The 72,089-nt window shown below is 33.3% G+C and overlaps 7 protein-coding genes and 1 pseudogene across 9 annotated transcripts in view; 7 read left to right on the forward strand and 1 right to left on the reverse strand.

The window, feature by feature from the left end:
* Positions 1-3,443: 3,443 nt before the first annotated feature.
* LOC133303746 (uncharacterized) lies at positions 3,444-9,016 on the forward strand. The gene is made up of 12 exons (XM_061503711.1): positions 3,444-3,823; positions 4,372-4,958; positions 5,041-5,130; positions 5,250-5,489; positions 6,335-6,556; positions 6,635-6,917; positions 7,021-7,355; positions 7,497-7,597; positions 7,714-7,817; positions 7,905-7,978; positions 8,070-8,166; positions 8,637-9,016. Exons 1-11 carry the CDS (start codon positions 3,616-3,618, stop codon positions 8,163-8,165), a joined length of 2,340 nt encoding a protein of 779 aa, XP_061359695.1. The 5' UTR covers positions 3,444-3,615; the 3' UTR covers position 8,166; positions 8,637-9,016.
* A 7,494-nt stretch (positions 9,017-16,510) lies between these two features.
* Positions 16,511-28,143, forward strand: LOC133303768 (uncharacterized). Of its 2 annotated transcripts, XM_061503740.1 has the most exons (6): positions 16,511-17,013; positions 17,791-17,889; positions 20,893-20,937; positions 22,382-22,519; positions 27,452-27,805; positions 27,898-28,143. In XM_061503740.1, exons 1-5 carry the CDS (start codon positions 16,612-16,614, stop codon positions 27,782-27,784), a joined length of 1,017 nt encoding a protein of 338 aa, XP_061359724.1. In that variant the 5' UTR covers positions 16,511-16,611; the 3' UTR covers positions 27,785-27,805; positions 27,898-28,143. The 2 variants fall into 2 exon arrangements, with proteins under 2 accessions (XP_061359724.1, XP_061359723.1); XM_061503739.1 differs by having other exon boundaries at positions 27,452-28,143.
* A 2,923-nt stretch (positions 28,144-31,066) lies between these two features.
* On the forward strand, positions 31,067-33,147 carry LOC133303753 (trihelix transcription factor ASIL2-like). The gene has a single exon (XM_061503725.1). It carries the CDS (start codon positions 31,612-31,614, stop codon positions 32,620-32,622), a length of 1,011 nt encoding a protein of 336 aa, XP_061359709.1. The 5' UTR covers positions 31,067-31,611; the 3' UTR covers positions 32,623-33,147.
* A 4,508-nt stretch (positions 33,148-37,655) lies between these two features.
* LOC133303765 (cyclin-U4-1) lies at positions 37,656-39,049 on the forward strand. Its single transcript, XM_061503737.1, has 2 exons — positions 37,656-37,998; positions 38,688-39,049. The coding sequence occupies exons 1-2, from the start codon at positions 37,664-37,666 to the stop codon at positions 38,962-38,964; spliced, it is 612 nt and encodes a 203-aa protein (XP_061359721.1). The 5' UTR covers positions 37,656-37,663; the 3' UTR covers positions 38,965-39,049.
* A 3,119-nt stretch (positions 39,050-42,168) lies between these two features.
* LOC133303743 (uncharacterized) lies at positions 42,169-44,256 on the reverse strand (annotated as a pseudogene).
* Positions 44,257-45,679: 1,423 nt separating this feature from the next.
* LOC133303763 (uncharacterized protein C106.07c) lies at positions 45,680-46,585 on the forward strand. The gene has a single exon (XM_061503735.1). The coding sequence runs from the start codon at positions 45,836-45,838 to the stop codon at positions 46,235-46,237; it is 402 nt and encodes a 133-aa protein (XP_061359719.1). The 5' UTR covers positions 45,680-45,835; the 3' UTR covers positions 46,238-46,585.
* Positions 46,586-53,582: 6,997 nt separating this feature from the next.
* On the forward strand, positions 53,583-57,197 carry LOC133303766 (uncharacterized). The gene is made up of 5 exons (XM_061503738.1): positions 53,583-53,763; positions 53,902-53,998; positions 54,184-54,262; positions 54,371-54,452; positions 56,889-57,197. Exons 1-5 carry the CDS (start codon positions 53,731-53,733, stop codon positions 57,027-57,029), a joined length of 432 nt encoding a protein of 143 aa, XP_061359722.1. The 5' UTR covers positions 53,583-53,730; the 3' UTR covers positions 57,030-57,197.
* A 14,613-nt stretch (positions 57,198-71,810) lies between these two features.
* Positions 71,811-72,089, forward strand: part of LOC133303745 (probable protein phosphatase 2C 60) — a 4,444-nt gene continuing 4,165 nt past the window's right edge. For both annotated transcript variants that reach the window (XM_061503709.1, XM_061503710.1), the window contains exon 1: positions 71,811-72,089. This exon is cut by the window's right edge and continues 591 nt beyond it. The gene's annotated coding sequence lies outside the window, so the exon portion shown is untranslated.

Below are 72,089 nucleotides of genomic sequence, written 5' to 3' on the forward strand. Positions count from 1 at the left end.
GTCAAAGTATGTTGTGCTGATTTTCTCTTGGGATATCGTTTAGGATTCAGGAGAAATTTCAGAAAATGGTGTTTTGTAAGGATGTATGATTTAACGCATGATCTATTTGGTAAATTTGCCTAGGTGCTTCGTTATTTAAATAATATAATGGACGATATCCAATAAAAATAATGATCATCGACCTTAGGGTCTGTTATATATGTATAACATTACATTTACTTTCCTCTGGTCTGTTAATTAATATGATTATATTATGTGGGAGAATTATAACTATATAAAAATAGATCAATAATGATAAAAAAAGAGAAAAATATATTGGGATATGTAGTTATAAAATTATCACAATTGATTTACCTTTGTATGATTAGGATTCTCACATATAATATTGTCATGTTTATTTCCCATTTGATATGCATTTATAGATAGAAAAGAAAAAAATTGGAGGAATAACAATTTGCTAATTCTTATTTTTTTTTCTCATCCTCCCCTTGAATGGAATGAAACAAAAAATTGTGGATTTTATCAAATATTTTCATTCATTTTACGCCTATTTTCGTTCTTTTATTTTTCATAAGGAAAAAGTGTTTGTCATTTTAAATGACATAAATTTATGTCATTTTAAGAGAGATAGACACAAAATATTATTTTTTATTTAAAATTTAAATTAAAAAAAAATCACTCACTTTCTTTCCCATGATTTTCATTTTTTGTGTCTATCTCTCTCCTAAAATGACATAACTTATGTCATTTAAAATGACAAACATCAAACCCTTTTCATAAAACCAAACAAAGAAAATGAAGTCTTTTTTTATTGAACTATATCAACCAAAGAAAAAGACAACTTCTTTATTTTCTCTCCCTTTTCTTTATAATTATTATATGCTTAACTAATCTGCACAAGCATTACTCTCTCTAAATGTGTGTTGCAGCTTCACCCTCTATGTCTTTGTTTAACATTGCTCGAATGTGACAAACCGAAGAGGTCTCACGAGCATCATCATGTTAGTTAAAATCTCGATTTAAATCTGCGCTTTTACGATTTTACGACTTTTTTTAATCAGAACGATATCATCAAAATTTCAAACGCTTTTACGTTTTTACGATTTTTTTTACGTTAGGATTTTACGTTTTATGATTTTTTATTTTTCTTTAGATTTTAGGTAAAATCTCAATTTTAACTACCATAAGCATCATTACTACATTCTTAAAGTAAAAAGTATAATAATTGTTGACTTTATAAAAATTTACATATATAGAGAGAGAGGAAGAATGAAGAAAGTAACAAATAGAACAATATTATATATTGATATGACATGATGTAATTGAGAAGACAAAATATTAAGCTCTATTTATATTAAGGATTCGTTTTTTCTGCAGTTACTGCAGATAATTTATCTGCAGTAAACCTAATACGATATCATTTTGGGACGAAAATCATGGTATTTTTGTAATTTTAATTTATTTCAGGGTTATTATAGTCTTTATATTTATAATAATTTAGTTTTTCAATCCAAAACAACGTTTTTTTGAGAGTAAATGCAGATAATTTATCTGCAGTAACAACAGAAATATTATTCTGTTATACTAAAATAAGAAAATAAATTACGAAATATGTAAAATTAATAAAAATAATTTTAGAAAATTTATAAAATATTTTAAACTATTTAACTGTTTTCAGATACAGTGTTAATATAATACGATCTTTTTTAAATATACTAGTATTTTTTTCTTTTTAACTAAATTCAATCCTCTCTGTAGTTACATTCTAATTGACCGATAAATAAAAAATATGGCGTAAAAATTATTTCTCTTATCTAAGCTATACAATTTGAAATCAAGTATCATCTGTGTGCTTTCTGGCCTCTTGCCCCCTCCTATGTATTAAAAAAAAAAACACCATTGTAAATCAAGAATAATTCAGCTAATTAAAAAGTAAAAAGATATAGAAAATAAAAATGAATCATTTACTAAGCATTAAAAATTTAATTAAGGACATTACAGAGTTAAAAAAAAAAGTGTGCGAGAAATTAGAATTATTGTAAAATAAATAAATAAATATAATAATAATAAGGATTAAATTGGATGCTTTCTAAAATTAATAGTGAAAACTCGGGGTGTTTGCGGTCTGGATTGGATCGGTTTTGGAAGCAAAAATCATCCGATCATATTCCTTCGGTTTTATCATGTAATCATCCATTCGATTTGGATTTTTTTTCAAATCCGATCCAATCCAATCCAATTTTTTCCGGTTTGGATTAGATCGATTTTCGATTTTTTGAAAATCTTAAAAATTGTTTCATGATTATTGTGCAAATAACATCTTTTGTATATGTGTTTGCTTTTTCTGCAGTTACTGCAGATAAGTTATCTGCAGTAAGCCCAATACGACGTCATTTTAAGGAGAAAATCATGGTGTTTTTGTAATTTTAATTTATTTCAGGGTTATAACAGTCTTTATATTTATAATTTTTTAAGATTTCAATACCAAAACGACGTCGTTTTGGGAAAAATGCAGATAACTTGTCTGCAGTAACTGCAGAAACATTTTCCCCTTTGTATATATTGACTTTGTAATTTTATTTTTTTTAAATACAAAAGTATTAGTAAACGATAATATAGTTTTTTTTTGGAAAATGAGATATGAACCTCTACATAGATGAAATTTTGTTGATAAGATGTGACTAATTTTTTTCTTGGGTTTAGTTGATGGGTTAATGAGTGTTGGGTTTAGAAATTTTTGGGCTATGATTGGAGAAAGACCCAAGTAGGTAGAGGGAAATTAATATATTGGATCAGGTTTTATCTACCAATCCGAAAACTGATCTAATCCAATTAAAATTTGCTGTTTTTTTTCGGTTTTCGATTTTTTCGATTTTTGATTTATTCGATTATCGGTTTTTCGATTCGATTACCGCGGTTTGGATCGGTTGATAAACACCCATAATAAAAACTGATATAATTAAATTGGTTTTAAAAAACTTAAAACTGATACAATCGATTTGGTTTTGAAAAAATCAAACCGAAAAGGACATTTTTTTTAGTAACAAGGACCAAATTTATTATTATTATTTCTTTATTTTTTTTCTACTAAAAAAAGTTTTCAATTTCAATTTCCCATTTTAGTAATCGGGATAGGATATTGTGACAACCAAATAGTGTTATTACTAATGTTATTACCACATCTTAACCGTTGATTTCCGCCAATTAACGGTTATCATTTATTGTGAATTAATAATTAATTAATGAGTTTGATTTGAAAATGATAACCGTTGATTGATAGAAATCAACAATTAAGATGTAGTAATAACATTGATAGTAATATTATTTGGTTATTAGAATATCCTATCCCACGCTAATCTCGCTTTGTGTTCCTTTTAAAAGGGTTTTGCGTTCCGCTTTGCTCCTCTTCGATTCTCACGCTGTCTTCTAAAAGGGTTTTATTTTTCACTCTCAAACAAAAACACAATTTTCTTTCGTTTTTTTTTTAATATCAGCCCCTTCCATCTTCCCCAAATTAGGGTTTTATTTAGGGTTTTCTTATTCGCACAAAAAATTGGGTCTTTTTTTGGTTTGGGAATCTCGTTTCTTCGATTCAGGTGAAGGAAGCTGTGAACAATGCCTCCAAGAAAGGTGAAGAGAGGTGCTGCGTCAAAGAGAACAACGAGGGGATCCTCAAAGCCTGCACTTGAGATTCAACAGCAGCAAGAGCCTGAAGCTGTGGATGTGAAGCATGAGGAAAAAAATCCAGTTCTTGATGCTGTGGTCGAGGAGAAACCCATTGATGCGAACCATTTGGCTCCAGAGGCAGTGCCTGATGTGAAAAGTAAGTCACTTTTTTTTTTAATTTAAATTATACGATTTTTATTGAATTTTTTCATTCCAATCTTGGGAGGCTGAGATATGTGCTATGTTATTTCTTATTAGTGTTTATTGTATGTTGTGGGTGCTATATAGGGTTTTGTCTAAAGTTCAAATGTTGGAAACTATTGGTAAAAGTATAGTTTGATTATGTAGCGAGTGAAATCTGATAAATGTTGGAACCTTTCATAGAAAGCATTGCTTTGATAGATCATGATTAGATGTTACCACTCATTATCACTTCTTTTGTACTTTTGTTAACTTGAGATGGACAGCTATTGTATGGGATGGATTTGCTGTGGAGGTGGGTTTTTGTTTTTTGTTTTTTTTTTGCTCTAGTTCTTTTTCTGTTGTGTTAGTGTTATACGTCTTGCGATGTTGGAAATAATTTGAACCAAGAATGATGAGGATTGGTTATGGATTATGGACCACCCCAATTTAATAAATACTGGGATGTTGGAAAAGTTAAGTGTGCTTTGATTGGGATGATTTGAAATATTTATTTTATGGCAGACAATGAAGAGGAAGTTAAGGAGTCCATAGATGAATGTGAAAAAGGTGAACACTTAGATTTGGAGGATAATTATCCTGAGTTTGAACCCGAGGAGTATGGTGGAGTTGACTATGATGAGAAGGAAATTGAACAAGAAGAAGATCAGGAGGTGGGAGGTGAAGAAGAGGAAGAACCCGAAGAGAATGTAATTGAAGAAGAGAGTGATACAGGTGATGAAGAAGTTGAATATGTTTATGAAGAAGTTGAGTGCGATGATGATGTTGATGATGATGATGAGCATGCTGGTGAGGAGCAGGGGCATGAGCATGAACATGATCATGCACAGATGGATGATTTGGAAGAAGAGGAACATCGTGAAGTTGTAAAGGAGAGGCGAAAGCTGAAGGAATTTGAAGTATTTGTTGGGGGCCTAGATAAGGATGCTACTGAGCATGATCTGAAGAAGGTTTTCAAGGAAGTTGGGGCGATTACTGAAGTCAGGCTGATGATGAATTCCCAGACTAAAAGAAACAAGGGATTTGCATTCTTGCGTTTTGAAACTGTTGAACAAGCAAAACGAGCTGTGGCAGAGCTAAGAAACCCAGTGGTAATCTTTGATCTTCTCATGGTTAGAGCAGATTTAAAATTGTTTGCGTATTAGATTTTATGTTTTATCACTACAATTTCAGATTAATGGCAAACAATGTGGTGTTGCTCCAAGTCAGGACCACGATACTCTCTATTTAGGTAACATATGCAAGACTTGGAAAAAGGAAGCTGTAAGTTTTTTCCTTGTTCTATTTCTTGCCACCTTCAAGGCCTGAGTTATGCTTACTAGCATGATGTCCTGTCAGAAGTTTGCTTAGTTTCTAACTGTTAATGGAACTTCTGGTGCCAGTTAAAGGAGAAGTTGAAACACTATGGCGTTGAAAATGTTGAGGATTTGACTTTAGTAGAAGATGGTAACAACGAGGGAATGAACCGCGGATTTGCATTTTTGGAATTCTACTCTCGTTCAGATGCTAAGGAAGCGTATAGGCGACTGCAGAAGAGAGATGTTGTGTTTGGAGTTGATAAGCCTGCAAAGGTTTCCTTTGCAGACTCCTTTACTGATCCGGATGACGAAATTATGGCGCAGGTATTTTTCTGAATCTGATTTCCTACCTTTCGCCATGGGTCGTTACATTGAACCTGTGAAGTATGGTTCATGGATCTTATTGAAGCTTTGGGCTTTTTGCAAACATCTGTGTTGGTTTTCAACATCAGTAATGATTCATTTTTTTAGTAGACTGTATTTTGGGTGCTATGACTTTATTTTTCTGCTGATTATTCATAAAAGAACACTGTGGGTTTATGTTACAATCTGAAACCAGTAACAAGGGAATTGAAAGGAAAATAAGACAAAATGTGTTACTGCAATGGAATCAAGTAAATCCAAGCAGCCATACAAGACATATTCCAGCAATTCCAATTACAATGAAACAGTCAACACAGGTGAAATGAAATTGGAATGAAAATGGAAAGGAAAATGGAATAAAAGAAACCACCCTGAAGAATTAGAGAGCTCCTGGTCTCTCCCAAGCCCAAATCCACAGATCCCGAAAGATGATTTTCCTTGCCCATGGTTCACCCCTTTTAAGTAGTGTTTTCTCCTCCAGCAGAATTCAATTACCAGCTTCAGGATCCTTCTTTGTTAACAAACTTGCTGACTCAGCACTTGGCTATATTCTTCTAATTCTCCTTCTTTCGTACATCTTGTTTGATCAAAGTGTACAGCTTACTTTTAGGGTTGATTAATAAATTTCTCCGAATTTAACCCAGTTTACTTTGGAGGGGGAATACGACAAAACTTTAATGGTTTTAATGTATGGACAAGCATGGATTCTATCCTTGCTGTGGTTGTTAGTGTTTAGCTGTTAATATACCTTATATTTGCTGATCAAGTGCTTTCAGTGCAGCTGATCAAGTATGTCTAAGTTGCAGGTTAAAACTGTGTTTATTGATTCACTGCCTCCTTCATGGGATGAAGAGTATGTTCGTGATCTTCTTAAGAAATACGGGGAGATTGAAAAGATTGAGCTTGCTAAGAACATGCCAGCTGCCCGTAGGAATAATTTTGGTTTTATTACGTTTGGTACTCATGCTGCTGCTGTGGAATGTGCTGATAGCATTACCAGTGCGGGGTTAGGTGAAGGTGACAAGAAGGTTTGTTTGGCTTTTAAATACAAAGTACATGTGCAACTGCTAAATGTTGCAGTTTATAATGCTTCCAGCTTCTTTCAGGCAAAAGTTAGGGCTAGATTGTCAAGACCTCTTCAGAGAGACCGTGGCAAACGTGTTCGTCATGGGGACTACCGTTCTGGCCGCAATTCTGGAAGATTGGCAAAGCCTTCACGGAGTCGACCTGCACCACGTAGTCGTCCTGCCCACGTGGTGAGAGGAATTGGAAGCCGTGTTCCGCCAGTTAGGCCTGTTAGTGTGAGAGATAGACGTCATGTTGCATCCATGCCAGTGAGAGCTAGGCCACTGGCTCGTCCAGCTAGATCCTATGACAGGAAATTGGCTGGTATGAATTATATATATATTTTTTCCCTCTTTTTTATTTCTAAACAGACTACCTATTGTTAGTCTTTCTTTACGAATAATATACTATGATATTGTTTTGTTAGCACCTGTATATACAAAAAGTAGCTCGAAAAGAGATTATGATCGACGTGAGGATATGCAACCTCCAAGTAGAATTTCTGCAGATTATGGCTCTAGGTTGGCCTCTCAAAGACGCCCATCTTCTAGGGATTATCCAGCCCGTGGCTCTGGCTACGCTGAGCTGCATAGAAGTACATCTCATGCTGCACCAAGGAGAGGTTATGTGGATGATGGCTATGGCCAAAGATTCGAGAGGCCTGCTCCTCCTCCTCCTCCTCCTCCTCGTCTTAGCTATCGTGAAGCGCGCCCCCATGATTATGACTCTCTATCTGGCTCTAAACGTCCTTATACTGCTATAGTAAGTATTATTTCTAAACGTATGTTGTGATGGTATTGTTTTAAATCTCATCTTAGTTCTGGTTTTAGTGAATGAAATTCTTTTTACTTTTTTTTTTTTTTTTTTATAACAAAAATTCTTTTTACTTTCATTTGTCATCAGGATGATGTTCCTCCACGGTATGTGGATACTGGTGCTCGGCAATCAAGACCACGTTTGGACTATGACTATGGAGGTAGCGCTTCACAGTATTATGGTGATAGGTTAGTTTCCTCTAAACAGGATTCTTGGATTCTCCCTGCCCCGGCAAAAAGAAAAAAGAGGGGCATAAAACCTACCGCATTTTTCTTTGGTTCTGATTCCTTTCATTTTGTTGTAGACTTGGAAGATCTAGTCTGGGATATAGTGGCAGCAGAAGTTCTATTTCTACTCAAGACTCACATGGGACATATAGCAGTCGACAGGGCATTAGTTATGGCGGAGGTGGATATTAATGCAGATAATCTGATATTTTGAACATCAAATGTTATTTGCTCAGTCCTTACATCTCTATTATGTGTTGCATGTCAGGTTCTTTTGGTGGTAGTGATGGTGGTTTGTACTCATCAAGTTATGATGGTGATTACGTATCTCGTGGAAATGATGTAATGTTACTAGCCTTTCTCAATTGGAATCAGTGTTATATATGGTTACCTATTTGTGACATTCGTATATTTTATTGTGCTGGTGCTGTAGGTTGGTGGAAGTTCGTATTCATCCATGTATCCTGGCAGGGGTGTGAGTGGTAGCAGCAGTTATATGGGTGGTGGGGGATCTAGGTCTTATTATTGAGGTAAGTCGATCTGATAAGTCCTTGTTATTATTGCATTTTGTGAAGTACTAGGGGAATTGCCCATTAGTGTCTATTTGGATCCTCTTTTTTTTAGCTTATTTTCTCCTTACAAGTAGAAGCTAAGGCACGAAAGCTCTTATAATAAAGAGTTTTTTTTTTTATAATGAAGAAAAAAGCCATAAGCTCTTATCAACTTTTCTTGAAATGTGTGTTTTTTTTTTTTTTTAACTTAACAGCTTTTAAGCTAAAAAATTTATATAATCATAATAATCACCAAATAGCATTTAGCTTTTTTCCAAGCTTTTTTTTTTTTTTTTAGTTTTAGCTTAAAAAACAGAAGATCCATACAGGCTCTAAATATCTTTTACTGAGAGATTTCTCTGTCATTGAATGGCATCTCTATATTTTTCCGTAAGGGATGACTGATGAAGATTGCACACCTGGTCACTCGTGACTTTGTCTATGAACAGATCTAAATATAATGTAGAGGCTGCTGTTGGATGTGGACTTTTGAAGCTTATGCTAATGCACGTTATGTTGCTGAACATTGCTAAGTAATAGCCTGGTTTGGGAATTTGTCACAAATCAGGGGTTATGTCTATTCAAGATAATCTCAAATCCTCTCTGGATGGATGTATACTGAGTTCTTGAATTTGTGCTGTAAGTACTGAAGTTAATTAGAGATGGAAAGAAAAGTGCTGAGCATGTGATGTGTAATTAAACCTCGTTTTACAAGACTCTCATATGAATGGATAATGTGAAACATCGCTTCATGTCGGCGGATGTTACTTTTGGTTAAGGATTATTGGGATTTTCCTGCTGTCAACAAAGTTCATTATTTTTTTTTAATCACAACAGAGTTGTTTTGTTACTTTGGATTGATTTCTTTTTGCCTGTGCAATTTCTTTTTGTTATGCAATTATTTTTGGGCGCTTTGTTACTCTCCAATTGCATAACGTGAAAAGACAAATTGTCGTGTGCTATATGATTGGAAAATGCAACATTGACGTGATTGTAGTTGGTGTACCCTGTGCATGGCGTCAACAAGACAAATTCTTTTCACATGCTTTTTAGGCTTTTTCAGATCTTGATGCTGCTTGGAAGTAGTTGGTGTCAGTCTTTGTTTCCATGGTTCTTAGCTTTTTTATAAATAGTTTTCATTTAATTACCCTTCACATGAATAGGGTTTTTTTTTTTTTTTTGTTACTGAGTTTCTAATTTACTGATCTTATATTGTGGTTGTATCGTGATATGCTCTCGAGATTAGTTTGTTTCCCGAGGGGTTACGGAAGTGGGGAATGAGGTTTTTCCAAACTGACCCCTAGTAATATTCGCTTTTACTAGATTCTTAATTTGGAAGATGCTTGATTTCCTAAAACTCATAATGGGCAAGTTTATGTTTGCTTTTGATTAGAAAGCATATACTGTCATAAAATAAATAAAGCATATAAGATATACATATTTTACATAAAACGAATTATATAATCAATCATTAAGTGTGTGGTGACAAGTGCTTACAAATTTTTTACATAAATGATTATATGAACATCATTACTTAACAATAGGGATCTCATCTTGATTCCATACCAAATTTATTGTATATATATAAAGCATTAATTATGGGAAATTATAATCATACAAAGATAGAAATAAATATAATATTTTTATTTTTTAAAATTAATTTTGAACGCGGACTTCCTTTATCCCATTCAAAACGACCTAGTTTTTAGGTGACTGCACCAATGCTTATATATATATGGTCATTTTGTGACTTATACATAAATTTTAATTCTTTGACTATAAATTATCTAAATACAAGGAGGTAGGATATTTATACTACCAAATTTTTCTACTACTACTTCACTACCACTCTAATCACCATTGGATTAGAGGAAAAGTTGAATGAAGAGAGAGAGAAAAAAAAAACAACTTTTGAATCCAATGGTGATTAGAGTGGTAGTGGAGTGGTAGTAAAAAAATTTGGTAGTATGAATATCATATCTCAAATACAAGCATCACTAACAAGAAAGTTTCATTTTATTATCACAATTTTCATTTCATTGACTATTCTGTAATACAGTTTTAAAAACAAAAAAAAAACACAATCAAATAAACCCATCACTTCTCGTGCCCGTGTTTGACTTCGTGATTTCTACCATTCTTTCTCAAGCCAAACTACTTATTTTGGGTGCATTTGTTTTAAGGATAGTTAGTTTTTGTGGAAAAATTAAATATACAAATATGATATATATATTTTTTATATTTACAAATATGATATTTTAATACTCAATACAACGACATTATTGATTTGTAATATGAGAGAATCATAATTATTCATGACAAATTAAAGGTGATAAGAGATGAAAGAATCATAATCATTCATGACAAATTAAAGGTGATAAGAGATGAGAGATAAAAAAATATCAAGATATGGAGTAACAAAATTATTACCGATAATTTTTCCATAAATAATTATGATATTAAATAACACATAATTCATTTCCGAACACGGGCTTTCCCATTATATAAAAATGAAAATTGTAACCCAAGAGTTATTGGTCTTGATCCGAGTATACACTCGGATAGGTCCACCGGGTTTAGATCCAGAGGTTAGGCCCTTTTAGAGAGGACCTGGACTTCGCCACCCGGATAAGGTGTATTTAGAAAGAACCCGGGTCGTGGGATCATACCCACGATCCTTTTCCACTCTCTGATACCCACAATCATCCCTTAACCAAACTATACTAATGCCACGATCACCGTAATAATTGTATCTTCTAAGAATCCGCACCGTTAATTAAGAAAGTTAATCAATTAATTATGTGAAATTAGGAAATAATTCCATAATTGACCCTAATAATTATTATGAGGCTTTAATAATTATAGTAAGTGATTAAGAATGCTGAAAGTCGCTTTTCGGAAGAAAAGTGCAGATACCGGTTCTGCTAGTCGGTATAAATACGTACCGAAAAAGTATCTCGGAAAATTATAATAAGTGCATGATAATTACTAGAATAATATGTAAGACTTGTAAAACGAGTTTCAAGTCAAAATAATGAGAACTGATGCCAGAAACTGGTACTGGCTACGAAAAGCGCGTACCGAAAAAGGTGCTCCGAAAATTATAAGAAAAATATGATAATTCTTGTAAAATTGAGTAGGTTAAGGGTGTGCATGACAACCTTTCCAGAATCAATTCTTTTTTAATTTTTGTTCGAGAGAATAGAAATGGATAAGAAACTCGTATGGTAAAATCGGTTTATTTTTTTGTTCCCGGGATGAACCGGTTTAATTTTTGTGCTGGGGAACAGAAAAAAGAATCAGAAAATTTCAGTTTTTTGTTCCCTGGCACAAAATGAGAAACACTTATATCTCTCAATCACTCTCCACCTCTACCATCATCACCACCACCACCATCATCCCGACACGACTGCCGCCACCATCGTCGCCGCCTCCATCGTACCTCTAGTGTCGTCGTCACCACCCCTCACCACCACGATGCCACCGCCACCATTACCACCTCCTCCACTACCACTACCACCACCACCACCTATCACTACCACCATGCTACCGTCACCACCACCACAACTACCACCACCACCACCACTATCACCGTCACTGTCACCGTCACCACCACTACCTCCATCAACCACCACCACCACCACTATCATCGCAACCACTGCCGTCACCGCCACCATTGTCATCACACGCCACTGCCACCACTACCACCACCACGACGCCACCACTACCATCACCACCACTGTCACCAACCACCACCACCACCATCGTCACAACCATTACTGTCACCACTGTCATCATTACACCACCCCCGCCACTACCATTACCACGCCATTGCCACCACTACCACCACTACCACCACCGCCACCATCACCACCACCACTGTCACCTACCATCACTGTCGCAGCCACTGCCACCACCACCACCACCATGCTACTGCTACCATTGTTGCCGCCACCAACTACCATACCCACCACCATTGTCGCAGCCATTGCCGTCACAACCACTACCACCACTATCTTCACCATGTCACTGCCACCACCACTACCGTACTGTCGCCGCCGCCACCATCACAACCACATCATATGGAAAGGAAAGTGATGATTCAAATTTTTTTATATTTAATAGGCATTATTTTTATTGTATTATTTGTTGTGTTATCAAACACAATTCTCATTCTCGGAATAAAAATAGAACATGTTAGCAAACACAATTTTTTCTCAGAAACTGTTCCAAGGCACAGAAATAAAAAAGAATATTTCTTTTCATAAACAGTGCTAGGGAATAGAATGGTTGTCATGCGCACCCTAAGAATCCTGAGTTTGGGATTAAAATGCTAAGCGTAGCAATTAAAGTTAATACTGTGTGTTAAAGACTTAAGTGACTATAAATGTAACTTATGCACAAAACCCTAGGCCATATTGGCTTCCTACATGAATGCTCAGCTGCTGAGTGCCTCTTCCTTTGCTGTTCATCCCTTCCTCTTCACCTTGAGAGCCAAGAAGTCATCTTTCTTCTTGGTTTCTTCATCAAACACTTTGTGGAGTGTAGTGTGAGTGGGGAGAGTGCTTTTGTTCTGAGTTTTGTCACTGCCTTGTGAGGCGTGAGGGGCTGAGTTGGTGGTTTTGGTTGTGGGAACCTTGGAGTTGGCTTTTTGAGCTTCAAGGTGTGATCTTTTGGTGCAAGAATCAACCTTTGGTGTGGCATTTTCGTGCACCTTCTTGGTCTGCATTGTTTGAGCTGTTTGGAGAGCTCCATGAGCCTTTGCTTTTCTGTTTTGAATCTTGAGTAAGTGGTTCTACCTTTGATCTTGAGTTTAATGGGTTAAAAATGGTGTCTTGGTATGTTTAATGAGTTAAACATGTAACCAATTGTCTTATGAACATAAATGGACCTTAAGATGCATGTTTAAGCTTCTGAAAGTGTTAAAAATAGAACCTTGGAAGGATATCTTCACGAAAAGCAGAAACTGCATTCTGTCGCGAAATATCCGGATATCTGCTCGTAAAATATCCGGATATTGGATATCCGGATATGGGGATCTGGATATCCAGATATTGATATCTGGATATTTCCTGAGAGATATCCGGATATTGCATATCCGGATATGCCCTAGAGGAATATATGGATATTCTGGGTTTGCGAGGAACAGTAGCGTACTGTTCACCCAGAACTGATCTAGGGGTTTGTGGACCCTAGTTTGAGGAAGTTGAACTTTTGTAATTAATTAATGTAAGTCAGAATCATATGATTAAGGGCTTATGACATGTGTGAAGCCTTAAGACGTAAAACGTAATGGAAAGACGTTGTCTTAATATTGTATGCTTGCGGTGCATGTTTATTGATATATCATTGGTCCGTAACAGATTGTGAATCTGTCGTGTTTGGACTTTGAGCTGTGGACTCTTGGCTTTGGGTGTTAGCTTACAAGGTAAGCTTTCGTGTCCTCGGTTTAGCCATGTTGTGGTTCCACCATGTCTCATGGGGGTATGGTTATATGCATGTTGTGTTACATGCTTTGGATATTTTGAAATGCTTTTGAGCTGATATGTGCAATGGCTTATAATATGTATGTGTTGTTTCCACTTAGTCGGTAAGCCTGAGTATGTGGCGTCATACAAGATGGTGAGTCCGTGGGTGGGTGCAAGTAGCGTCGTGCATATTGTGTGGGTAATAGACGTATTCCTGCATTTCTTTGACTAGTAGAATAAAATTGACACACATGACATGATTATCTGCTGCATTGCACTATTTTAGAACTGATGATGATAAACTGCTTTTGAACTTATATTGCACATGCAAGTGAGCTTCAGGTGGATAATCCTTAGGACCCTTTGCCTTACTGAGATTTCTTGTTTAGAGATCTCACTCCACGTTTGGGGAATGCTTATTTCAAGTTCAGGTAGTATGGTGACTGATGCCTCTGGTGACAGGAGGCCAGAGCTTAGCTGATTATGATATTTATGTTGTATTGCTGACATGACTAGATTGGATGCTGTTTATGTTTTCTGCTCTTTATGATTTGAGTTGAGACTTTCTTTGGGCTTTGTTGCCTTATTTGGGTGAGCATGAAAGTTGTCCATGCCACTATGTTGTTAGTACTTTTGAGTTGAGTTGTATAAACTGATAGTTGGTCCGGTCTACGTGTTGTAGTTCCGTGACTAGAGACATACATTATGCTATTTAATTAATGAGGTATTTCAGTTAGCTGTTTTATTGCAATTGCATATAGGCGATGTTTTATTAATCGATTAATAAGCAAGTTGGTAATGATAATGACTTCATAATTGAAAAGAAAAAGATATTCCGCATTTTTAATTAAGCGCAGCTTAATACGATAGTATGATAACGTTACCGGATATATACGGAGTGTTACATATCTCAAGGCTCGTATAAATATATCAATAGTACCTAAGAACAAACACTTCCGTCACATTGCATTATCCTATACACTTTGAACCTTAAACCATTGATACCGGATCAATCCATACTTAGCATTACATTACATCCAATACAGTACCCTACCATCTTAATATAATATAGTAGTTGGTGTTCACGCTGAACAGATTTAGTGGCGACCCAGGTAGATCCTGGGATTGACCTCCCAAAAGATAATGAGTTTGATTCTTGAGAGTCACAACTCTTGGGAAGGGTAAAAAGGTTCAAATCCGAAATCAAATTAACAATTGTTAAAAATATAAGTTGTCCCATTATATTGTATATGAAGAAAAAGAGACAAAATATAATTAGTTTATATTGTCATATAATCCGCCATTTTCGGTTCTTAAATATAATTTTTTTTTTCAAACACAGCTATTAAGAATTACTCTGGTTCAATAACTTTTTATGGGTATCAGTAATTTGATTAGTCATGAAGTATTTATTACTTATTAGTTATTACTTATGCTGAATGAATTTCAAATATTTATTAATAAAATTGACAACAAATAAATATTTTATGATTTACTAATCTCAGCAGAAAATTCAACACTAGCGCAAGTTATTTGGATCCAAATCCAGACACCTTTTGGGCTAACCAAGCCGGCCTAATATTTCATATATATTAGGGAAAACTTTAAAAAAACCCCTATAAATTTTCTTAAAATCACTTAACTCCCTCCCCGAAATTTTTAATCATTTACCCCTTACTCAAATTATTTTATCACTTACCCCCCTAATTTAATTTTGCATCCAAAATTTTGTTAAATTTTTTAGAAGGTACCAAAATTACTCTTAATAGAAAAATGAAAAACATAATTTCCTCATAAACTACTTTGTAACTAGTTTAATATGTCTTTTTAATTTAAGGGATGATTGCTTAATTTTAAGCTTGCAAACAATTGCTTAATTTTAAGTTTTATATCAAATCATTTGTTATTATTATTATAACAAGGAGGTATCAATTGTGTATTTAACTACGCTTAAATCACCTTGTGGTTCGAGAATTAGCTATGATAAAACATAAAGCTTTTTAAAAGGTATCAATTGTTTGCAAGCTTAAAATTAAGCAATCATCCCTTAAATTAAAAAGACATATTAAACTAGTTACAAAGTAGTTTGTGAGGAAATTATGTTTTTTTTTTTTTCTATTAAGGGTAATTTTGATACCTTTTAAAAAATTTAACATGATTTTGGATGGAAAATCAAATTAGGGGGGTAAGTAATAAAAAATTTGAGTAGGAAGGTAAATGATTAAAAATTTCGGGGAGGGGGTTAAGTGATTTTGAGAAAACTTGTAGGGTTTTTTTTTGAAGTTTTCCCTATATATTAATAAATATTTCGGGGAGGAAGTTAAGTGATTTTGAAAAAATTTATAGGGATTTTTTTAAAGTTTTCCCTAATATATATATACAATATTGGGCCGGCTTGGGTAGCCCAAAAGGTGTCTGGATTTGGATCCAAATAACTTGCGCTACTGAGATTAGTAAATCATAAAGCTACAAGTTATTTGATTATTATATAAAATTTTGAACTTAAAAACTGTTTATTTAAAAACAAAACACCTATTTTTTTTTAAAAAATCTGATATAAATATAAAAAAATTATTTTCAGGAGCTTTTATCTTTTACTTTTTTCTTCGTTATAAAAAAAACTCTTTTTATTATAAAATTTTATTTAATCTAACTTATGCTTATAAAAAAGAAAAATCGAAACATGCACTTAATATGGATAAAAAGTTGTAGGTGCAAATAAGTTTATAAAAGTAACAAAAATAATTAAAATATTACGTAAAAAAAGTGTCGTTATTTTCTGCTGATGAAGCATTACCTTTGGGTTTGTTGTTTTTATTGCAAGTTTCGTCATGAAAAGCTGCGAAGGTGGTGGTTGTTGTTGTTGTTGTTGCAGAATCATCTGTTGTCGATACCATAAACTTGTCACAAACCTAAGAAGAAGCAGAGGAACAACGAAGGAACCCCATTTTCTGAAATGGGTCGTCGCCAAAACGACTCAGGTTTCGGTAGATATGCGCTTCTGGTTCTCTTGTTGATAGGTACAATCTCCTGTTCCATGGTGTATCTTTTCCTCACTGTGATCTTCAGGTCGAGCAGTGCATCTGTGTCTTCAATGAAAGACTTTGATGAAAAGGGTGATGTTGGTGGTGGCGTTGAGGATTTGGGGAGTGGTGAAGAAGGGCAATGTTGTAGAGGGATTGAGCATTTGGAGCTATGGGGTGATGCTGTGAAATGGGGTGCTGAATTTAGGGTCAATTCTTCAGAGGAATGTTGCATGGCTTGTAAGAGAATGTGTAGAGGTGATGGTGGACCTTGTTTGTGTAATTCCTGGGTGTTTTGTGGAGATAGAAAGGCATGTGGACCTAGATTTGGTGAGGTATTGTTGCAATTCTGCATTCCTTTTAGTTTACCATTGTACTTGATCATATCTGGAATGTGATTTAGGATCCTGGGTTTTGTGTGTGTGTTTTTTAACCTTGTAACTGCAGTGATGAGCTGTTTTCTTGGAGATTTTGTTGAGATCCTGAATTGGGTTGGGAAATGACCTGTTGTTGAATTTTAGGAGATTGCTTGGTCGGAGTAAAAATGGAATAATAATAGGGGAAGGATAATAAGGATGTATCTAGGCATATGTTTTGTCCAAGCTGTATATCGTTTAACATTCATGAACTAATAATTTAAATGATGCCACCATCTATGTGAATGTTGAAACCACTTGAATGACTTAATTTCCTGGAATGTTTTTTAAAAGTCTTTTCCTCCCTCTGCAGATGCTTAAATTGTCATGTTTAAGAGGTTCTTATTTTCAAAATCTTAATAATAATGCTTTCAATTTTTGCATACTTACCAATTGGTGTTTATTACACCTACATTGTTCTGTTTATTTAATACTTGACACATAATGAACTTGTAGAGGTTATCGCAAAGATCCTTTTAGATAGCTATCTGTCTAGTTGGCTTAATGCTTTTGTTGGTTGGGCATAATAGTGCCATACTACCATCATTGTAAAGATATGCTGCTCTTTTAGCTGGTGAAGTTTATTATTGATTCAAATATACAATTGTGTAAGGATGGAATATTTTTTGTTTTTTGGGCATAGAATTTTAGATGTACTTTATCCTAATATTATATTATTACCTTCTCTTGTTTCAGTGTTGGTTAAAAAGACAAAAAGATGCTTTAAACCCTGATCGACGAGACTCAGGAGATCAAGTTATGTGGACTTCTGGGTTTGTCTTTGATAAGGGAGAGGTAGGAATGTTATATTATTGGAATTAGTTCCTCATTGACACATACTACATATATCAATATGAGATATGTATCTATATCAAATTATCTATATAAAAGTATTTTCTGTTTTTGATAATAAGAAGAAATTCGTTAGGACAGGGAAAAGTCTACAAAGAGAACATAGGATAAGTAATCCTCCTCAGCAGAAGTACAAGACCAAAAACTACAAAGAAAAAAGACCAAATCAATGCAATGAAGCTGTCTGTAACAGACAAACTCCACTAAACCAGAAATAAGAAAACAAATGAGAAATGTATGGCATTGATTAAACTGAATCAAATAAACCAGAAGAATTACAAGCCATTTTGTGGTACTGATATGGATATTCTCTATACAAGAAATCATGGAAAAGAAAAGCAGAAAGAAATGATAGCCTTGGGGAACTGTAGTGCTCCTAGTCATGGGACATTGACCGTACTGTCCCTTTTTTCAGAAAAAATGTCAGAATGCCACCCCAATCAGAAATTTTGCCAAAATGTCATGACACCAAACTCGCTACAACTACCAGGGAGTTTGGTTTGGCCATATGGCATGTTTCCCAAGGCCACCAAACTCATTACTAGTTGTAGCGAGTTAAGTGGTCAAATCAATCAGTCTGATTTCTGCTTTTCAGTAACAGGTGGAGGAGAGAGACAAACTTGCTGCAGGGTGCAGCGAGTGAAGTCTCAACCATAACAGAACTCGTTGCTACATGTAGCGAGTGTAGCTGACACTTAGCAATATCTATCACTCTACTTGATGTCAGCTAGCTATTATGTCTTTCATAGTTCACATAGCAAAAATAGCTTATCAGTGGACCAGCTTGTCTAGTCAACGCACTTAGCAATGTCTATCACTCTACCTAACACTTTACCTTACTTTATTTTCTTCTATTAAATTATATTTGTACAAGTTTTTTTTTCCACTGAACTCTAATAAACTTTCATATAACTCAATAATAAAATCAACTTATTGTTTAATATGGGTGAAACCCCCAATGTTTCTAACAAAAGAAAAGAAAATCTCATCTTACTACATGCTAATCCTTCTAAAGTTAATATATATGTATATATTCTTGCTATTATAATTTGATCAGACGAGGTTCAACCTCTGCAGACCTCAATTTTATCTTCAAGCGTTTGTAATTTATTAGACACATATGAACAATGCCAAATGCAACAAATTGAAAATAAAATAAATAACTCAAATATTGGAGCGATGCCTATTGTGGTGGATGATTTTGCCTCGATGTTTCACACTGCTCCCTGCTTTTAAGCTCTCTAAGCTAGCCACACCTAAAAAATAATGTGGTTTTCAGGTGACGAATATAAATATATATCTATTTCATTTAAATAATATCAAATGTAGTAAGATTAACTTCAGAAGGATTATCATGCAGTAAGATAAGATTTTCTTTTCTTTTGTCGTAAACATTGGGGGTTTGACACATTAAATAATAAGTTGATTTTATTATTGTTATATGAAAGTTTATGAGAGTTCAGTGAAAAAAAAAACCTTGTACAAATATAATTTAGTAGAAGAGAATAAAGTAAGGTAGAATTGCCAGGTAGAGTGATAGACATTGCTAAGTGCATCGAATAGACAAGCTGGTCCATTGATAAGCTATTTTTGCTATGTGAACTATGAAAGACATAATAGCTAGCTGACATCACGTAGAGTGATAGGCATTGCTAAGTGTCAGATATACTCGCTACATGTAGCAGCGAGATCTACTACTGTTGAGGCTTTACTCGCTGCACCCTGCAACGAGTTTGTCTCTCTCCTCCACGTGTCACTGAAAAGCAGAAATAAGACTGATTGATTTGATCACTTAACTCGCTACAACTAGTAGCGAGTTTGGTGGCCTCAGGCAACGTGCCACGTGGCCTAACCAAAATCCCTGGCAATTGTAGCGAGTTTGGAAAGGTGGCATTTTGGCAAATTTTTTTGACTGGGGTGGTGGCATTCTGATAATTTTTTTGAAAAAAAGGGCAATACGGTCAATGTCCCCCTAGTCAATCCCAAACACCAAAGGTGTCCCTATAACTAAATAACCCAAGATACCCCTCCCCCTAACAGATTCTCCCATCTTATAGTATGAATTTCCCTCTCCACTCCTAACCACCTTCGGCCCTCACATTTTCTCCATTTGTTGAGTCAACAGTTGGTTGCACTTGATTCACCCTCATGTGATCCAAGGTTCTCCTATATCGCTGCCTACCGTACACCTGAAATTGGGGTGGGTTCCTATCACTGTCCAATCCCTCAACATATCCACTAGAGAAACCCCATTAAAAAGGTCATGTGCTTGACACCAGATTGAAACCAAATGCCTAATTTTATCCCAAATCAAGTGCTGTGCCATTGAAACCTCCTTAGAAATACAAGAGCTACACTCCAACCAAAGGTGCCAAATTGTAAAAAGTTTATGTTATGGATTACACTATGAAAATCTTCTATACTGGACAGTAAACAAAATAAACGAATTGCTGAATTTCCCCCCTATTTGGCTGTAAGAAAAGGCAGAAACATTTACTGTACAAATAGGAAGGCCAAGTTCTGCATTCCCTACCAGTTAATCTGTTAATGTTTGAACTTGGGGACATTTATATTTTTGAAACAAATTCTAAAGTACTTTTGGAGGATTTCTAATACCAAGCCTCATTATTGTTTGTATGCATATTGAGAATCCAGCTTTATGTTAGAATTGCTTCATTCTAAGAACTGAATACATATTAATGAATTTTTTTTTTATGATCATAATGTCTTTATATAATTAATATATATGTCATCTTTATGACAATAAATGTATTTAGTGAGTAAGCAATGATTTATGTTTATAGCAATGTGCTCAAAATATATTTTCAATAATATACTTGTTGTCTTGTGAACATCTGTAAGCTATGTGATTGTTGTCTATGTATTTTAGTTTCTCTATTTCTTTGAGCTATATATTTATCTTTACCTTATAATTTGTACTTTTAGGCAATTGTTGGTCTGGAAACTGACTATGGAATTCTTCGTATTAAAGTAAGTATTTCTCTGCATGTCCACTATAGTATACATTCATTCCACTCTTTTACCTTGGTTATTTTGTATCCAATATGCTGAGCGTGTCTTGCATTTTATCATATTTTCTATTGTCTATTCCTAAATGTATAATCTAGCAAATGAGGCATGTCCAATGTGTTGCAAAACTCGTTTAAAAAGAATACAATCGTTAGCAGATTGCTTATTTGCCTCTCTACATATTTCTGCATGTATGTGTGTAAAGGAGAGGGACGATGCCTTGATAATGAAGGACTTTTCTGAGCTTTATTTAATACTTTTCTTTGGTTAGTCAGCTTTGTTTTCTCAATGTGCTATTGTTGAGTCATTTTTCAGATGGACCATGGGAATTTCAACTCACAATCCGTTGTAGGAGCCTGTTGATACATTAGTATATCTGTATATGTGACCGGAGAGAAAGAGAAAAAATATGTGACCGGAGAGAAAGAGAAAAAAGATTTTTATACTTTGTTTATAATTTCTTGTTATTACACCCATTTATACTTTGTTTAGTGCACTGTCAGATTACTTTTTTTCTCATGATGATTATTTTGTGGCTTGAATCATTCATCTATTACATAATTCTTGTTCTGATTATATGGTGAATTTTTAAAAAAGTTGCATCTGATAGAATCAGCCAAAGGTTTGGAAAGTAGAAATTGAAGACAATTTATTGGATAGAAGATCTCTTTGAGAAGTTATATACGTCTTATGACTTTTGTGTGGAATTTGGGTTCAAAAACGCCTGTAAGGGTAGTTGTTTTGTTGCATACAATCTTGGAATCTAGGATTATGAACTTGCAAGGAAAGTAACTTCTTACTAGGGTTGATACAAAGTGCAATTTGTCAACCAGAATTTGATACAAGTTCAATATTAGATATGCAAGTTTCAATAGACAAGAAGTGACTGAGGGCTGTATCGGTGGTAACTATACCAAGCAAGTAGTTATAGCTTGAAGATATTGCATATATCTTCATCTCTTCCTTATACTTTCCTTTAGTTGGAGAGTGTGGCTGTGTGCAAGGGAGGAGGTGTTTAGATTAGAACTCTGCCTCTTGTTTTTCCCTTGTGAGATAAGGATTCTGTCTTCTCTAAGTATTAATCGGATTCTGTCTTCTCTATGTTTTAATCATGCTGTTATGTGGCTTGCAATGTTATGTCATGACCAATATCTGGATATAATTGCTTGAATGCTTGCTGATATATGATTTCTGATATGATATTCCAATGTTCATCTAGTTTGAAAGGAGGAAACAAAAATAAAGGGTTCTCATCATGATTTAGCAAGAACTAGTTAAATTTTAAATTAGTTTTTCATTTCCATCTACCTTTGAATCGTGCACTTAAGGAGGTTTTTCATCTATTCTTCTGGAGTTGAACATGAATGTAATATCTAAACCCTTTTATGAACTTTCATTGCTACAGCTTTTGCCTGACTGTGCTCCACAATCTGTTGCCTACATTCTTCAGTTGTTGGCATTGCCTCATTGTGTTGGTTGCCAGATTTATCGTGCTGAAAGCCGTGCAAGCTTTTGGGATTCCGTAGGAAACCACATAAAAAAGGTAAGGTTTATTATGTGAATAATTATAAAATATTGTACATGCATATTACATTATTGCGTAGTGGACTTAGTGAAAGAAAATGGATCTATCTTACGTGAAAATGCCAGGAAGACGCTCATATTTCGAATCTGCTCCCTTCTAGACTTTTAGTGCGAGCTTCTTTTAGAGATTAGAGTTAGTCCAGTTTGAATATCACTTGGGTTTTAGTTTAATATAAAAACATAATGAAGTTTTCTGAATCCAAGGCTTAAAAGTTCCAAACTTCTGCTCCCATGCTGAATTCCTGTTATCCTGCTTTCAATTTAAATGATATTAAATTAATTCATTTTGATTTCATCCTGTACTTGCATCTGCTTCATTTCTGTTAGAGTAGTTGTTAGAATAGTTTAGTGTATATAGTCTCACATCTTGTGGGTTTAGCTTATTAGGTCTTTTAATCTCTTTAAATAGAGAGCTCTTGTACATTGTAACACATTATTATTCGATATACAATTATTCCGCTAAGACCTAGTAGGCTTAGCCCATTAGGTCTTTTAGTCTCTTTAAATAGAGAGCTCTTGTACATTATAACACATTATTATTCAATATTCAATTATTCTTTAATCTCAAGTTGGTATCAAAGCTATTTGTTCTGGGGATCCCCTTCCACTAAAACCCTAAGCCCACTGCTTGGGTGCTCTCTTTTACTTTGTGGTGCGTCCTTCTGGCAAGTCTTCATCAGTCGTGTGTCCTTCCAGCAGATCCTCTACGCCGTGCGTACCTCCGACTTTTTTCTTCAACCGTCAGAACCACCGATCGCCGCTAGAACCACCGTTCGTCACTGTTCACAGCCACTGGAGTACTGTTATGGCATGTTTTTCAACTGGGAAGCTTTCGATCAGAGTCCTCTCTCTCCGGCGACCAAGTCTGTGGAAGACCCATCACCAGAAGAGTCCCTACGCGCCTTCACGCACGACTCCTTCTCCTTGCGCGTGGTGCTCACGCGCCTCCCTTCACTGGCGCGTGTGAACTATTCCGGCGTCCTTTTCCGGTCGTTCCTGGACAGACTAGCTCGGTTTTTCCTCCTCTTTCCAGATCTGTGCTTGGTTCTTTGTGGGTCTCACTTTCGACGTTCTTGAGTGGCTATCGTTTGCCTTCGTTTTTGGCTTTTATATTTTGTTATTAGTGGCAGCAACGTCCCCTGATCTCTCGGAGGTTAACTCTCCTACTCCTGCCAAAACTTCCTTGGAAATCATCTCTACTAATGTTGGGCCCATTACCTCTTCCAATCTGAAGGGTTCTGATAACTACAAGAATTGGGCCACCTCTCTTGCTGCGAATATAGCTCAGTTAGACACTACATCATCTGGTTCAGTTTCTCTCTCACCTGCGGACTATGCTGCACTCCAGACTCTTCTCATGAAGGCTTCTCCTCAGTTTCAGCCTTCCGCTCCAGATACTGGTAATCCTGTTACTTGTGTTTCTCATTCTACATCACTTGGCCCTTGGATATTTGACTCAGGTGCTACCAATCATCTCTGTGGTAATAAAGAACTTTTTATATCTCTTACTTATTCTGATCATTTACCTTCTTTTGCCCTTGCTGATGGAACCAAAGCCCCAGTTCGTGGGATTGGACAAACTCGTCCGACCTCTACCTTGACCTTGACATCTGTTTATTACATTCCTGCCATCCCTTATAACTTAATTTCTATTAGTAAATTGGTCCACTCCCTCACTTGCACCATTACTTTTCTCTAACTATTTTGTTTCTGTGCAGGATCTGGGTACGGGGAAGATGATTGGAGTGGGTCGTGAGTCACAGGGGCTTTACTATCTGGTTGTGCCTCGTCCTTCAGTGGCATGCTTTCACAGAATCTCCATAACTTATCCTCAGCCACCTAGGTCATCCAAGTCTTTCAAAGTTGTAGATAATGGTTCCTTTTTTATCTGGTCTTCATTCTTTAGATTGTGTGTCGTGTCAGCAAGGGAAGCATACACGCTCCTCCTTTGCCAGTCGAGTCAATAAACGAGCTGATGCTCTTTTCTCTCTTGTTCATTAAGATATTTGGGGTCCAACTCGTACTTCGTCTATTTTAGGTTTTCGGTATTTCGTTACCTTTATTGATGATTATTCCCGTTGTACTTGAATTTATTTAATGAAAATCGTTTTGAGTTATTTTCCATTTATAAAAAGTTTTATGCTGAGATTCATACTCAATTTGGTGTTTCTATTCGTATTCTACGTAGTGATAAGTGATAACGCTAAGGAATATGTTTCTATTGATTTTTCTAATTTCTTGGCTACACAAGGTACTTTACATCAAACCACTTGTCCTCACACTTCACAACGAAATGGGGTGGCTGAACGTAAAAACAGACATCTCATTGAAACTGCCTGTACCCTTCTTATTCATATGCAGGTTCCCCTTCACTTCTAGGCGAATGTCGTACTCATCTCTTGTTTTCTAATCAATCGCATGCATTTATCTGTGCTCAACTAAGATATTCCTCATAATCTATTGTTTCCAGATGCTCCTCTTTATCCTCTAACTCCACATGTCTTTGGTTGTACTTGTTTTGTTAATGATCTCATCCCTGGTAAGGATAAGTTAACATCCAAAGCCTTTAAGTGTATCTTTCTTGGTTATTCTCGTATTTAAAAGGGTTATCGTTGTTATTCTCCTGATCTTAAGCGTTATATTGTTTTCGCTGATGTCACTTTCCTTGATCAACAACCCTTTTATTCTATCCCATCTCTGTTGTCACAGGTTGATCAGGTTCTTCCTGTTCCTTTTCTTGACTTGTCATTACCAATTGCAAGTGACTCTCTCCCAGAGGAAAAACTTCTTGCCTCCATCCCTACAGACCGCCTTTTTCTCACCTATCAGCGTTGTCAGAAAATGCCTGCTGCGGACTTGGCCTTGGGTGACTCATCGCCTTCTCCAGTCATCTCTTCCCCTCCGACTCCTTCACCAGAGGCTCTTCCTATTGCCCAAAGAAAATGTATACATGCTACTCATAACCCTTATCCTCTTTAGACTTTTTTAAGCTATGACCGTTTTTCTACTTCACATTACACCTTTATTTCTAGTCTTTCTTCTCTTTCTATTCCTAAGACCATAGGTGAAGCACTTTCTCATCCAGGGTGGCGCCAAGCAATGCTTGATGAGATGACTGCTCTTCATTCCAATGGCACTTGGGATCTTGTTCCTGCTCCTCTAGAGAAGTCTATTGTTGGTTGTCAGTGGGTCTTTAATGTCAAGGTTGGAGCTGATGGCCATGTTGACCGTCTCGAAGCGCGTTTAGTCGCCAAAGGTTTTACTCAGATCTTCAGACTTGACTATAGTGACACGTTCTCTCTTATCGCTAAGATGGCGTCGATCCGAATGTTTCTTGCTATCGCTGCTGTTCGTCACTGGCCAATCCTTCAACTAGACATTAAAAATGTTTTTCTTCATGGTGATTTACAAGAGGTTTACATGGAGCAACCACCTGAGTTTGTTGCTCAGGGGGAGTCTGGGATGGTGTGCAGGCTTCGTAAGTCCTTATATGGCCTCAAGCTGTCTCCTCGGGCTTGGTTCAGCCGTTTCAGTTCTGTTGTTTAGGTTTTTGGCTTAATCCGCAGTAAGGTCGATCATTATGTATTTTATAGGTTCACATCTCCTGACAAATGCATCTATCTGTTAGTCTATGTCGATGACATTATTCTCACTAGAAGTGATCAAGCTGGGATTCACCAGTTAAAACAGTATTTGTTCAGTCAATTTCAAACAAAGGATCTTAGTAAGCTTTGTTACTTCTTAAGGATTGAAGTAGCACAGTCTAGACAGGGCGTTTCTATGTGTCAAACGAAATATGCCTTGGATATCCTAGAGGAGACTGGTATGTTGGGGTGCAAGCCGGTTGATACACCCATAGATCCTACTATCAAATTACTATCCGACAGGGAGAGCTATTATCTAATCCTGGATGTTATGAGAGGCTGATTGGGAAGCTTAATTATCTCACTGTGACTAGGCCGGACATTTCTTTTACTGTTAGTGTGGCTAGTCAGTTCGTTGACTCTCCTTGTGATTCTCATTGGGATGCTGCTCTGAGGATCCTCCGGTATATCAAAGGAACACTAGGGAAAAGCTTATTATATTCAGATCAGGGAAATACATAAATTTGTGGTTATTCAGATGCCGATTGGGCGGGATCACCCTTGGATGGGCGCTCTACTTCAGGCTATTGTGTCTTCTTTGGAGGAAACCTGATTTCTTGAAAAAGAAACAAACTGTTGTTTCCCGCTCTAGTGCAGAGGCTGAGTATCGTGCGATAGGAGTTGCTACCTGCGTGCTAATTTGGTTAAGCAGTTGATTCGGGAGCTCCATCTTTGTGAACGAAAATAGCCCTGACACTCATTTGTGACAATCAAGCTGCGCTACATATATCATCTAATCCTGTATTTCATGAGAGAACCAAACATATAGAGATCGATTGTCATTTCATTTGAGAAAAGATTCAGTCAGGAGAAATCAAAACGGCATTTGTCAACTCCAATAATCAACTTGCAGATGTCTTCACTGAAGCTATTAGAGGTCCTCAGGTTGAATACATTTGTGGCAAGCTGGGTGCTTACAATATATATGTTTCAGCTTGAGGGGGAGTATTAGAGTAGATGTTAGAATAGTTCAGGGTATATAGTCCCACATTTTGTGGACTTAGCCCATTAGGTCTTTTAGTTTCTTTAAATAGAGAGCTCTTGTACATTGTAACAAATTATTATTCAATATCCAAGTATTCTTTACTCTCAAGTATTTCCATCCTTGCTTTCTTGTTCTGAAATTGTTGTTGAAGTCTGCTTGTGGACGGGGGAAAGCATATACACTGCTATATCTAGTTTTTGTATCAGATTATTGATTTACTGGCCCCTATATGATGTGTTTTTGAATTTCAATGTTGATGTAGGCTCCATTTGGTCCTCCTTTTGCACTAATTCAAGGAACATTTGAATCCCACGGCTCTATATTCAATGATATTCCAAAAGAATACTGCCCCACCATCAGAAGAGGATCTGTTGCATGGGTTGGTTCTGGTCCAGAATTCTTCATCAGCCTTGCTAACCACGGGGAATGGAGAAATGCATACACTGTGTTTGGCTCTGTTCTATCTGAAGATATGGAAATTCTAGAGAAAATTTCTCAGCTTCCAACTAAACCAGATTTTTGGAGTAACATTAAGGTCTCTGTCTTGGAGAACCCCGTTTTATTAAGGTTTCGGAGAATGAACACAAAGTCATAAATCCTCAAATCTATACACAAGGTGCAGAAACTGTTAGATTGTTCTTGGTTCCATTCATTTATTCTCTCAAAACCTTTTTTTTTCTTCCCTTTATTAAGTGATAATGGTTTCAGTTATCAAGGCAATACAGGAATGGATCTCAGTCTCAAGTTGCTTCTCTTACATGCTTGATGGGACTTAAATAATGCAGATATTCAGGCACAAAAATTTATAGCTGATTTCAAATCAATTGGAGTTGAGTATACTTCAATCAGCTTGGTAGGTATGTGGCATTGTGGATAATTCTTTATTCTTTTTCTGTTTTTGTTTTGTTTTAAAAGAAGGCACAGAGGAGATGGGAATAGGGCCAAAGATACCATCACACACATTCACAAGCATTGTGAGCTACAAAATTAGTGGACATTTCTTGGTTCACTTTTTAAGATATAGATAAGCTAGAGACATAGAATAAGACATGGTGTCAAGAATAATTACGAGAATTCCCTAATTTTTTTTATTCTAACTTTTTTTTATACTTTTCATTATTCATTTTTCTCTCATTCAGCTAGATATAAGAATTACTATTGGATAAGATATAATGGTAGGAGTTACTCATTCGTTCAATAATGAAGATCTTTTCAAGTTTTTTAAATTTAAATAAACTTAAAAATAAAATAAAAATTAGTTCAAAAAAATTATATTGAAATAAAAAAACTACATGTTGCCCGATTGTATGATGCATTTTGGTAAGAATAATTTTAGATTCTTATAACTAATTCTTTTAGTAATTTCTTAATTATTAATTGAAGGAAGTATTAAATTTTTTTAAATATTAAATAACTTGTAATGCTTTATTATTAAATATTAATGGAGTTATTTTAAAGTGTTTTAAGAGATTATATAAAAAATGAGTTAACAATGAAAACTGTACATATGCTCATGCAGATCTACTTTCAACTTCTATGCTGGCAAAAAAATTAAAATATTATTATTTTAAAAAATAATTATGAAAATATAATAGTTTCGAAACTATCTACAAATCTATTGCAGTTATTCACGCTCAAATTGGGCGTGACTATTCACGTCCAAATTAGGCGTGACTCCCAAAGAATTCACGCCTAAATTAGGCGTGACTCGTCTGGTGTTGACACGTGTCACAAAAAATTAATAATTTAACCGTAAAATTTATAAGGTCATAACTTTTGACTCAAGTATCCGAATGAGGTAATTCTTTTTTTGATTTCACATAACTTTTCGAGATCTACGCAATGACATCTCATTTGATATATTTTATTTCTTACAAACACAATTCAAATTTGCAACAATAATACTATAAAGATGGCACCAAAGTAGATTAACTCATCTATAAATAAGTATACTTAATGTCATATTAAAATATATACTTCTACCAAGTGTTTGAAAAAAAATAATGTACAAAGTTATTTATTTAATTATTAAAATATATACAAATTTATATAATATTCTACCAAGTGTTTAGAATATTTATTTAATTACTTTCTTTATTAATACAGATTTTTCAAATTGATTTTTGAGTTTAAATCACAAATTTAATGATTATTTTATTTTTCTTATTAATAATAATTTTTTTTTTTGTAATACACTATATAATACAATTATTGCAAATTTGAACTGTGTTTGTGAGAGATAAAATATATCAAATGAGATGTCATTGCGTAGATCTTGAAAAGTTATGTGGAATCAGAAAAAGAATTATCTCATTCGGATACCCGAGTCAAAAGTTATGACTTTTCAAAGTTTTACGATTTGTAAGTTGACTTTTTTTGCCACATGTCAACACCAGATGATTCACGCCTAATTTAGGCGTGAATGCCTTGGGAGTCACGCCTAATTTGGGCGTGAATAGTCACGCTTAATTTGGACGTGAATGACTGTTATAGATTCATAAATAATTTCAAAACTACTATGTATTCGTGATTATTTATTAAAATATTGTTGACCTTCCCCAAAAGTTAAAAAGGAAAAAGTTACGTAGTAGTATCGTAGGGTGACCCTCCGTCTACATTTCTCATCTATCTGGAATTATTTCGTTATTTTATACATTAGTATCTTAACTAATTCTTATTATATACTTTTATGGAAAATTTACAGTTACAACTTTTTTTTCGTTACACTCTCCTACAATCACTTATTGAATTAAAATCAAATCAAAATTACAAAATGATATTAAATGAAAGCTATTGATTGGGCTATCAAAAAAAAAAAGCTGTTGATTGAGTTTTGATCCAAGAACCAAAAAAAAAATTGTAAAAAAAATATATTGTAAATATAATTTCTTAATTAATTTAATCATCCAAAAAAATGATGGTAAGAAAAAATAAGTTAAAAGTATAATCTCCCTTTTTTTTTTTTTAAGGGAAAAACTATTTTCATGCTGCATGATATAAGTTTTTCTCTTACATATTCTTTGATAATTGTTTCATTTTTTTTTTGAATGGTGGAGTTCACAAATTTATTTCTATGATATGAGATAAATTATCTCTTTTAATATGAGATTAATAAAATCTTTTTTTAATTACAAATTGTGAAGTTTCACTTGAAATACTTATGGTTAGTGTCATTGTATACGTTCAAGTGACGATTGATTTCTTTCCTACATATATTTTGTGTCAAACTTATATTTTAAATCTTTTATAAGGTGGGACAACGATCGTACGAGAATTACAGCTGGATTGGCTCGTGAGTTGTGAATAGTGTGATCATAGATGATAAGTAGGGTACCCCAAATTGGGCAAGTGTTTGGTTTGATTTCAAAGTCCCATTGGTCGTTGGCATTGGCAATCCACGCGATGACGTGAACCAAAATCCACCGAAACTCCCTCTCCCCAATGTCCCAAACTTTAAGACATCCCACCAAACCCATCCTTCTTTTATTTCTCTCTCCAAAGACTCAAAAAGTCATTCTTTCTCCCCACCATGCCACCACTAATAATAGCACCATACCACAAAACCTTTTGTCCCTCTTATCTTATGGTCAAAACCAAACCATTCTTTCCACCGAGAAATATTTAGGTACTATTATGGCACCATTCATAGGTGTAACTAACCAATAAAAATTAAGAATAACTATAATACTTGTATGAAAAGAAAAGAAAAGAATCTTTTTATCCAAATATCACTTATTGAATAACATATACAACATATTACAATTGTACAGAAAATGATCTCCTTGCCACGACACCATCCCCTAAAACCAAAGTAACACCCCTTAAAAATGTTGTTATTAATTGCTAAATGCTAAAACACAAAACCAAATCACCCTCTCTCACAAGTCATATAACCAAAACAAAGTCACACCACACCCACCCACTTCCATATTCCATTTGCATCCTTGGCGGCGGGTAACTTTAATAACACATTAACACACTCACAAAAGTCCCACCCCACAAACAGCTAATTTTGATGATCATGATCATGATGATGATGACGAGGAATAGGATAAGGGAATTGGTCATGGCCAAGGTCAGAGGTGGACCTCTCTCCCCCGCGGCGCACGTTAGCCCCTATCCCTCACCTAAGCGGTGGTGTATGCTGTGGTGGCCTCCTCATCCACCCACGTCATAAAATCAGCCGCACATCCCTCCCACACCCCCACCCCCACCCCCAACCAACCCTCTTTAACCATGTCATTCTCTTCCACCACCACCATAACAACCACCTTAAAAAAACAATCTTTTTCTCCTTCCACCACGACCCATCTTATCCTTCACCTTAATTCTACACCTTAACCCTTAATATTCCTTTTCCACCACCGCAACCACAACGTTGCTATCCTGCGCCTTTTATCTTTATCCTACGCCGCTTCATCCATGGCCTCTCCATCTTCCCCTACAGATTCCAACCCACCCTCCGCCGTGCCGCTCCCTCTCCCCGCGGCGGCGCCACCCTCCACTCGCCGCCTTCCTCCGCCGTGCTGGACCCCCGAAGAAACCGCCGCCCTCATCGACGCCTACCGCGACAAGTGGTACTCCCTCGGCCGCACCAACCTTAAGGCCACACACTGGCAAGAGGTCGCCGACGCCGTCACCGCCCGCTGCCCCAACGCTTCTCCGGCGGCCAAGACCGCCGTGCAGTGCCGCCACAAGATGGAGAAGCTCCGCAAGCGCTACCGCACCGAGATCCAGCGCCTACGGTCCCTCCCGGTGGCGCGTATCAACTCCTCATGGGTTCACTTCAAATCCATGGATTTCATGGAGAAGGGTCCCTCATCGGTGAAACCCGATCACGATAACAACCACGAAAGTCTCGATCTTGAAGATGATGACGAAGATGATTTGTACGAAAGGTTGAAATTGAAGAATGGGAGTGGCTCCAACACAAGGAGCATTAACAAATTGTACAGGAACGGAATCGCCGGTTCCGGCGCCGGCGCCGGAGCTGGGTTTCGGATTCGGATCCCAACTGGGGTTAGCGTAGCCCAACATGGGTCGAAGTTGTTTGGCAAAGTTGGTGATCAGAAATTGAACAACCCCACAAATTCTAATGGTGGTGTTGGTGTTGGTGTTGGTGGTGGTCCAACAAGGGTTGTTAAGGAAAGAAGTGGATTGGGGAAAAGGGAAAGAGAGAGGGAGAGGGAGAGGGAGAGGGACCCTGTTGGTGAAATGGTGAGTGCAATCAAGGTTTTGAGAGATGGGTTTGTGAGGATGGAGCAGATGAAGATGGAAATGGCGAGGGAGATTGAGACCATGCGGATGGAGATGGAAATGAAGCGTACTGAGATGATTCTGGAGTCTCAGCAGCGGATTGTTGAGGCCTTTGCCAATGCTGTTTCTGAGAAAAGGAAGAAGGGTAAGACTATACCATCACCATCAGAATCATAGATAAATAAAAGATTGAATCTTTTTTTCAATCTTGTGCTTGCCCAAGAGATAATAGATTATGGATGTTTACTAGTTCAGCTTTTGTTTTAGGTAGGTTGATATTAAACTATACTCATCTACCACTTTTGTTTCTTTCTTTTTTTCCTGGTGATTTTGGGATCTGTGGAACTTGATGATCAGTTTCTAGTAGTAATCATGTTGCTGATTTGTATTGAAATCGAATTATTCAACTCAGGGAACACAATTTCGTTGTTCTGGCACAGTATCCTTTTGAAGATATTATGATTTGTGTGCTTCTTGGCATATCTATACTGTATTTGTGTTTTACTGAGACCAATGGTGGGACAAAATACTAAGGATTCCTCTGAGGATTTCATTATAGTAAAAAAAGACTTTTAGTTTAGGAGTTTAACAATGTCAGCATTTAAAATAAGTTAAGGGTAGAGATTAAAAAGAGGATCTGAGCCCTGGGAAATTATTGTTATGCCTATGTGAAGTTTTCTGAATCTCTATTGGTGTTTCCTGTCGTTTCCTAAGGGCTATAGCCATGAGTTTTTTTATAAAATTCTAGGATGTATGATCTCACATACTGGCTATCATATGGTGGTGTTCTTGGAAATATGATGGCATGTGTTCTGGATGAAGTTGTGTTTAAAAAAGTCCTAGACCTCATCATGTTCAATTAATTGAATATCATTGTTAGTCATCTTATTTTGGTAAAAGAATGAATTCTGAACTATGTTAACATATCATATTGAGAAATGCTTCTTCACATGCTGCCTCACATCTCTCACCTATTGAATAATGTTTAAGGAATGAGAGTGTACGATCGAAGAATTGTAATAAAATAGTAAAAATTGAATGGATGTGAATTAATGTGTGTTAGTGTGCATGTAGCACTATTCTTTCATATTCAAGGTCACATTAACAATTATAACCAAAACATATAGTAAATGTTATTCACTTTCTTTTGTAAGAAAAACATATATATGATTTTGTTATAAAAAAAAAAAAAAAACATATATATGATTTTGCCGCTGCTGCTTCAATTTCATTTTACAAAAAACTAGGGCAATAAATTCAATTGGGTTTTGGCCCTTGGGCTTCTCACTTTCGGTTCGGTGCTATGACGTATTGCTGTTGGATTTTACTTCGCATTCAATAGTTGTATTGGGTACCAAACTTCGTTTAACATATGGATTGGTAAAATTAGCATTCAGGTAGAAGTTACTCAATTGTGGAAGTGTACAAGACTTCTAGAAGTGAGTAATATGCATAGGGATCCATCGCCCTTATAACAACTAATACTCTATGTTTAAAGAAATAGTGAAAAGTTCATTGTTTCATAATCATTTATGATTATGTGGTTTTTTTTCTTTTATCACATATATCCATGTGTTTTGTAAAAAATAAAAAATTACAGGGATATATATGATAAAAAAAATATTTTTTTACAAATTACAGGAACATATGTGATAAAAAAAATCATAAGGATATATGTGATTTTGAAATAAATCACAAGAGCATTGTAAATTTTTTCCAAAGAAATAAAAGTCCAAGTGAAACCTTAAGATAGGTAGCATTGCTAACAAACTCTCAATTGGTTCAGTTCCGAACTAAGGAAAATAGCTCGGTTCTTTAACTGGTCTGTAGGAAATTGTTCGATTTTTAAATCGGTTTAGAAATATATAATAGAGTTTGGTTTGGTTTGCGGTTGGATTCAATTTATTTGGTTTTATTATAGGGTTTGTTTTTTATGCGGTCACTGCAGTTAAGTTATCTGCAGTAAGTTCAATACGATGTCGTTTTGAGTGAAACTCATAATGTTTTTATAATTTTAATTTATTTTTGGGTTATTATAGTCTTTATAATTATAATTTTTTAATTTTTCAATCCCAAAACGATATCAAAACGACGTCGCTTTGGGAGTAAATGCAGTAACTGCAGAAATATTTTTCTCTATATTATATTCCTAAAAATAGGTATTGTTTTGTTCCTAGTCCAATGTAGTTTTGAAAAAACAATTCAATTCTTGAACCACTTTGAATTTAACATTTATCCTTTTAAAGGATACAAGTTATGTACTTTTAATTTTTAATATTATGTATTAGTAGTACATAATTTTAATATAAAAAGTTATTTTTTTTCTCTCTCCACGTCAGCTGAAGTGATTGAGGAGAGAGAAAAAGAGAAAAAATTTATATTATAATCATGTACTACCCATAATATATAATGTTAAAAATTAAAATGACACAACGTGTCATTTAAAAGGACAAATTTTTTCCCTTGAATAAAATAGTTCATTTTTTGAATTAGTTCAAAAAAATATAGTTCTTTTGATGTAATTTAGATCAATTCACAATTCAGTTCGATTTTTTTGTTTTTTTCACACCCATATATATGAAAGTTGTATTACTCGTTAAATTTGAATAAATCCGAGATAATTATTTTGCACCGTTGGAACAAATTAACAATAGCAGTAAAAATGTGCATTTAAAATGTTGTGCTAACATTTCTCCAATACAGCTCCACTTTGCAAGTTAGTGGTTATAGAATCCTGTTCTTCCTCACGCACATAAATGTGACATTGTAGTGGCTAGTTCAAGTGTATCCATCCATACTTTTCCAGCACCACTTACTACTCAATTATCTAGCTGTTCAGATTATTGACTCAATGCAATTAAACATTTACTAAACAAAAGATACCAGTACAAGATATCCCGAATTATTTGATGGATTTAATTTGTGAAAGATTATATAGGGATAGCTGTTGTCCAAAGCCAGCTTTTGTCGTTATGTATGTACTAAGTGCTTGTTTAGTATGATATATAAGGTTTAACAGTGTAATCTTATACTATATATTATGATATTTTTAGTTGTTTGGTATGATCATTATATAATATAAGCTTATACAACATAGTTCCTTAATACATCAAAATGATATATAATTTAATCGGACCTAAAGGGGTGAGATTAGACATGATAAGAGTTGATATATTAACATCGTTGATCAGCGCAATTCTCAAGAATTAATATATTATTTTAATATTAATCCATTTAAATAATTTTTTTTCTATCTATTAATTTTTAAAATATTGGAGATTTTTATTTTTATAAAAGTTAATATATTTTTTGATACATTGATCAATAGATTTTTTTATTCTATCTAGTATTATACAATGTATTACCAAACACCAAATAATATTATCTTATACAATACATTATCTTAAACAATATTATGTCAAATATTAAATAATATTAAAATTTAATCAAAACTTATATTATCAGACTTTATCCTATAATACGCGTCCACTTATTTAATTTATCCTATAGCAAATATCCGAAACAATAGTTTGCTCAACAAGTTGAGTTAGAGTGCTGAGAGAGTGTTATCCAAAAAAAAAAAAAATGCTGAGAGAGTTGTACCAAGTTACACAACATGCATAACAATGTGGGTCAGAAATCTTATACTATTTTGCTTTATTCTGGCACGTTAGATACACATAAAGGTCATACAAAAAGTTCATGTCTCCATTTTCTATTTGCAATTACAGCCAACAGTTCCAACTGGTTTATGTAAATAGTAAGCAAAATACATCTCATCGTAGCTGTACTCTTTTGGTGACCAGTTGTTTACAAGTAATTGCACATTGACATAAAGGAATGTAATATTTATTGATTTCTAAAGCATCAAAGACTCGTTCAAATTAACAATGTATTACATAAAAGACTCGTTCTAATCAAAGTTTGATCCTTTCAAGAACTTTACAAATTAGTGACTATTCCTTACTCAATGTTGTTGAATTGAATACGTATGATGTATCGTTTAGCCAATTTTTTATATCGTATATCGTAAATTGTATTGAATCATAAAATATATATACATAATAAAAAGTAATTTAAAAATATATTAAAATATTTATTTAATTATTTCCTTTATTATTATACATATTTTTTATATTGATTTTTGAATTTAAATCACAAATCAAAATTTCCTTTTCTTTTCCTTAGGAATAATAATTTTTTATATTTTTTAATTTAAATCATAAATTAAATATTTTTTTCTTTTTTATATTAAAAATTAAATATTTTAATTTAATTTTTGTATCGTATGATATACGATACATATCATATCCTATCATACAAACCCATTTTTCGATACACTCTATGATATATATTGTTGTGCTCGTGAATGGTATCATACCATGCACTATATGATCGTGATAACTATGTTCTTACTTAAAATCTGAGATTGATATCGGTCACATGAATCAATCTTAAATCAAAGCATCTCCTCTCTTTTTTTTGCGTTAGTTTTATGGAGTATGCAAGGAAATAGGAACAAAAGCAGCATATACTTATGCTATGGACCAACATAGCAAATCCATGTTATGTTACCCACTTGTGCAGAATCAAAACACATGCAAAGGTCCCCTAAAACGTGGGACCCTTAGATTAACGTCGCAAATTTCCCACATGTAATCACATGATGGGTATGGAATACCATCACTGTTGTCACAAATAAATCACCATAAAACCATAATTTCATCGTAATAAAGAGACATGAATCCACAATAAACACACCCTCATTCCCTCTTTTGCAAGTCAAGTTTTGAAATTAAGAAAAGGAAATCATTACCCAACTAAAGAACCTAAAACTTTTTTAACCGAAAAAGGAAACAAGCCACCACAAATGCCAACGTACATTGTCACAATTTAAAATAACAAAGGGGGCATTTTGGCCAATAAAAGTAGGGATTTAATTTTCTCATGTTGCATGAGAATTCAATTCTCATGTTGTGACTCAACTAGTGGTGGGTTCCATATTTATTAAAAAAAGAAAAAAAAAAACTTTTCACGCAAATCGAAGAGTCACTAACATGAAAATTGAATTCTCATATAACACGAGAAAATGTTTTCCATAGAAGTACCTACCCTTAACCTATTTTACTAGTTTTACATCACCCTTATATATACCCACACTATCTGACATCAGAATTTCAAGAACTCTAAATTGCTCATTACTCATTACTCATTGGTCATGGCAGAGCTTGAGAATCCTAATGAGATGCCAGAGCTTATAGCTTTTCTCTCTTCTTTGCTCAAAAGGGTAGCTGAATCAAATGATCTTAACAAACAACTCCTACACCAAAAGATCTCAGTTTTCCATGGCTTGACTCGCCCCACTATCTCAATTCATAGCTACCTTGAGAGAATTTTCAAGTATGCCAATTGTAGTCCATCATGCTTCATTGTTGCATATGTCTATCTTGATCGTTTCACTCAAAGGCAACCCTCTTTGCCCATCAACTCCTTCAATGTGCATCGGTTACTCATTACCAGTGTTATGGTTGCTGCTAAATTCATGGATGACTTGTAAGTTTTCTTAATGTTGTTAACACACTGCTAAATTTTTGTTTATTATGATAATCAATGATGAATTCTTGACATGGAAGAGTATATATTTAAGACTACAATTCAGGTGATTCTTGAATTTCTTTGTGAGAAATTGTTGTTGTCAGATAGAACTGATAAAGAGAAAAACAGAAAAGGTGGCTCAATTGCTCTGTCATTCCTCAGTTTGGAGATCCTTGTTTTTCACTCTTGATTTCAAAGTAGTTCAGGAAAAAATCATTGTGTATATTCATATTTTAAGAAAATATTACATCACAATTCATAGGAATCAATTAGAATAATTTTTAATATTTCCTTAATTAGGATTTCTTTTTTAATTATTAATATTTTAAACATAGACTATCTGTGTAAATTACAATCTCTCTTCATATGAGAAAAAAAATCTCTGATTAATCCAGATCTTGCATTTTATTTATTTTCTTACCATAATTATATGACATTTATTTTCATGAATTTTGTCTTGCTTGTGAATAATGCCATGTCCAGTCTGGCTTTCCCATCAGACAGAGACAACCTACCCATGTGACCCTACCAGTTTATTGCATGTCTGCAGCATCTAACTTTAAGCACAATTGCAAATTTCCAGAAAATTATATCTGTATATAATTTATAAAGTCTTAAATTTTCTGTCTTTATTTTGAAATCCTCAGGTACTACAACAATGCTTACTATGCAAAAGTTGGAGGAATCACCACAATAGAGATGAACTTTCTTGAAGTGGATTTTCTATTTGGTTTGGGTTTCCATTTAAATGTAACACCTGGCACATTCCAAGCCTACTGTGACCATCTCCAAAGAGAAATGCTGCTGATGCAGCCTCTAAATTTCACAGATTCTTCACTAAGTTTAGGAAAATCATTAAAGGCTCATTTATGCTTCAACGAGGATGAATCTTCCAATCAAAAGCAACAACAATTAGCTGTTTGATTTCCTGCATTTTCTCAATGCATGTAATCTAGCTTTAGATGTAGTGAACCAATTACAGACTTGCACATTAAATCATTTTACTTATGGACTCAATTTCTTTTCACTAGTTTTATGTTCTACCCTTTTTTTATTTCTGGATTCTGATTAAAGTATTTAGCATTGTACAGAAAATTGTCTCTGGCTAGAAAAGTCTGGTATTTTAATTCGATTAAATATAATAATTTACTGTTTCTTTATATGGTTGAATAAAAAATTATTAATGTATTGAACAAAATTTTTGGGTGAGAAAACAGCCATTTTGGTCATATGGAGACAAAAGATTTACGTACACAGAGAAACTTTTATTTCATTTCAATTTAAATATTTTTTGCTATTTTTCTTTTTTTGAAAGAGATGTTGATACATCTGATGCAAAAAACAAAAACAAAAAACACTCCTAAGATTAATTGACAGTTGTGCTAATTCTTGGGTACAAATGATGTACAGAGAAATGAGAGTAGATTCTCTCATGTGAAAAAATTATCATATTATTTGATTTAAAATTATATATATTTTTCTTTTATCTCATCATCAATAAATGATTGTGATCAAATAACATAATCAGTTTTTCGCGTTAGAAAATTCACTCTCACACAGAATTGACAGTTGTACAACTATGTACACAGACAAATAGAGGTACTAGATGTAACACTTTTTTTCTAGGGACAAGAGTTTGTGCTAATTCTTGAGAAGTGAAAATAAAACATGTGCAATAATGGACAACCAGAGATTGGTTGTATATAGAGAGAGACAGAGAAAGAGACCAAACAATGCCAACTGTAGCAGTGCCAGCACCAAGCAGAAAGATTGACTGTTTGGTCGGCTTCTTTTAGGCGATTTTGTAGTGAGCTATCCTTTAATTTCATTTTATTTTACATTTTCTAATAATCTTCTACCAACTGTATCTCATTCTCAAAACAATTTGAGTTTAATAATAACAATTAATTTAAAGATTTGAGATATTTATAATTATTTGGCTTTTTTTATGAGTATCTCTTCCCTAGGTAGATAAGTTATATATCTGATTTGTCAAGATTAATCAAGATGATTGACTAGTTTCTCAAGATATAGTCAAGCATTAAAGCTAAGATCTTTTAAACAGTAATTTTTTTTTTTTCATAAACAAATTTTGGATTTAAATTTAAAATTACATTCTTAACAGACTATAAAGCAGTGGTGGGCAATTGCCCACTCACTTTTTAAAAATCAACCGTTAGTATTGCTATTTTAGTAGTCATTTTTTCTTTTTTTAATATAAATATTTAAATCCCTTATCATTTACATCAATCTTAATGGCTTGTAGTCATATTTGACATCACTCATTATGTTGTTACAAGAATTATTTGCTATTTTTTTTCTAATTTTGTCATATGATAATATTATTTGAATTAGTTTAAGAGATATAAAAATATGTAAAATATATTGAAAAGATATAAAATAATAAAAATTGTTGAAAATAGATTTAAAGATAACAAATTTAATTTAATTTTCTAATTTATCTCAAATATATTTGATGTTTATCTAAATATCAATATATGATAATTAAATATATAAGATAAAAATAATTGAATTTGGATTTCAAAATTAGAAAAATATAAATCTAAACATGATAAAATTGATTTTGTTTTTGGAAAAAATATTTTCCTTTTAAATGAGATATAAATGTGTCATTTTAAGAGAGAGCAAGACATAACCTAGTATTTTAAAAATTTAAATTTTAAAAAAATATTCACTTTCTATCTCTTAAAATGACATAACTCTATGTCTTTTAAAATGATAAACACTAAACCTTTTGTTTTTTTAGTCTATCTCAAATATATTTGATGTATATCTAAATATGAATATATAATATATAAATAAGAGAAGAATAACATAATTACAATTTGAAAATTGAATATAAAGTAAATTTAAACATTATAAAATTTATTTAATTTTCTAATCAATCTCAAGATGTTAATATATATATATATATATATATATATATATATATATGTATATATATATATATATGATTTGAGTTCATGATCTTCAGATTTGGGGGTGAGAGAGGAGAAGACGGAGGAAAAAGAAGAAATATTTTGGGTTTTTAAAATAGGATTTTATCTTTGTTGTGTTACATGATGTAACAACTTTCCTACTCACAAAATTTTATGTGGGTCTCATCCCTTAATTTTTCTCTTTCCTTTCTTCTCTCTCCTCTCTCTTTTCAATTGTGTGTAGGAAAGTTATGTTACATCATGTAACACAACAAACATAAAATCCTTTAAAATAATGTCATTTTTTCAAAGCCAAAATAAAAAATATAATTTCATATATGAAAATTGTATGTTACATCATGCACAAAATATAGAATTTTTAGTGCTTGTTTGGATATCTTCTTATTTAATTTTTTTTTCTTACAAGCAGAAAGTTAGGTTAAAGAGATTTTTTGAGAAAAATTTTTATAATAAAAAACTCTTTTTATAAAAAAAAAAAATTAAAAATTAAAAGTCAAAAACTCTTGAGAAGAACTTTTTTTTAAGCTCTTTTTAACTTTTCTTGAAATGAAACGTTGAGGTTGTCTTTTGAGTTTGGAGCGCTGCCATAGTCTTCATCTATTGTTTAGATTTCTCTCGGCAAATAGCATGTTCAAATGTTCTCTCTCTCTCTCATGCTATTTTAAGCTAAAAATTTTATATTCAAACAACTTTTAGCTTTTTTTTTAGCTTTAGTTTGAAAACAACTTTTAAGAAGGAGAGGTACCAAACAGGCCTTAATATGTTATCTGAGTATAATTCTATGAAGTCTACTGAGAAATCTTGACACAAGGATCAACGTTATAGATATTTGTGGTTTTTGAGATCATAGGTAGGATTTTAAATTTTCAGATTATTCAGTCTAATGTTCAAACTCTCATGAACGAATTAGGAATTTGCTTTAATTATACAAAGTTTCCTATCACAACTAGATACAATATAATTTGCATATATATGTGCTTATACCTAAGTGACCTTAATATAAAGGTGTTAGGCAGCAAAGACCAGAAACTCATTCAAGTCATCTGCATTTCAGCTACAAAATTAGAATCAATCCTTTCTAAAATCATTACAAATTTCAATACTTTCAAAGTAATTTTTCTTAGAACTGCAAATAAGTAGAACATGATCAACCATGAGCTGAATCTGATTAAGCATCTTGATTCTGAATGACATGCTTTCTTAAGAATAAGCTGAAGATAAAAACCACAAGTCTTACAGCAAAGGGTCCCGCAGCAGTGATAAGGACATAGCGTAAATTGATTGATTCCTCAGGGGAGACAGCAAAAATGGCTGATCCATAAGTCACAGCCATGGAAAGAGTGGCAACCCATATCTCAAAATGAAAAGGAAACTTGTGTGTGAGTGACAAAATGACCAAGATTGAATTAGAGAAACCCAAAGTATTGAAGATGAGGAAAACATAATAAGCTTTTTTCTGTGAAGCATATATATATTGCTCTCCCTGCAATGTGTCCATTGCTACTATATATATATATATATATCTCTTGCCAAATTAACCCAACCAGGAGGATTCACACCAGCTTCAAATGTCACTGCAGCCACCAAAGTGAAGATTATCAGAAGAATGTTTCTTGTGTCACTTGGTGTGTCCCTTCCTTCTTCATACTGAAAATATCTTAGCCAATTGGAAGACTAGCCATTTTTTGTTTTGATCATAACTCTTACGAGTTTATTAAATGGGTTTTATAAGAGTTATGTTGTAGGAAAAATGATTGTGTAATGTTATAGAGATTCGTTTTGCGTGCCATAGTTTTTTTTTTTTTTGTTGCTTTAAAAAGTGTGAGCCTCACAAAATGTTGTGTGTGTAAGAAAGTTTTTATGGTGATGTTAAATGACAAACTAAAACCCCTTATTAAATTTAGTGCCTTATATATAGACAATTTCAGCAAAGAAAATCAGGGAGAAAAGTATTACATATATAGTTATTGAGGAAATGCCTTTGTTTAAATTGCTATTCAAATTTGAAAATCAGAAAGTGGACATGTAATTAAATTCATTTATTGCTTATTAAACGTCAAAAGAACTTCCGGGTCAATCTATGTAACCCGAAACAGTCATATATATTTCTCTTCTTAATGTTATTTATGTACTTATCTTCAATATCTTGTATAGCCTTGGAGGTAAGGTTTTAAATTTTTACAAAACAACTTATAATTATATACTTTGATTATTAGAAATTTCACAAAGTTTAATGATGCATGACAATCTAGTCAATACTAAATAGAGTTTCTTTTTAACAAGTTTTTATATAAATGTACATAGTATTTATATTAAAAATATTATTATATTTCTATTTTTTATTGGATTTGAATTGAAAAGAAAGTCCTTGATTTCATCATAGTACCAATTGATCTTATTGTAATACGGTGACCTACCATTTGTGGTTCCTCTATGTAGTGTTAAAAAGGTTGCCACCACAATAAGATCGAGATTAAAGTCTTTCAACATTTAACATTTAGGGTGTGTTTGATTTACTAAAAATTAAGGGATAATACAATACAAATAAAATGATATTTTATTGTTAAAATAGTAAATTACAGGACAAAAATCATTTCAAGAGACAGCATAAATCTCAGAATTTCTGTTACCCACCAAACTAGGTTACAAAATGTTGTTCACTGCACAAAATGAGGATTAAGTCATACTCTTTTATATCCTAATGCTATAGTACATTAAATAATGCAACATAACGGATATTACAATAAATTATACATTATTCTATTCCTGAATATCACCAAATCTTTTAATTTTATAAGTAGGTCACATGTGAACAAATTGACAACACAAAATTAGAAAATGATTGTTTACAAATTTTTGCAAATTACATTATATATTCTCAGAAAATACATAATATGATTTGTAAACAAAAAATTTATAAATATAAGTCTCTCAAAAAAAAATTATCATGTGACTCATCTATTTATGCTTTACTGTTCTGTTTAAATTATCTCTTAATATGGATCAAACACAATGCCATGTAGGTAAAATTGGACCGGGTTACCTACTAATTGAAAACTGATATTTACAACACCGGTCTCAAACCAGTCAAAATGTTGGACCAGTTCAAGGCCCACAATAACATTGGATCGTTTGGGTTGTTTATAGAAAAATGTAACAAAATTGAATTTTTCATTCAGAATTTTTGACATAATGATTTGACATGTTTTTTAACATTAGATATACGACTACTGTCTACTTCACAACCAACAACCATTGATGAATCTATTTTAATTTTATTAAAACTCTGTCTATTCTTTTTTATAACTGTGTAACATTATTCTTATTCATGTGATATAATGAAATTATTATATATATCGCATAAGTTTAAAATTGACAAAACTACTCAAAAAATGAATCGCTACATTGTTTCTTGTTGTAAATGGGCTAGGCTAGCCTACAGAGGTTTACGATCTAGCTTATATTAGGTCAGACTTGACTTATTATAAATAGTAAAATAGAAAGTCTAGGCTTTTAAGAAAACCTATTTAAAAAATAGGTCATAAGCTTTTTTGTACATGTCGGGCCTCTAAGCCTTCAGGCCGGCTTATATCATATTATTTATTTAAAATATAATAAATAAAATTATTATTTTAATAATTTTAAATAATAAAATAATATTATTTTAGATGTTCTTTTAATTGTTCAATATTTAATAGGTTTAATCACGCTAACAAGCCTAGGCCAATGTTTTTATTTTTTAAATATAAGTCAGACCATACTTATAATTTGTGGCCTATATAGGCTAATAGGTCAGGTCACTCCCAATATTTTTTATACACGTCTGAGTTATTTAAGTCAAAGACTAACATAACCTAACCTATTTATACCCCTAATTCTGAGGATAGCACTTTGTCAATACAGTATCAATATTTATACATTAAAATACTGAAATTTATATAATATATCATGCTTTGTTATTTATATATTTATATTCAAATTATTTCTATATTGAGAAATTTATTAATTTTATAAACGTTTCTGTAATATTAACTTATTATGCATGTCATAATTTATTTTGATTATATTCAGTATATTTTGTTTTCGTTCATTAACTTTCTAATATACTAAACAAAAACATTATATTTTTATCCCATGACCAAGACAAAAAAATCCCCCACATTTATTTATAAATTATTTATAAGGGTTAAGTTAATTTCATGCAGCATAAGATGGAGAGTTTCTCTCACGATCTTTCGATATCCGTGTTTGCCCTTTTTTTAAGGGAAAAATTACTCTTATATTACATGTGATAAATTTCTCTCCTATATACCCTTTGATAACTGTGTCACTTTTTTTTCTTTTTTTATTTTTCAGATGGTGGAGCTCACAAATTTATCTCTATGACATAAGATAACTTATCTCCTTTAACATGATATTAATAAAACTCTTTTTTAAAAAAACTAATGAAACCACATATATTGAGTCTATCACATAAATATATTTGCAAACATGAGAATAATAATTTCCTATTTAGAAACATATAAACATGAATATTTATTTATACAAGGAGGAATAAAATCTCCATGGTTTCCCTTTATCTTTACCCTCTCCTTTTTCTAAAAAAAAGGAAAAATACATATTATTGAGGACTAATTTTTTTAAGATCAATTTACTCTTCTTGCTCGTTACGCTATGCCAATGCTTGGTTAGAAAAACCCTAAGCCAAGAGTGGCATTAAAATCACTCACTAAAAAGAATAGGAAAGAAAAAAAAAACCTCTCTTCTCATTTCCGAAAAACCCCACACTCAGTTTCTTACAACAACAAAAAAAAAACAACATAGAACAGAACAGAATGGTTGGAGGTCGATTTCGCGAGCTGTTGAAGAAATACGGAAAAGTAGCGTTGGGCGTTCATTGCGGCGTCTCTGCAGTTTCTGTCACTGGTCTCTACGTTGCTATCAGAAACAACGTTGATGTCGAAGCCATCCTCGAGAAGTTCCACATGGGCGCTGTCTCCGATAAAGAAAACCCTAATCCTAACCCCAACCCTAACCCTGATCCTTCCGGTGACGATGCCTCCGTGCCCGTCAAGAACCGAACGGCTCAGCTCGCCACCTCCGCCGGCGGCGCATTCACCCTCGCCATCCTCTGCAACAAGGCTCTGTTTCCCGTACGTGTTCCCATCACCGTCGCCCTCACGCCCCCTATCGCGAGGTTCTTGGCCCGGAGGAACATCGTGAAGAGTGGTGTTTGACTTGCAATTTGGTATGTGGGTTGTGATGTATTGTTGATTGTGAACAACGATTACAAGGATGATGAAATTATCTATATATTGTTTCCTTGTTAGTTTTTGTGGTCGTGGTTTAGACATTCAGAGTCGAATAAATAACAGGAGGATTTTTAATTAGTAAAGGTTATGGTCTTATGCTACATGCTTATTTTTCTTTTGTTGATTGTGACAATTATGTAAGAATTAGATTTCATTGCAAAATTGGAGAAGGATGAGACATGTAACATGTGCCTTGTTAGTTTTTATTGTCATGGTTTGGACATGAAAATGGAAAAGGAAGAAAGATTTTGAATTAATAAAGGACTGTATGAAGTTGGTTTTCATCTTAACTTGTAGTGTATTAGCTTATAGATTTATTTGTGAGGAGAGTTGGATATTTCGTAGATTGACATGCTGATCCTCACAATGTGGGATATGCTGCTTGATAGTTTGGTGGACATGATTGGAGACAGGGAGAGAGGATCGGTTATTTGGTTAACCTCAAAGTAGTTTAATTTTTGTTGTATTATGTGTTGATTCTTGCTCTCAGCTGTGCTTGACAAGATCTAGACTTGGTCTGGCCCTAAGCAGCATAATAGAGCTACCCAACCCTTGAGTGAGTGGGGAGTTTATCAGTGTATTAAAAAGGAATCCTAAGCGAGGCATTAGTATTGCATATAGCCTTCGAATACTTGGGAGTTAGAGTACATTAGATCATACGGTGCACAGTAAATAGAGGTGCAAGATTCTATCACGTGACTAAATAACTTACTTTATTTTTAGCCAAGAAATAACCTCCTTCCTTAATCCCTAAGATGATAGTTTTTTCTTGGAAACCACCTCAAGGTTATCTGAAGGTCAATTTTCATGGTGCATCGTTCCGTATTCAGAAAACTTAGGTATAGTGTTATCATTTGAGATGATCAGGCTCACTGGGAAAGCTATTTTAACGTAGCTTTTAATTATTTTGAAAGGGCTGAAGATAAGCAGTGCTTTCCACCTTCAAGTTGAATCAGATTCATAGTTGGCAAATCACCTTGTAAACACACTGAAAACACTTCATCTCATCCTCTTATGTACCTATTGTTGAACTGCCCCAAGTGGAAATTTCAAACATCTACAGAGAAATGAGAATAGGAACCATCCCAATTTAAAAAATGGCTTTGCTGTTCAGGATAACCACCAGATAAAGCAGGACAAGTTTGAGTCGATTTTTCTGTTTGATGAATTACTTTATTTGATTGTGTTGCTCGATGTTGACATTATGGGTAATGTAAGAATTTCTTACAGCTCTTTTATCAAGGACTCCAGATAACCGTAACAAACCCTGCAATACTGTATTTTGTGTTGAGTTCATTCCCTTTGTAATCACAGAAAAAAATAAATAAAGATTTCAAGATGCCTGTTATTATCATGTTGACATGTTTATTGAAAGGGTTAATTCTTATTCCACTAGTCCAGAAAATTTATCAAAACTAGTTCACAACTTATTTTTAACAAAAGGTGGTTTGGACAGTTAGCAATTACATTTCCTTCCTTATTAGTATTTTACAATAGGAGAAATGCAAGGTTGTGAATGTGCACAAATATCATTAGTTTCACTGAGTCTGAGATGCTTCCAAGGTAGGTATTGTTTAGGTGACCCATTTCTCATGGAAGTTTCAAATCATCCATACAAGCTAATATTTAACAAGTTTATGGCAGAAGCCTCCAAACCAGCGCCGGAAACATCACACTAATAACAGCACTCCTCCTGCACTAGCTTGACCACTTGTGCCTTTGGAAGTACCATCAAGTCTTGACCCAATTATTCCTAAGAAGCTCCCTTCCTACCAAACGATCCTGTTTGAGATAGTGGTCATTGCGATCTCCTGAATGACTAATGTCAAAGGTTAATGCAAGGTTCCTTACTAGCCTCTGTCGTCGGATGCTCTGCTAATTCCCAGCTTAAAAACTAAACATCTTCCAGTAATATGTGCAATCTTGATTGTACAGAAAATCTACACATACCGAAGTTAAAACGATTAGGAACTTGTATACCCCTTCTTGGAAGCCCATATGTAGCTTTGCTGAAGGGTCTAGGATTAAGATGTTTCATCTTGCGGGTGAGGGACTGAGGGTTAAAAGAGCGAGCCTCCAGCAAAGGTAAAATTGCTCATTTGTGATATAAAGGTTACAGGTTTGATTATGAGAAATAGTTTCTTTGTAAATATGTAAGGGTAAGACTGTGTACAAGAATTATTCTCATCTCACTCTTGCTAGTCGAGATTTAATGGAGAATATTTTTATCTTGGGGATGAGGGTTGGAATGGCGCATGCAACATCTACCTGTGCAGGGAAAATTGGATGGTTTATAAGCCAATTCGTCAATTCCCCTCACCTTTTTAATGGATATTTTATGGGTATATTTGTGTACTGGGTATTTATAAATACGTAAATATATCTGTCTGTGTGTATAAATATATTCATATGATTGTAATATATAAATATACTGGCACAGAAATGGATTCTCTCATGTGAAGAGAGGTAGGCACAAAATTTTTGCATAACCAGATCATGTGAATTTTTAACATGAGAGAATCTATTCTCATACTGACACAATTATTTTTTGTAATAATTTTATAACTAGATTGAATATACTTATTTATTTGCTATTCTCGTTATAGTTTTTTTTTTTCATTCTTTTTGTTATAATAATTAACATGAGGTAGCTAGGGTGAGACCACGGATTTTTGAGATTTTGATATACTTGAGTAGGGTATGAAAAGTTTTTTTTGAGACCGGGGGTTCGAGGCGAGTAAAACCATGTCCTATTGCCAGTTCTATTTGGTATTACGTTGTAAAAAAGAATGCAGAAAATAGTGTTGGAAATACGGATTAGTCTTTGAGACATTGTAAAGCATTGAGGATAGGACTCATTACAATTAAAAGCAAAAATATCAAAATGCTAACGTGAAGCTTGTGAGCGTAGAAACCATTGATAAAAAAAAATGGCTGGTATTCATTCTTTTTTATTTATTTAATTCATCAGTTTCTAACATGCAGGATTGAATCAATCAAAAGGCAAGACAACATAACGTCTCAATAACAATAATGACCAATCGGTTAGTGGTTGTCTCTCTAAATGTGACGAGAGACCTACCCACCAATAATAAGGCTATGAAAACTGGATTGATAATTGATCTATTAAAGGAATTAATTCATGATTGAATGATGAGATGAATCAAACTCATTTGTTAGCCTAACTTTCAAGAAGTGTTTATCGTATTAAAGAACAATTAACATTGTATCCATTTATTACTTGATAAGTGTGTCATCGTAGCATGTCGTGCCCATTTATTATTAGGGAAGTGTCATTGTAACAGAATCATTTGTACCCATTTATCACTTGGTAAGTGTCTTTGTAACACAATTGATACAAATGGAAGAGTTTCATTCTTCCTAATGGAACATTTGTCTTCTCCTTTTAGGCTGATGAGGTCTGAAGCTAAATGGGCATCCACCATAAGGGTAATGTCCTTGCAAAATGGATCCAACCCGCAGAAATTTCGATAAATTGAGTAAAAACGTACTTGTACTTATAGGGATAACTGTTAGTATGTGTGGAACCTTTGGCACAAAGGTAGAAATTAGGACAGAAATATAGAGGTTAGAATTTTTGTATTCTTTTTTTGGGGAAATAGAAGGCAATACAAAAAAAAGATACAAATTGTGCTAAGGGGTTTTAGTTTGTCCTTTGACTTGACCAAAATAACTTTTTTACACACATAACATTTTGTGGGGTCCACACTTTTTAAAGCAAAAAAAAACTATGGCACACAAAACGAATCTCTATAACATTACACAATCATTTTTCCTACAACATAACTCTTATAAAACCCTTGTGCTAATTGCAGCACATACATGGGTGTCGGCAACTACTCTCCATGGCTGGTCTATAAGCAACTTGATCCTATAAACAATGGATGGTTGTCCTAGCAGCCATGAATGATGAAATCTATTGCTAAAGATGAGTCACCTTCGACCCACACTTTTCTATAGCCCAAATTTCATGCTAACTCTAGCCCAAGGTAGAAGCCCCATAGTTCTGCTACCATAGAGTTTCCTACACTAATTTTTTTAGAAAAACCTGAGATCCACCTGCCTCTATGATCCCGGATTACACCTCCATATTCATACCTTTGGCCCTGCATAGAGCTTGAACCATCTACACTAACAACAGCCTCAAGAGTATTATTCAGCTAACAACAGCCACAAGAAGAACTGGATCCTTTGAGAACCTTCTCATTTCCAAGCATGGTTCCACTTGGTGTTAGTATGCTCCATGACATTATGAGACAAGATAGCATATGCAGACTTAATTGTGAAAGAACCATCACTTGAATGGTTTTAAATAACTCTGTAGAAGAGTTTGGAACTTGAGGAGACATCATATTTGCTATTTGTTAAACTGCTTATGCTTGGATGAGGTGCTGGAATTTCTCCTAGCTCTAATAACTTGGGAGGATACATAGTCTGCAACTTTAAAGTGAAGAAATTCTGGCGAGCAACTTTAAAGGCGGAAATTTAATCCTTGGTATAAAGTTTGAAATATGCCCCTCTATATCTATATATAAGTGAGAACTTAGCTAAGAATGTAACAGTACAGCGTTAAGGACGAGATTATTTATTGGTGCGGGACCACCATTTTTTAGGTGGTCCCTTAGTGTAGATGGAGAGGTAAAATTAGAAAAGAGAAAAAATAGTAGGAATAAAAAAGGAAAGAAAAAATTGATGATGTGAGAGGGAGCACCAGATCATTGGGTGGTCCTGGACCATAATAAATATTTCCGTTAAGGACATGTTTGGTACTAACTATATGAGCAAGCTTTATAATATAAGATACGATAATATAAGATATGATTGTATAAAATCTGATTAAATTTTAATGGGTTTAGCATTTGTTGTTTTAAAGGACATAGAGTTATGTCATTTTAAGTGAGAAAAAGACACCAGCAATAGAAATCATATGAGAGAAAGTGAGTATTTTTTTAAGATTTAAATTTTAAATAAAAAAATACTAGGTTGTGTCTTTCTCTTACTTACAATGACACAATTATTTTTCCTTTAAAAGGACAAATATATTTCCCAATGTTAATAGTATCCAGCGTTTGACATGATATTGTATAAGATAATGTATTATATAAGATAATATCATCCAATGTTTGGTAATGCACGATATAATATTAAATAGGATAAAAATAAATATTTTTGATAAAAATATTTTTTAATAAAGAATTTATATAATTCTTCCATATATATCATATAATATTAATTTTTATAAATATCTAATAATCAGTGTGTCCAAAAAATATATTAATTTTTATAAAAATTAAAATGTCCAATATTTTACAAATTAATATATTGAAAAATTATTTTTTATTTTAATATATTAATATTAAAATAGTATATTAATTCTTGAGAATTACACTTGTCAATAATGTTAATTTCTTATCATGTCTAAACCCACCCCTATAAATTTGATTAAGTTATACATCATTTTGATGTATTAAGAAATTCTACTGTATAAGCTTATATTATATGATGATCACACCAAATAATTAAAAATATCATAACATATAATATAAATTTATACTACCAGATCTTATACATCATATCAAACGCATAACAACCACTTAAGCCCTAAGATTTATAATATAAGCATAAAGATTTCAAAGGCCGAGTTATTTTAATTTTTGTTTACTATTGAACGCATACAATAGTAATAACTTTTTTTTCGAATTCCCGAGAATTTTTTGTTTCAAAAATTATATACCATAATAAATTTATATAAATATAATATATTTATGTATAGGATATTCTTACAAAACTATGTTAATCTATATATTATTATTATATAATACATCACCGTACATAAGATAATACAACGTTACATTAAACACCGGGTAATATTAATTTTTTTTTCCAAAGTTATGTGTGATATCCTATTATGCGTACTAATTTGTTCTTAAATTTGAAAATTAACCCTAAGGCCTAATATTAGTTGGATATAACGTGTAATTTTCTGAACAAACGATTGGAATTGACCATCTTGGATTCTGATAAATAAAAACGAATAGAATATTGTGTTTTTTTTTCATATTTATTTTACCTATTCATCTCTAATATTATCAAATCAAAATTTTAATTAATATTTTTTTTCTTCTCTTGATATTTTGATCTAACGGTATTAGAAATAAATATGTAAAGTAGAATAGACATTATTACCAAAAAAAAAGGTAGGATAGACATAATATCTTATTCTAATAAAAAAATGAGAATGAGAGAAAATTAGAAATAGATAATATAAATAAGGATAGGATATTACATCAATCAATTAGTATTACTACTAGAGGTGTTTATGGGCCGAGCCGAACCGAGCTTTGGTCTTAAAAGGCTAAGCCTGTGTTGAAATGTGTTGGCCCTACCAAGCCTGTTACCTGTTATGGATATAATTATCGGTCTGTGACCTGCCTTATTTACAAAAAATAAAAGCCTGATTTAGCCTGTTAAAAAAAAATAAGACAACAAAAATTTATCCAAACATAATATACAATCAACAACACTAGTAATTCCTTAAATATTCATAAATTTAATGTATATCCAAAGAGCATAATATATAACAAAATCATTCAAAACTAATAAAATAGGGGTAAAAGGGATTGAGGGAAGAGATATGGCTATTACAAATAGTATAAAAAATATAAATAAAAATAAAAATTAATATACTAGGCCAGCCTGAGAGACTCCAAGGCCGAGCTTTTGAGTTGGAGCCTAAGGCATTTTTATTAAACGAGTTTTTATAAAAGTCCAAGCCTGGTTCTAATAACCAATATTAGGCATGTAAGCTAAGGCCTTCACGAGCCGAGTCAAAGGCCTCTGGCTCGTTTATCACCCCTAGTTACTACCAATGTTATTACCAATCAATTTTACCGTTTGATCGATTACGTTAATCTAACGCTTATATTTATTTTTATCTTTGTATGGTTATGATTCTCTATATTTAATATTTATTTATTTATTTTCACATTTGTATGATTATGATTTTTCATATTTAATGTTTTAATATTTTTTATTTATTTTTACCTTTATATGGTTATAATTTTGCATATTTAATGCTTTTACATAAAATATGGAGAATCATAACTGTACAAAGATGAATATAAATATAACCGTTGGATCAACATAATCGATCTAATAGTGAAATTAAGTGTATTTCCTACTACTGTTTGTGAGAAAGATTTTAAACGTATAATTTTTCACAATCCCTTAAAAAAGAAGAAGCATTAGCCTTGTATAATAAACTATGCCAGTAGGCTCATTCACACCAGAACACTTTCTGGTGTTTTTGTTTTTCATTCAATTCATCGATTTGATAGGTGCGGGTGCGGCGAGATCCAGGTAGACCGTGATCGTCGTTGGCACTCTTGCCTGAGAAGATGATCGTCTGCGTCGCCGTCGTCGGTCACCAGGTCAGTCTCCGTCCCTTTCCGGTTCCCGATTTCAACGTCGCCGAAGAAAACGGCCATTCGCTTATCGCCGATCTGAACTCGAACTCGAATTTCATCTGATTTTTTTTTATTTTTTTTGGGTTTCTACGATGATTGCAGAACAATCCGCTATACATACAGAGCTTCACAGAGGCTGATGATGCTCTCAAGCTTCATCACATCGTTCATTGCTCTCTCGATGTGGTCGACGAGAGAGGTGCGTTTATTATGCAATCGTGCTCATTTTGCTAACCTATGTTTTTTTTGGGAATTTTTTATTCAACTACATTTTTTTTAATGCAAATGGTTGAGATTTTGGGACACTCCAATTTAGAGAGAGTTTCAATTTCTCTTTCTTTTATTGGGTACCTCTGAATCTCATGAAATGTGTTTACTTGGCAGTGAACAATCCTAAGAAATCTGGGCCGATGCTGAATGAGACGTTTCTGGGACTGCTTTATCCTATTGAAAATTACAAAGTGTGAGTGCATTTGTTGTCTGTTAGAAAAGTTTTGTTCGATTTATCTTTAATCCGAAATGAAAAATGGATGGGTTTTTCTTCTTTTTTGTTTCAAAATTTGATTTGCAGCTATGGGTATCTGACTAATACAAAGGTGAAGTTTATCCTGGTGACCACGGATCTGGATGTTAAAGATGCAGATGTAAGAAATGTGAGTATGGATAGAATTTGATGGTTCTTTCATTTGCCTAGAGTAATTTCAGGGAAATATGTTTCTACTTTCTCCTTAGACCAGTTGAATGGAAGTATTTAACTCTCGAAGTTATTGTTTTGGCAATGATGTTAAGGATATATTGAAGTAAGTACTGATAAGTGGTACTAGTACTACTTTGATCCCAAGATTTGTGGTTAGATGGTTATTGGATAATCTTATGTTAATTTCTTTTGTCATATAATTTAACTGCCATACCGATTAATTTTTATGAAATTGGTAAATGCTGATGCTTTTTTAAGCGTGAGCAGTGATTGGTGACACGTAATAGGGCAGCAGCTATTGCCATTGTACTTATTATATTTAGAATCAGGGTTTTTGTTGGATGTTAAGAGAAATAGAAAGAGTAGTAACTAGTACCCCATACAGGCAATGGGGGAAATGCAAGGAGAGATCATCTTATGGATCTGAATTGTATCCACGTGGCATGGAGGTAGGATTGGGAAGGCAAGGGAGAAATCAGGTAGCATATATAAATGGAGGATAGGGAGAGAGAAGAGATAAGACAGAGCTGGGGGAGGGAGGTGCAGCCCCTCAAAGTGCTGCTCTAGCTTTTTCTCTTTGTTTTTCTTCTTTTACTACTTGTACAGATCTTCCTCTCTACCTCTTCAAAGTAGTAGTAGAGAGAAATTCATAGAGAACCATTTTCCAGTTTTGAAATCTGGTTTCTATAAGGTTTTAACTGAAATATTGTATGAGCCTGTTTGGCATATCTTTCTTTTTAAGCTAAAGTTAAAAAAAAAAAAAAAAAAAAACTTAAAAAAAAAAGTTAAAAGCTGTTTGGTGATTAAATAAAGCTATTCTAATGGTTTTGAAATAGGGAAGATAAAATAATTTGTTATTATGATGGATTATTAGGGTAAAGGATAAAATTTATAAATACAAGTTTAGAATAAGGGTAAAACTGAAAAATAAATATGAGGACTCCAAAATGATGACATTCATCTTAAAAAAAAGCTCTTCCTGGGAGCTTTTAGCTTAGAGCCCGTTTGTTTCCCCTTTTAAAAAAAGTAACTTTTATCTCTTCCTTATTTTAGAAGTTCTTTTTACAAAAGTTAAAGCTATTATATTTTTATAAAAATATTTAGTTTTTGAAAAAAATATTTAGCTTTTGACTTCTGCTTTTTTTAGAAGTTAAAATTTTTAGCTTATGGAAAAAGTAGGTTTTTGACTTTTTTTGTGACTTCTGCTTTTTTTAAAAGCAGACATCCAAATGAACTAAAACTGAAAAGTGCTTTTTTTTCAAGAAAAAAAGCAGCTTTTGAAGAAAAAAAAGTCCATCCAAACGGGCCCTTAGTTCTTTATTATAAAAAGCTCTTTTTATAATAAAAGATTTTATAAAATTATGTTTGGTTAACCTTATGCTTTTAAGGAGATGAGAAGCTAAAAATAAGATATGCAAAAAGGCACTATGTAGTCATGATCTTGTTAACTTGTCAAATGGTTGGAAATTGAATTTAGTTATGAGAGCCATATTGGCATATTTCATGTATGTGTGATTCAGTATTTTTAGGTGGGAGACTAGCATGCTTTGGGGGTTAATTTCATGGCTTCCCTTTGATGCTCCCCATATCATCATGGGATTTCCTTGATAAAAATACAAAGGGATTGGAAAGCTCTTTTGTTAATGGTTTTTCCTTGCTTTGTTCTCTTTGAGGAAGATATGTCATCATTTTTTCTCCTAGCATTTTTTTTCTTGTATTATTTTTGTTTTATAAAAATTAAAAATCTTGAATTATTTGTTTTTGATGTTAGCACAGATGTTTCACTTAAGAATGTGACACTTTGTGTTTCCCTTTTGTCATTTTTTCCATTGATGAAATACGTGCCTTTGTTTACTTTTACATGTTGGTGATATGGAGTTAAGAGCCTGGCATCAGACAGTCCAAGAGTACTCACTCCTCTAGAGCCAAGTGCTCATCTGACTCAAGATTCAGATGCTCTTTGAATGAAAAGAAATACCAATATCTATAATCATCAAAAGCTTCTCACACTGATGGATTTTTTTATAGACCCAAAATCCAACATAGAATAACATACCTAAATGACAAATAACAGTGAATAATCCCAAATCAAAAACCCTGATTGCGAATTTAAAACCATAAATAAATAACAAAACCAATCAACATCAGAGCCCCTGAATGATTTCTTTCATGAAGTTGCTTAGAAGTTTACAATTTTGCATACCATTATGTTATGATACCATTGTGTTCCATGAGCATTTTCTTGTAAGTTGAATACCAATGCGTAGGATTTATATGAGATATGAATAGTCTTCATTTGACACATCACCGTAGATATGATCTCTCCTATGAAATATTGAACTGTTTGGTGCCATTTTCTCCAAGCTAACTACTGGTGCATTGTACTGTGCAGTTTTTCAGGAGGTTCCATGCTGCATATGTAGATGCAGTCTCAAATCCATTCCATGTGCCCGGTAAGAAGATAACCTCCAGAACATTTGCCGAAAGAGTGAGCACAATTGTCAAGTCATTTGGTTTGAGTTCGGCTGGGTGAACATCTCTAACTGGTGCTAGTCCTTCGTTGATGTCTGTTACAGAACTTTACTATTATTATTTTGTCTTGCAATTTTAGTTTTCCTTAGGAATTGAATTTTATCGTGGTAAAATGATTAGGATAATTTTGAACATAATTCAATATTCAATATATAATATTCAAAATGAATCATCACATTTGTTTTATATTTTACATTCTTTAAATTCGAGTTTTTAAAATTTATTGATATACTTAAAAGGTAAATTTATTTTGTCTAATATTTGGTATTTGGGGGCGGTGATTGATGTATGCTTTCGCAGTTTGCTAATATAGTCGACCTTGATTACATTCCAATATTGGCAACTCCATTTATCGAGATCAAATAATAATGAAAATTACATGAGGTTATCAGTTGAATACTTTCCTTAAGATGATAGTGAGTATTAATTCTATTTTCTAAATTAATTATTCTTAACTCATCAACATAAGCGAAATGAAATGGCCTGCATGACTAACGATCGTTCAAATCTGATGACTCTGCTAATCAGACGGCTAATTAGCTATATCAAATGCCATTTAAGCGAAAACAGACGGAAGATATAGGAAGAAATTAGATACTAGTTATGCTACTCAAAGATGCTTTTTCATTTTATTATTCAAATTAGCTATAAGAAGAGGTGTCTCTGACTAATAGTACGAGAATGGAGAGGTTGGATGGCAAATGTTTACTTATTCTCATAATGTATTAAGGTTTCGTGTTTTTTATATTACAGAAGATAAAATTATCATATACATATATATAAAAGAGTGTATAGCCTCATGTAAGATCATGTGAAGGGAAAAAAAAAGAAAAAGAGAAAGTATAGGCTCCGCACTTTTATATATGTGTAAGAAAAAAAATTATCTCTTATACCATGAGAAATATTAATCTCATGTATTAAATTATATAATATTGCCCAAAACATGTAACAATCAAAAAGTTAATTGAGATATCCCACTAGAATCCACAACCACTCACCCTTCTTGAGGCACTGAGGGAGTGTTTGTTAGGAAGTTTTTTTTTTTTTTTTGTATACCTATGAAAATGAGAATAGATTTTTAGTTATACCATATTTGATATCATTTTTTAAAAAAATTATCTAGAAAAATTAGGTGTCCGGTAATCATTGTGCGTGTAATTTGTGAAAAAAAATTATTGTTAATTGATGGGAAAGTAGAAAAAGGGTTAGCAAAAAAAGTGACAAAAGTAACCTGTGTAATCCCTATCTGGTTGAAAAAGAAACCAAATCGGAGGTATATATATAATATCACATCAAATTTTCAGTAATATTTTATAATCAACCAAACATAGACTTAATAAATTTTACCCAATATTCTCACTAAAATTTTGGCATACCAAACAACTTTTTGATTACATTACCGATAATCTCATTTTTCTATCACATTACAGATAATTGTAATTCTAGATAAAAAAAATTCTCCTATATCAAAATTCCCACGCCTAAAAGCATGAGTGTCCTTAGAGAGCAAAAAGCGGTGTCTTTCACGAATGCGTCAATCAAAAGGTTTAGCATCTTTCTAGCTCCTAAAAAACATTTAACCTTTAGCAATTTTTACTTCAAAACATTACTATATGCATGTTTTCTTTTGCATATTTTATTATCTGTTTACAAATATACGTTTTCCAAGAAACAGATTCCACAATTGACCATATGCTATTGCTAAGGCAACCTTTGGAGAACCTCAGTGAATCGATGATTCCAATTTGGACCCATCTACTTAGATTCGTGGCATATTTGCTCATCTCTTGCGTATCGGTATCATGCTCAAAGACATCTTATTAGACCATTCCATGGCATAATTATAATTGGTTTTTGACCTTCTAGTTATGTGAAGCGTCAAACTAACCAACTGTATGACCAATTAACCCAAGATCGATATAATGACTGTTGTCCTTCACAATCACATGGAATATGGGCCCCACAATTGATAATTGTGAACGATCAACTTTGTCGAATAAAACTATATTCACATCCATGCAGAGTTGAACAGAAGACTATCTGCCAAAAAAGATGGATCTGTATGGTATGGGTTCACATTTTCGTCTATCTATCATAGTTTTGATCTTTAATTTTATGAGTCAGGCTTCAAATAATTAAGCTGGTCTTTTTCTTCTTATATTCTCTTAGATGATTCAAAACTTGAAAACCCCTTCATTAATCTCTTGTCAAGCAGGTTTATTTCTTGAACAAAATCTGCCGATAGTTGAACTTAAGGGCATGTTTGGTACATAGTATAGAATAAGACCTGATAGTATAAGACCTGATTGAATTTTAATACTATCCAGCATTTGACACGATATTGTATAAAATAATATATTGTATCAGATAATATCATCTAGTATTTGATAATGCAGTGTATAATACTATATATGATAAAAATAAATATTTTTAATAAAAATATCCTTTAATAAAGAATTTATATAATTCTTCAAAAAATATCATATGATATTAATTTTTATAAAAATTTATTGATCAGTGTGTCCAAAATATAAATTAATTTTTATAAAATAAAAATATTCAATATTTTAAAATTAATATATTGAAAAATTAATTTTTATTTTAATAGATTAATATCAAAATAATATATTAATTTTTGAGAATTACATTGGTCAACGATGTTAATACATCAATTTCTTATTAGGTCTTATCCCTCACCCTTAGGCCGGATTAAGTTATACATCGTTTTGATGTATTAAGGGATTATGCTTTATAAGCTTATACTATTCGACAGTCACACCAAACAACTGAAAATGTCATAACGTATAGTATAAAATTATACTATCATGCCTTATACGTCACACCAAATAGACCCTAAAGTATTTCATCATAACGAGATGTATATGATATAACTTAGTTACTTATGTATGCACCAAACTTTTTTACTAAATAAATATATCTCAACAGGACCACGTTAGAGAAGATTAAATCCTAGACTGTTATATATATATATATATATATATATATATATATATATATATATATATATATATATATGAGGTAGGATCCTTTGACACCGGTGTCAAATTTAAATTTTGACACCTCATCTGAGAGCCATTAGATCAAAAAAGATCAATGACTCTGATTTGTAAGCATGTGACACCATTGATATTTTTTGATCTAATGGCTCTCAGATGAGGTGTCAAAATTCAAATTTGACACTGGTGTCAAAGGATCCTACCTATATATATATATATATATATATATATATATATGTGAGGAAGGATATTCTAATAACCAAGTGGTCTTACTACCATGTTACTACCAATCAATCTCACTGTTAGATCAATTATGTTGATCCAACAGTTATATTTATTTCCATCTTTGTACGGTCATGATTTTTCAAATTTAATACTTTATATTTATTTTCACCTTTATATGATTATGATTTTCCATATTTAATGCTTTCATTTTAAATATAGGAAATCATAACCATACAAAGATGGAAATAATGTAACCGTTGGATCAACATAATCAATCTAACGGTGAGATTGATTGGTAGTAATATGGTAGTAACACGACTTGGTTGTTACAATATTCTTCCCCTAGTTTAATTTGTCTATTGTCACTTTAAAAAAAATTACTCTAAAGTTTATACTCACATTTATTAGTAATTTGACACATTCTTTATTGATTATCAACCCATATTTAATTAATATAAAGGCAATAAATAATAATGTCTTAAGACATTATTGGATACATTCTAATTAAAGTCCTTTATTATTAATTGCGAGAAAATCGATATCTTTTAAAAATAGCAGTTTCATGAATATTAATTAATTGTAAATGACCAATTCTTTGAAAAGTTAAAGTAACAAGATAAATATTTATGAATAATGTCATATTTATATGTTCCTTTATGTAAAAGTCAGATAGATTTAAAGCATGGACAATGTATAACTAACTTTTATTTTAAATTTTATTTAAAAAATAAAAAAGACAAAGATCAAACTTTAAATTACTAAATCATAGAGAATTTGATATCACATTCACATTCATAACTAACTTTTTAAAAAGTTTAAATTATTAAAGGGAATGTTCATAAGTAATTTTATATCAAATATTATTAGTATTATAAAATATATGTAGGTGGACCATTTTCATGAATGGAAAAATGCACAACCTAGACTAAATGCATTGTTCTCGTACGAGACATGACTATACGAGAGATTAAAAGCATTATCCGCATTGTCTATTACCCATTCTTGTGGCCGGTGGTTGGCGATGATAAGATGGTTCAGCAAAGTTCCATATTTCAAATTCATCTAGGTTTTATAAGAATTATATTTTAGAAAAAGTGATTCTGTAATGTTATAGAGATTTGTTTTGCGTGTCGTAATTTTCTTTTTTTATTTCAAAAAGTGTGGACTCCACAAAATGTTATGTGTATAGAAAAATTTATTGTGTCATGTTAAAAGACAAATACAAACTCCTTCGTCTATTTATATAATCTTATGTTATTTTATTCTCTCTCTTGCGTAAACAAAAGCTAGAAAAATGAAGGGTAAGCCTCATTTTGGTTATTGAAAAACTTTAAGTTTTCGAAAATTTATAAATTTCACCTTAAAATGTCATAACTCATATAGTTGATGAGAAAAGGAAAATGGACTACGTGTCTATGCAAATTTCCTCATATATCATATACTAATTAATTAATGATGAACAAGGAAAGTGAAATTTTGATTAAATTCGCTTGTGCATATATACTATATACCATATTTTGAAGCCTTTTTTCTCACGTGGGGGCAGACATATACATAATCCAATAAAAATATGCCCCTTGAATTAAGCCATCAAATTATAATTATTGCCAACCTTCCAAGCATTTACATTTTCTTTGTTTTTATTTATTTATTTAATAAGTTTTCTTTATATATTTTCAACTGATACTAATTCATTTTTTAAGGTATTGATGTTGTCCTTCTTCACAGTTAACGTTTTCAAGTTCATATATATTCGTAATTATAAAGGTTTTCTAGCCTTAGTTTAAACTAGAGGTGACAATATGGGTTGAGTCCGGCGGACCAACTCGCCAAAACGGAGCAGATTGAGTTGAAGTTTTCAACCCACCAACCCACTGTCCGCTCCACCTAGAAATGGATCAAAACGGGTTCGGCAGGTTGACTCGCCGGGTTATAATTTTTTTTTTTTTTTACAATTAGGTAGTATTTTATTGGTCATTAAATTTTTGTGATATTCAAATTTTTTTATCGTAATACTTCCTAGAAAAAATAAAGAATAACAATTTTATTTATGATAAATGTTATCTATATATGGAGACAAATGAATTCCTAAAGAATATTTGACAAATATTGGTATACATTTAAGATTGAGACTGAAAAAAATTAAGAGAAATGTGAAATAAAATAAAATAATATTAGAAAAATTAACAAAATATAATTTAATTTTAAATTTTATTTATTTATTTTTTAATTGACGGGTTGGTGGGTTGACCTGTCAACCTACCATAAAACAGGGTGAGTTTATTTTTTCAGCCCATATTTAATGGCGGGCCAACCCATTCCGCCTCGTTTTTGACGAGTTGGTGGCGGGTCGGGACGAGTCGGGGCGGGCCAACTCAAATTGCCACCCCTAGTTTAAACTTATTTATTAATCGAGCCACTCTTTGTACGTACACTTTATGGGTGTTCAACAAACGATCCAAACCGATTCAAACTGCGGTGACCGAACCGAAAAACCGATAACCGAATAAACCGAAAACCGGAAAACAAAAATCGAAAAAAAATCGCAAATTTTAATTGGATTGGATCGGTTTTTGGATGGGTTGATGAAAACCGATCCAATCCAAACCGATCCAATATATTAATTTCCCTTTACCTACTTGGATCTTTCCTTAATCATAGTCTAAAATTTTCTAAACCCAAGACCCATTAACCCATCATCTAAACCCAAGAAAAAATCTAGTCACATCTCATCAACAAAATTTTATCTTTGTAGAGCTTCATATCTCATTGCAAAAAAAAAAAACTATATTATAATTTACTAATGCTTTTTTATTTCAATTTTTTTTTTTACAAAGCCAATATATACAAAAGATATTAACTTGAAAAAGGGTATTCTAATATATTATAGAATTGTAAATAATCTGTACAAAGGGTTCTCTATTTATAGAGAATATTTGACCTACTTTTAACCTAATGGGCTTGGCCCAATACAACAAAGGGCTTGGCCCAATACAACAATAAATGACTAAATAAAAACTAAATAATAACTAAATCAATATTATTTACAACACTCCCCCTCAAGCTGAGGAATAAATATTTATCATTCCCAGCTTGCTAGTAAGTTCTTGAAATCTGTCTGAAGGAAGCCCCTTTGTTAATAGATCAGCCAATTGACGCCCAGTGGGAATGTATGGAGTGGTAATCAACCCGCTATCAAGTTTCTCTTTGATGAAATGGCGGTCAACCTCAATATGTTTAGTCCGATCATGTTGAACTGGATTATGAGCTATACAAATAGCGGACTTATTATCACATAACAGCTTCATAGGTCCCTCACATTTTATTTTGAGATCATCAAGAACAATTTTCAGCCACAGTAACTCACAAATGCCTTGAGCCATAGCTCGAAATTCAGCTTCTGCACTTGATCTGGCAACCACATCTTGTTTCTTACTTCTCCATGTCAACAAGTTACCGCAAAGAAACATGCAATAACCAGTGGTAGAACGACGGTCAGTCACAGATCCAGCATAATCAGCATCTGTGTAGACTTCTAAAGATAGATTGCCATCACGTCGGAATAACAATCCTTTACCAGGAGTACCTTTAAGATACTGAAGAATTCTCTCTACTGCCTGCATGTGTTTTTCTTTTGGATCGTGCATAAACTGACTGACAACACTAACAACATAAGCTAGGTCTGGTCTAGTATGGGCCAGATATATCAATTTCCCAACTAGCCGTTGATATTGTCCTTTATCAACTGGAGGACTCTCTTCTTCATAGCCCATTTTGTGATTCTGCTCAATAGGAGTATTAGAGGGTTTACACCCGAGCTTTCCTGCTTCTTTGAGAAGATCAAGAACATATTTCCTCTGGCTGATAAAAATTCCTTTGCTTGAATGAGCTACTTCTATCCCTAGGAAATATCTCAGTTTCCCAAGGTCTTTGATTTCAAACTCAGAGGCAAGCCGTGTTTGCAGAATCTGTCTCTCCACAAAATCATCACATGTGATAATAATATCATCAACATATACAAGGAGCACAGTAAGCTTCCCATTTTGGGAGTGCTTGAAGAAAAGAGTGTGATCGCCTTGGCTCTGTCTGTATCCTAAGGTCATCATAACTTTAGTAAATCTTCCAAACCAAGCACGAGGTGACTGCTTCAATCCATACAAGGCCTTTTTTAATCTACAAACTTTATTTTCCCCCTTCACGGAATCAAAACCAGGCGGAATTTCCATGTAGACTTCTTCTTCTAACTCACCATTGAGGAAAGCATTTTTCACATCAAATTGATTTATATCCCAATTGTAATGGGCAGCAAGGGATAACAAGATTCTCACTGTATTCATCTTTGCAACTGGAGCAAAGGTTTCTTCATAATCAATGCCATAGGTTTGAGTGTAACCTTTGGCCACTAATCGAGCCTTATATCTCTCAAGAGTGCCATCAGAATTATATTTCAGGGTATAAACCCATCTGCACCCTACTGCTTTCTTTTCGTTGGGTCTATCAATAACCTCCCATGTTTTATTTTTCTCCAAAGCATTCATCTCCTCTTGCATGGCTTGAGCCCAATTCCTATCTTTCAAGGCTTCATGTACTGATTTTGGGATTGCAATAGAATCTAGTGCTGAAACAAAGCTTTTGTGCTGCACAGAAAGATTAGCAGAGGAAACAAAGTGGGAGATAGGGTATTGAGTACAAAAGGGACAGGAGGAACAAGTTTTCTTGTGACAAGATCTTTTTCCTTTTCTAAGATCAATAGGTAAGTCATCAGAAGTAGAAGCAATGGGTAAGTCATTAGAGATATCAGAAGAAATAGACAAATCATGAGAGGAAATAATATTAGAATCAGAAACAGGAGATTCAAAAGAAATAGGAGATTCAGGACTTACCAGTGGTTCAGACGATTGAGGTTGCTGGTGAGACAGTATGGGTTGTATCTCAGGTGTATTTGAAGGTTCTGACACACCAGGAGCAGACACACTAGGAAGAGAGAAGATTGATCCAGACTCAAAGAAGGAAGGGGACGAGTCTTCTGAAGAACTATTCTCCCCCTGACGATGAGGACCCAGGAAATAAGATTCAGATTCTTGAAAGGTGACATCCATAGAAACAAAAAATTTCTGACTTGGTGGATGATAACACTTGTACCCTTTTTTATAAGGGTTATAACCAAGGAAGACACACTTAAGAGCCCTAGGATCCAACTTACTCCGATGTTGTTTATGAACATGGACAAAGGCAACACATCCAAACACTCTTGGTGGAAGGCTCTGCAATATGGGAACAGAAGGAAAGAAGGAAGTCATGGAATGAATAGGACTGATATTGTTAAGGACCCGTGAAGGTAAACGGTTGATCAAAAAAGTTGCAGCTAATACTGCTTCTCCCCAATAAGAACTAGGAACAGATGTCTGAAAAAGTAGTGCTCTAGCAACTTCAAGAAGGTGACGATTTTTCCTTTCAGCAACCCCGTTTTGTTGAGGGGTATCAATACATGTGAGCTCATGAATCATACCTCTGTCTGAAATGAATTGTGACAGGCGTTGATTGACGTACTCAGTACCATTATCAGATCTGAGTCTTTTAATACCCTTACCAAACTGAGTCTCAACCATGTGATGAAACCGAATAAATATCTCTGGTACTTCAGACTTGTCTTTCATCAAGTATATCCATGTTATCCGAGTACAATCGTCAATAAAAGAAACAAACCACCTAGCACCTGAAACACTGTGCACTTTAGAAGGGCCCCAAACATCAGAATGGATAAGAGAAAAAGGTTCTCTGCTTTTAATAGTGCTAGAAGGAAATGACACTCGATGGTGTTTTGCAAATTCACAAACATCACAATGAAAGGTCTCAACCGACTTATTGAGAAACAGAGAGGGGAACATAGACTTCAAAAGACTAAATGGTGGATGCCCGAGACACTTGTGATGGAGCCAAATCATAGACTCTGCAGTAGAAGGATGACGTGTCATTAATAACTGATTTTTGCTGGCATGGTCTGGAAGGAGATGATACAACCCATCCTGTTCATTAGCAACTCCAATTGTCTTCTTCGTGGTAAGATCCTGAATAAGACAATGAGAAGGAAAAAATGTGATAGAACAATTCAAATCAGTTATAAGTTTTTGAGTGGAGATAAGATTAGTAGAAAGCTGAAGAACATAAAGAACATTTTTAAGAAACAAGGAAGGTTGAATTTGAATGTTACCAGAACCAATAACTGATTTATGGGATCCATCAGCTACGGATATAGTATGACTACCAACAGTAGGATGATAAGAACAAAATAACTCAGTACGACAAGCCATATGATCAGTTGCACCAGAATCCAAAATCCATGAGGTTTTAAAATCAGTGCAAGAAGCAAGAAGAGATATAGAACGTGTGCTCTTACCAGATAAGATCGAAGAACTATCATGCTCAGCCATTCTTTAACAAAAAAAGTTAACAACCAGCGATAAAATCAACCAAACAGAATATCAATTGACCTCTGATCAGAAAAATAATTACAGATCCAGACAGAAGACAAGAAGATGAGAAGAATGGTGGTGGTCCGGTCCAAAAACACGGCCGCACGCGCCTCCACGCGCCGGAGAAAGGAGCTGCGCGTGGGATTCACTCGCTGGGAAAGGGGCGGCGCGTGAGAGCGCGTGGATGGGCTTCGCCGGCTGAGATTTTTCTGGTGTGGTCGTCCGGTGAGCGCACACCTGTCTGTGGGTGGTCGCGGTTGAAAAGTCGCCGGAAAGTGGTCCAAACGGTGAAGACAGATCTGATTGGAGGCGATCGGACGTGTTTCAGTCGTTTGTGGCGGAGGAACACTGCGTAGAATGATAGATCGGAGGAAAAATAAGGTCAACAATGGTCCCCTTGGTCCAAAAGGTCCCCGAAAATTTTTTCCGGTGGCGGCTAATGGCGGCAAGAGGCAAAGAAATTAGGGTTTTGTTAAAAAAGAAGATAATATGTGCGGAAGCAAAGCCCTCAGATCGAGAGCTCTGATACCAACTTGAAAAAGGGTATTCTAATATATTATAGAATTGTAAATAATCTGTACAAAGGGTTCTCTATGTATAGAGAATATTTGACCTACTTTTAACCTAATGGGCTTGGCCCAATACAACAAAGGGCTTGGCCCAATACAACAATAAATGACTAAATAAAAACTAAATAATAACTAAATCAATATTATTTACAACATATTATTTGTACAATAATCATGAAATAAATTTTAGAATTTTCAAAAAATCGAAAACCGATCAAATCCAAACCGAAAAAAATTGGATTGGATCGGATCGGATTTGGAAAAAAATCCAAACCGAATGGATGATTATATGATTAAACCGAAAGGATTGGATCAGATGATTTTTGCTTTCAAAATCGATCCAATCCAGACCGCGAACACCCCTAGTACACTTGCATTTCATATATTTCTTTGTTTTTTATATAAAATAAAGGGTTTGTTTTTTTTACGATCAATGTAGATAAATTATCTACATTGAACCCAAAATGATGTCGTTTTAAGACGGAAAACAAGATTTTTTTATAATTATAATTTATTTCAAGGTTATAATATAGTCTTTCTCCTTATATTTTTTTTAATTCTTCAACATAAAACAACGTCGTTTTGAGAATGAATGTAAATAATTAATCTATATTTACTGTGGAAACATTAAAACCTAACATCATTTAAATAAACGTTTATCCAAACATACCTGTACAGTAAACAATAGAGTTGAAGCGAACATCCAATTGAAGGATATGTCTTATTCAATAATTCATGTGGTGAACTTGAGAGGCTCAACTCAATTCAATGTTCGATTACTTGTGCTTTTTAATTAGAAAGTTTTCTTTTAAGAAAATACTTTTATCATATCATTTTTTCTATACCTAGATTATTAAGCTTATAAAAGAAGTCTTTTAAAAAAATTGGAAGTTGTTCAAACGTTAAATATATCATGCGTACTTCTTAAATATTACGTACATTCAAGTATAAAATAATTCTTCCTTTAAATATTACGTACATTCATATATACATGCTAACGTCACAATTCACAAGCTCTATTTGTATTGAGAGAAAAAGGAAATAGGAGACAGATATCATATATATAAGAGAGGGATAAGTACCTATTAGCTCAAGAAAACAGTTACACAGCTTCAAACTTTACGGTAACTCTTACCCATGTATTATAGTACATCTTGAGGCTGGGTTTCTCGGAAATATTTTAATACAGTATGAAGGCATTTGGTAGAAGAGAAATTTTTATTTATTCGAGAATAATAGATTAATGAAATATAATAAGAAATATATTTTGCTGGAATGTTATTAAAAAATTGTTTGGTATGACCAATTTTTTCTGGAATTTTGTGGTTCATTTTACTGAATGTCTGTTTGGTTGATTGTGAAATATTAGTGAGAATATAAAGTTATTTTACTAAAATAACCCTACTTTTATTTTTTAATATTATATTATATTCAACATTACCAAAAAGTAAGGTTATTATTGTCCACAATATTTTAGTTCTCTTTTTACTTCTCGCGAAAACTAATATTCCATTTTCTGGATGGAGAAATTTAGTACCACTTTTCATACATGAAGTGCAAAACTGGGCAACATTGTTTCTTAGGAAAAGTGTAATATTTTTGCTTCCAAATGTGGTCTTCCAATTCTCCATGCCTAGTTTCCAAGGAACTCAAAGAATCTGGATACCAAATACCCCCTAGGGCGTTTGGTACACGGCATTTGGCCGGATTTCCAGGAAACTGAATTTTTTTAAATTTTAAATTTTCGGATATTATCGTAAACTGAATGTAAAAATCATATTTTTGAAAATTGAGATTCCCGGACAAATAAAAATTTCTCCTGTACCAAACGCCCATCGAATTCAATATTCTCTTTTTTCCTAATCAATATTTTTTATATCATTTGAATTCATATCTATTTGATAGATTTTCCTTTTTTTTTAGTACAAATATATTTTCCTTTTAAGTCGTAATTATTTATTAATTTGGAAAATAATTTTGATACTACAATCGTACCGAAAAAGTTCTCGTGATCCCGAGGGGAGCTTTTAGATTATACATCGAAATTTGCATTTTACTCTTTTTTAGGGTTTTCATTTATTATTTAACATGACACAACAAAGTTTTCTACACACATAATATTTTTGTGAGACCCACACTTTTCGAAACAAAAAAAAACTACAGCACGCAAAATGAATCTCTATAACATTACACAATTACTTTTTCTACAACATAACTCTTATAAAACCTTTTTTTATACATGTAAAACCTATCTATTTTTATAGAGAAAAGTGTGTATCATTTTAAAGGATATAAAGTTGTGTCATTTTAAGAAAGAGAAAGAGATAGATAAAGGAGGAGAGAAAGTTTACAAAAAAAATAAAGATGTGAGTCTCACTTCTTTGTGAGAGTAAAAGAATATAAATTATGTCATTTAAAAGGATAAAGATTTTTTTTATTTTTCTATCTCTTGACATAAGAGATTGACTATCCTGACCTGACACGGGAGAGTCATTTGACCCATGAACAAAATGGTCCACTTAAATTGGACAGCGATCACACAACTTTGCTTTTTTATTCAAGTTTGTTTTATAATCACTACTATACGTTATCATATCAAAAAGGGAGTTTTAATTATAGGAAAAGTATTTTTTCATGAAAATTATTTTATTTTAATAGTAATCTTTCAATTTTTGTATAATATATATTTTTATTTTATTTTTTTAATAGATATCGATCTCACGTAAAATATATTTATAATATAAGAATTTTATTTCTACTGCACGAAAAAATTAAAACCCTTAATTATATTCACGTAAAACGTAAATCTCATTTAACAATTTATCAACATAATTGAAAAAGAATGTAACACTGAACTTGGATCAAAATCAGCAATTCCATGTTTACCAAAAAAAATCAGCAATTCCATCACCAAATAAAGTTAAATAACCCTTGGGTAGTGGTGGGGACTGGGACAGTAGTAACCCATACTAAATGAAATTAGAAATACGTTTTCGTAGTATTACAAAAAAAAAGAAAAAGAAAAACGTTTTCGTTTATTATTATTATTATTATTATTACTTGAATTTAGTCTTTAAAAAATACAAATCTACGATAATTTACTTCATCTATCTATTTCAATTTGACATGGCTAAAAAAAGTGACATATAATATTCAAATTTTGAAGAGCGAAATACAAATGCTTTTACCTTAATATAAACTTTATATATTCTAATATCGCGTCATTAGTTTGCGAAAAAAGAAAAAAATAAAAAAAATCACGGACTTATATTAAAAAATAAACCATGCCGTGATATTTGAACATTGTATTCTAAAATACAGAAATAATGTTAATATTCGAATATTGTATTTTTTTTCATAAATTACATGAAAATTATACTTTCATTATCGCTCGACAGATTTTCCTCAAAATAATTGGTTTCAATTTTGTAACATTAGACTCAAAATTAAAATTCTCAATTGCAATTCTAAAAATCAATTTCAAACCTAATTTTGTGGGCTGGGTCAAAATTACGAATAAATCTTTAGTACTACTGTTGCACCAAAGATTCAGTACATCTTACTAATAAAAATATTACATGTTAGTCAAAGTTTTTTTTTCTGTCAAATTTTTTCTCTCACCTCTGATGTGTAATGTTCCTATTGATGAGATGCACTGAATTTGGATGCACAATAGCAGCAAAGATTTATTCCAAAATTACATTCTTACAGGATAAGCGAGGGAGGAACTCGTAACCTGCTACGTTAACCTCGTAACAAAATAACTCTTTCGTGTCATCAACGTGAGAAGGGGACACGTGTATCAGAAAAAGACAACATAGAGCATAGTCACATGCTGTAAAAACACCACAAATTCCACGTGTCATAATGTGAACCAATTTTAAGTGAATGCCCATAACATTAGCCTAAACAACTCTATCATTGCCCATGTTACATGCTTCAATCTTCATTGACTTTCTCTCTCTCTGTCTCTATCTAACTCTACTTTCTCTCTCTAGCATTGTGGTGTGTGTGGACCTCTGCTTTGCTGTCTTTGAGCTCTCCATTGTTGGGCTTTTATGGGGCTTGTCTGCTGAACTGAGAAGAATGGAAAAGGAAAGGGTTTTCAGTTGGCCTAATATTTAACCAAAAAAATAAAAATAAAAAATCAAGTCTTTATTTTTTAATTCTTCCATGTACCTCTTCTTTCAACAATTTTTTTTCATCATCTATGTATGTAGATAATAATAGTACTACAACTGGCTTGCTACATAGAAAGTGAAGGGGAAAAAAAAAACAGAAAAGAAGAATAGAAGAACAAACCCACTTGTGTTCTTTCATGTTGATTTGATGGATCCACAGATCTAGTTGTTTCACATACTTTTAACTTCCCTCTTGTTTCAAGATCATTATTTTCTTCAACTGGGGCGTCATCCAACATAGCTTCCAATTAATAGTCCAATTGTTGGGTGAGATCTCTTTTCTATTTTTTTTATTTTTTTTAATTGTTATGTTGTTTTTTATGTACAACATATATAGGTATACTTGATGAAAAAGCTAACTTGTTGCCATTATTGGCTTTTATGGAGATTAATTTGAGTTGGGGTTTCATTTTCCAATTTGAATGTGAAATTTCTATAAGCTGACCAAAAGCTTGACTGAGGAAAAGTTGGTTTGACCTTGTTTTGAAAAACAAGAAGAAAAAGAGTATAAATTTTACCTCTTCCTCTTGAGTTTTTCATAGTTACGGGCTGTACTTGGTCTTAGTTTTTGTTGTGATTTGAAAAAGCAACTAAAG

Source organism: Gastrolobium bilobum, unplaced genomic scaffold (assembly GCF_033153095.1).
Source record: "Gastrolobium bilobum isolate Gb01-03AN ecotype WA unplaced genomic scaffold, APGP_CSIRO_Gbil_v1 utg17830, whole genome shotgun sequence".
Classification (NCBI taxonomy): Eukaryota; Viridiplantae; Streptophyta; class Magnoliopsida; order Fabales; family Fabaceae; genus Gastrolobium; species Gastrolobium bilobum.

What these genes read in the sequence shown, in the direction of transcription:
- LOC133303746 (XM_061503711.1), top strand. Translation starts at nt 3,616, where the DNA reads ATGCCTCCAAGAAAGGTGAAGAGAGGTGCTGCGTCAAAGAGAACAACG. An exon ending in AACGTCCTTATACTGCTATA is followed by an intron (nt 7,356 to 7,496) that starts GTAAGTATTATT and finishes ATTTGTCATCAG; the next exon opens with GATGATGTTCCTCCACGGTA. An exon ending in GGGCATTAGTTATGGCGGAG is followed by an intron (nt 7,818 to 7,904) that starts GTGGATATTAAT and finishes GTTGCATGTCAG; the next exon opens with GTTCTTTTGGTGGTAGTGAT.
- LOC133303765 (XM_061503737.1), top strand. Translation starts at nt 37,664, where the DNA reads ATGGCAGAGCTTGAGAATCCTAATGAGATGCCAGAGCTTATAGCTTTT. An exon ending in GCTAAATTCATGGATGACTT is followed by an intron (nt 37,999 to 38,687) that starts GTAAGTTTTCTT and finishes TGAAATCCTCAG; the next exon opens with GTACTACAACAATGCTTACT.
- LOC133303768 (XM_061503739.1), top strand. Translation starts at nt 16,612, where the DNA reads ATGGGTCGTCGCCAAAACGACTCAGGTTTCGGTAGATATGCGCTTCTG. An exon ending in ATGGAATTCTTCGTATTAAA is followed by an intron (nt 20,938 to 22,381) that starts GTAAGTATTTCT and finishes TCATTGCTACAG; the next exon opens with CTTTTGCCTGACTGTGCTCC. An exon ending in TAGGAAACCACATAAAAAAG is followed by an intron (nt 22,520 to 27,451) that starts GTAAGGTTTATT and finishes ATGTTGATGTAG; the next exon opens with GCTCCATTTGGTCCTCCTTT.
- LOC133303763 (XM_061503735.1), top strand. Translation starts at nt 45,836, where the DNA reads ATGGTTGGAGGTCGATTTCGCGAGCTGTTGAAGAAATACGGAAAAGTA.
- LOC133303766 (XM_061503738.1), top strand. Translation starts at nt 53,731, where the DNA reads ATGATCGTCTGCGTCGCCGTCGTCGGTCACCAG. An exon ending in CCTATTGAAAATTACAAAGT is followed by an intron (nt 54,263 to 54,370) that starts GTGAGTGCATTT and finishes TTTGATTTGCAG; the next exon opens with CTATGGGTATCTGACTAATA. An exon ending in AAGATGCAGATGTAAGAAAT is followed by an intron (nt 54,453 to 56,888) that starts GTGAGTATGGAT and finishes TGTACTGTGCAG; the next exon opens with TTTTTCAGGAGGTTCCATGC.
- LOC133303753 (XM_061503725.1), top strand. Translation starts at nt 31,612, where the DNA reads ATGGCCTCTCCATCTTCCCCTACAGATTCCAACCCACCCTCCGCCGTG.